Below are 72,089 nucleotides of genomic sequence, written 5' to 3' on the forward strand. Positions count from 1 at the left end.
TCCTTACAGTGCAGACACTTATAGTTCATAAGAAATGCTCAAAGATCTTAACTACCATTATTACAAATGAAAATAATCTATGCTAATGAAACAAGTCTATGACTATCAAAACATCATTACTCAAATATCTCCCACCAGATCAGTGGTGTGATTTTTATTTTTTATTTATTTACTTTACAATATTGTATTGGTTTTGCCATACATTAACATGAATCAGCCATGGGTGTACACGTGTTCCCAATCCTGAACCCCCCCTCCAGCTCTCTCCCCATACCATCTCTCTGGGTCATCCCAGTGCACCAGCCCCAAGCATCCTGTATCCTGCATCAAACCTGGACTGGCGATTCATTTCTTATATGATATTATACACGTTTCAATGCCATTCTACCAAATCATCCCACCCTCTCCCTCTCCCACAGAGTCCAAAAGTCTGTTCTATGCATCTGTGTCTCTTTTGCTGTCTCGCATACAGGGTTATTGTTACCATCTTTCTAAATTCCATATATATGTGTTAGTATACTATATTGGTGTTTTTCTTTCTGGCTTACTTCACTCTGTATAATAGGCTCCAGTGTCATCCACCTCATTAGAACTGGTTCAAATGTATTCTTTTTAATGGCTGAGTAATACTCCATTGTGTATATGTACCACAGCTTTCTTATCCATTCATCTGCTGATGGACATCTAGGTTGCTTCCATGTCCTGGCTATTGTAAACAGTGCTGTGATGAATAATGGGGTACACGTGTCTCTTTCAATTCTGGTTTCCTCAGTGTGTATGCCCAGCAGTGGGATTGCTAGGTCTTAAGGCAGTTCTATTTCCAGTTTTTTTTAAGGAATCTCCACACTGTTCTCCATAGTGGCTGTACTAGTTTGCATTCCCACCAACAGTGTAAGAGGGTACCCTTTTCTCCACACCCTCTCCAGCATTTATTGCTTGTAGACTTTTGGATCACAGCCATTCTGACTGGTGTGAAATGGTACCTCATTGTGGTTTTGATTTGCATTTCTCTGATAATGAGTGATGGTGAGCATATTTTCATGTGTTTGTTAGCCATCTGTATGTCTTTTTTGGAGAAATGTCTATTTAGTTCTTTGGCCCATTTTTTGATCGGGTCATTTATTTTTCTGGAATTGAGCTGCAGGAGTTGCTTGTATATTTTTGAGATTAGTTGTCAGTTGCTTCATTTGCTATTATTTTTTCCCATTCCAAAGGCTGTCTTTTCACCTTGCTTATAGTTTCCTTTGTTGTGCAGAAGCTTTTAATTTTAATTAGATCCCATTTGTTTATTTTTGTTTTTATTTCCAGTATTCTGGGAGGTGGATCATAGAGGATCCTGCTGTGATTTATGTCGGAGAGTGTTTTGCCTATGTTCTCCTCTAGGAGTTTTATAGTTTCTGGTCTTACGTTTAGATCTTTAATCCATTTTGAGTTTGTTTTTGTGTATGGTGTTAGAAAGTGTTCTAGTTTCATTCTTTTACAAGTGGTTGACCAGTTTTCCCAGCACCACTTGTTAAAGAGACTGTCTTTACTCCATTGTATATTCTTGCCTCCTTTGTCAAAGATAAGGTGTCCATGGGTGTGTGGATTTATCTCTGGGCTTTCTATTTTGTTCCATTGACCTATATTTCTGTCTTTGTGCCAGTACCATACTACCTTAATGACTGTGGCTTTGTAGTAGAGCCAGAAGTCAGGCAGGTTGATTCCTCCAGTTCCATTCTTCTTTCTCAAGATTGCTTTGGCTATTCGAGGTTTTTTTGTATTTCCATACAAATTGTGAAATTATTTGTTCTAGCTCTGTGAAAAATACTGCTGGTAGCTTGATAGGGATTGCATTGAATCTGTAGATTGCTTTGGGTAGTATACTCATTTTCACTATATTGATTCTTCTGATCCATGAACATGGTATATTTCTCCATCTATTAGTGTCCTCTTTGATTTCTTTCACCAGTGTTTTATAGTTTTCTATATATAGGTCTTTAGTTTCTTTAGGTAGATATATTCCTAAGTATTTTATTCTTTTTGTTGCAATGGTGAATGGAATTGTTTCCTTAATTTCTTTTTCTACTTTCTCATTATTAGTGTATAGGAATAAATAATCTAACTCTACACCTAAGCAACTAGAAAAGGAAGAAATGGAGAACCCCAGGGTTAGTAGAAGGAAAGAAATCATAAAAATTAGGGCAGAAATAAATGCAAAAGAAACAAAAGAGACCATAGCAAAAATCAACAAAGCCAAAAGCTGGTTCTTTGAAAGGATAAATAAAACTGACAAGCCATTAGCCAGACTCATCAAGAAACAAAGGGAGAAAAATGAAATCAATAAAATTAGAAATGAAAATGGAGAGATCACAACAGACAACACAGAAATACAAAGGCTCATAAGAGACTACTATCAGCAATTATATGCCAATAAAATGGACAACGTGGAAGAAATGGACAAATTCTTAGAAAAGTACAACTTTCCAAAACTGAACCAGGAAGAAATAGAAAATCTTAACAGACTCATCACAAGCACAGAAATTGAAACTGTAATCAGAAATCTTCCAGCAAACAAAAGCCCGGGTCCAGACAGCTTCACAGCTGAATTCTATCAAAAATTTAGAGAAGAGCTAACACCTGTCCTACTCAAACTCTTCCAGAAAGTTGCAGAGGAAGGTAAACTTCCAAATTCATTCTATGAGGCCACCATCACCCTAATACCAAAACCTGACAAAGATGCCACAAAAAAAGAAAACTACAGACCAATATCACTGATGAACATAGATGCAAAAATCCTTAATAAAATTCTAGCAATCAGAATCCAACAACACATGAAAAAGATCATACACCATGACCAAGTGGGCTTTATCCCAGGGATGCAAGAATTCTTCAATATCCGCAAATCAATGTAATACATCACATTAACAAATTGAAAAACATAAGCCATATGATTATCTCAATAGATGCAGAGAAAGCCTTTGACAAAATTCAACACCTGTTTATGATAAAAACTCTCTAGAAAGCAGAAATATAAGGAACATACCTCAACATAATAAAAGCTATATATGACAAACCCACAGTAAACATTATCCTCAATGGTGAAAAATTGAAAGCATTTCCCCTAAAGTCAGGAACAAGACAAGGGTGCCCACTTTCACCACCACTATTCAACATAGTTCTGGAAGTTTTGGCCACAACAATCAGAGCAGAAAAAGAAATAAAAGGAATCCAAATTGGAAAAGAAGCAAAACTCACTGTTTGCAGATGACATGATCCTCTACATAGAAAACCCTAAAGACTCCACCAGAAAATTACTAGAGCTAATCAATGAATATAGTAAAGTTGCAGGATATCAAATCAACACACAGAAATCCCTTGCATTCCTATACACTAATAATGAGAAAGTAGAAAAAGAAATTAAGTGGTGTGGTTTAAAAAAAAATTTGTGTGTGTATGTTTGTGTATGTGTATTGACTGACTGACACCTGCCTCCAGTAACTTGCATTTACGAATCATTAGTTTGAAGAAAGAGTGATCGTGTATAGACATCAGAGTCTGCTCTTCCTTAGATAGCGATCTGAATACAAAGTACTCTGAATACAAAGCATTCAGAATAGAAATGAGAAAATGAACTTGACCCAGAGTAAGACATGTTCTAAAATTTAATTTAAAAGATATGAGTAATTCAAATACTACCTAAATTTATTCCTACTCCAAAATATTTGAAACTACTTGTACATTAGAGTTTGTTAAGTAAAGTTTTAGTAACACTTGAATTAAGCATTTTTGGTTAAAATGTAAAAGCTATTTTAATAAACAAGTCTTTAAATGCTATTTAAGGTTTCTTAAACCATTGATTATTGCTCACCCTGTGGTTTAACTGGGGAAAGAGAACAATTGAAGAATCTTTGTGTATGATGTACCAGAAGTCAAAATATGTATGGTACAAATTAAGTACAAAAGCCAGAGGGATGCAGAGAATAGCTCAGAGTCAAGTAGAGTGAGGAAGTCCTCTATGCAATATTCTGGAAGGCAGTATGTTGGTGAAGTTCTCCATTGTTGGAGAGACAGTTACAGACTGTCAGGAACTGGGTGAGACTGTGACCAAGCTCCAGGCTGGCCAGTGTAGACTTGATGGAAAGAAAAGTTGTTTATGCTGGACCCTGGAAAAGAGAGAAGGGAGGTCAAGGTACCCATGCAGGGGAGATGGAGTGGGCAGAAATGTAGACCCTGAAATATACACAGTGTGGTTTGGCTGAAGAAAGAGTACCTGGATGGTGACTCTGCTAAACATCAAAACTGTCTCATCCAAGTGTTCTGACCTAGCCTCAGTGCTCCTGAAGTCAGGAATGTCTTACACATGGAGAAGGCTCCTGTGTTCCACTCATTGAGTCTACCCATGTTATGTAGCTTTTATGTAGCAGAAATCATTCCACACACTGAGGAACATGACATAGTCCTTGCTTGGAACTTGCAATTACATCACAGGGTAGTAAGTGCTAGATTGGCAGTGTAGCAGAAGACTTAGAGCAAGGCATTACCTGGACCCAGGTTCCTGCTGTGTAACCTCAGGTGAGTTCCTTGATCTTTCTAAGCCTTGGGTTCCTCATCCATAGAATGGAAGCATGACCACAACCACTGCATTTCGGTTGTTAACAGGTTTACATGATATGATGCAGGCCAAGATCTTAGCATAATCATGACCCATGGAGAGTAAATGTGAACTCTTGAGAGAAAAGACACAGAAGTATGGGATGTATAGAAAACAGTCCCATGTTTATGGAACCAATAGTTATGAGAAACCAAAGAAGTAATAAAAGAGGCGACATAAGGCAAGACGCAAAGAAGTTAGTCAGATAAAGACTAGGACTTGGGATGCGTAGAGAAAGAGGAATTCTAGAGAAGAGCTCTAGAGCTGAGAGAATGAAAGGCATGCTGAGGGAACTAAAAATAATGGATAAATGAAGGTAAAGTGGAGTCTGGGGAGATGGCAGGGCTTTGATTGTGTGGGGTCAGTTCTCCAAACTCACCAAGCACACCTGCCTCGGGGGCAATGATCTGACAGTGACGTTCCTTCTGGCTGGGGTGCTATTCACCAGTAATGGGGAAGAAGTGGAGCAGTTCTATGGAGACCTACAGACCTCTAGGACTAACACCCAAAAGAGACGTCCTTTTCATTGTAGGGAACTGGAATGCAAAAGGAGGAAGTCAAGAGATACCTGGAGTAACAGGCATTGGCTTTGGAGGACAAAATGAACCAGAGCAAAGGCTAACAGAATTTTGCCGAGAGAATGCACTGGTCATAGGAAACACCCTCTTCCAAAAACACAAGAAAAGACTACACATGGACATCACCAGATGGTAAATAGCAAAATCAGATTGATTATATTCTTTGGCTCTATACAGTCAGCAGAAACAAGACTGGGAGCTGACTGTGGCTCAGATCATGAACTCCTTATTGCCAAATTCAGACTGAAATTGAAGAAACTAGGGGAAACCATTAGATCATTCAGATATGACCTAAATCAAATCCCTTATGATTATACAGTGGAAGTGGCAAATAGATTCAATAGATTAGATCTGATAGAGTACCTGATGAACTATGGATGGAGGTCTGTGACATTGTACAGGAGACAGGGATCAAGACCATCCCCAAGAAAAAGAAATGCAAAAAAGCAAAATGGCTGTCTGAGGAAGCCTTACAAATAGCTGTCAAAAGAAGCAATGTAAAAAGCAAAGGAGAAAAGAAAAGATGAATGCAGAGTTCAAAAGAATAGCAAGGAGAGATAAGAAAGCCTTCTTCAGTGATCAGTGCAAAGAAAGAGGAAAACAATAGAATGGGAAAGACTAGAGATCTCTTCAAGAAAATTAGAGATACCAAGGGAACATTTCATGCAAAGATGGGCTCAATAAAGGATAGAAATGGTAGGGACCTAACAGAAGTACAAGATATTAAGAAGAGGTGACAATAATACACAGACGATCTATACAAAAAAGATCTTCACGACCCAGATAATCATGATGGTGTGATCACTCACCTAGAGCCAGATCTGGAATGTGAAGTCAAGTGGGCCTTAGGAAGCATCACTAGGAACAAAGCTAGTGGAGGTGATAGAATACCATTTGAGCTATTTCAAATCCTAAAATATGATGCTGTGAAAATGCTGCACTCAGTATGCCAGCTAATCTGGAAAATTCAGCAGTGGCCACAGAACTGGAAAAGATCAATTTTTATTCCAGTCCCAAAGAAAGGCAATGCCAAAGAATGCTCAAACTGCCGCACAATTGCACTTATCTCACACTGACAAAGTAATGCTCAAAATTCTCCAAGCCAGGCTTCAACAGTATATGAACTGTGAACTTCCAGATGTTCAAACTAGTTTTAGAAAAGGCAGAGGAACCAGAGATCAAATTGCCAACATCCACTGGATTATCAAAAAAGCAAGACATTTCCAGAAAAATATCTATTTCTGCTTTATTGACTATGTATGCCAAGCCTTTGACTGTGTGGACCACAGCAAACTGGAAAATTCTGAAAGAGATGGGAATACCAGACCACCTGACCTGCCTCTTGAGAAATCTGTATGCAGGTCAGGAAACAATATTTAGAACTGGACATGAAACAACAGACTTGTTCTAAATAGGAAAAGGAGTATGTCAGGGCTGTATATTGTCACCCTGCTTATTTAACTTATATGCAGAGTACATCATGAGAAACGCTGGGCTGGAGGAAACACAAGCTGGAATCAAGATTGCAGGGAGAAATATCAATAACCTGAGATATGCAGATGACACCACCCTTATGGCAGAAAGTGAAGAGGAACTAAAAAGCCTCTTGATGAAAGTGAAAGAGGAGAGTGAAAAAGCTGGCTTAAAACTCAACATTCAGAAAACTAAGATCATGGTATCTGGTCCCATCACTTCATGGCAAATAGATGGGGAAACAGTGGAAATAGTGGCTGACTTTAATTTTGGGGCTCCAAAATCACTGCAGATGGTGACTGCAGCCATGAAATTAAAAGACTCTTACTCCTTGGAAGGAAAGTTGTGACCAACCTAGATAGCATATTCAAAAGCAGAGACATTACTTTGCCAACAAAGGTCCATTTAGTTAAGGCTATGTTTTTTCCAGTAGTCATGTACGGATGTGAAAGTTGGACTATAAAGAAAGCTGAATGCTGAAGAATTGATGCTTTTGAACTGTGGTGTTGGAGAAGACTCTTGAGAGTCCCTTGGACTGCAAGGAGATCCAACCAGTCTATCATAAAAGAAATCGGTCCTGAGGATTCAACATGTTGAAGCTGAAACTTCAATACTTTGGGTACCTGATGTGAAGAACTGACTCATTTGAAAAGACCCTGATGCTGGGAGAAGGGGACGACAGAGGATGAGATGGTTGGAAGGCATCACTGACCCAAAGGACATGAGTTTGAGTAGGCTCTAGGAGTTGGTGATAGACAGGGAGGCCTGGTGTGCTGCAGTCCATGGGGTTGCAAAGAGTCAGACATGACTGAGCTACTGAACTGAACTGACTGGGGTGCTGTTCCTCCAGACACCATCATGTCTCTTTCTCTTATTTCCTTCAGGCCTTTCCTCAAACATCTCCATGGTGAGGAGGTCTTCCTTGACTCTCGTGGGTAAACTGGGGCTTGTGCACAGGGCAATGGTGAAAACACATGGATTCACGAGTAGGTTCTGGGATCAGCATCCCAGTTCTCGCTCTTCCCTCGGGCATTCTTCCATTTCCTCACCTATAAGATGTGAATAATAATAGTTCTGATGCAGAGGGCTGATAGAAGTAGAACCCTGAAAAGAATGATGGACACACAGTCAGTCAGTTCAGTTCAGTTGCTCAGTCATGTCCGACTCTTTGTGACCCCATGGAATGCAGCACACCAGGTCTCTCTGTCCATCGCCAACTCCCGGAACCTATTCAAACTCATGTCCATTGAGTCGGTGATGCCATCCAACCATCTCATTCCCTGTTGTCCCCTTTTCCTCCCGTCTTCAATTTTCCCAGTATCAGGGTCTTTTAAAATGAGTCAGTTCTTCACATCAGGTGGCCAAAGTATTGGAGTTTTAGCTTCAGCATCAGTCCTTCCAGTGAATAATCAGGACGGATTTCCTTTAGGATGGACTGACTTGATCTCCTTGCAGTCCAAGGGACTCTCAAGAGTCTTCTCCAACACCTCAGTTCAAAAGCATCAATTCTTCAGCGCTCAGCTTTCTTTATAGTTGACACACAATAAGTACTCTCTAAGGATATGCTGCTGTTATTGTTACTGTCATAATTATTGTTCCAAATAATAATTGAGATTTACAGTAGAAGGCATTCCACAGTTAAAGTCAGGCTAGTGGTAAATACTTGCCTGCCAATGCAGGAGACGATGGTTTGATCCCTGGATGGGAAAGATCCCCTGGAGGAGGAAATGGCAACCTATTCCAGTATTCCTGCCTCGGGAAGCCCCAAGGACAGAGGAGCCTGGCAGGCTACAGTCCATGGGATTGTAAAGAATAGGACACGACTGAGCATCTGAGAACCTCTTGCACTCTGCTCACTGCTTTGGTAAAGCTGTTGGAAGCTAGATTTCCATGAGGGGTAATTTTTTATTTTTCCTTTTGTAATTAGGAAATGTATCAAGGACATCAAAAAGTACATAGAATTGTACCACAGATACCTGTATACCTACCACCCAGCTTAACGACTATAATGTTAGAAATAGAATTGAAGTATCTTAGGCAATTTAGTCCTGATTTCTTTCTTATTGTTACACTAGCTTTTCCCAAGGGAGCCACTTGCAAGCTGTTTCGGTGGAGCGTGATGTGGGGAGAAAGTTGAAAGATCAGGTTCTAATTTGTTTGGGAAGCAGTGGGTTTTTACAAAATTAAACAGGGTTATTTTCTGTTTATCAGGGTTATTTCTCAAAGCTTCCCAAATTGAACACAGACCGTCCCCCCTTTTATGCCATGCCTTTGGGGACTATGTTTCACAAGAAACATTTTTGAAAACACTATAGCATCAACTCCAAAAAGTACTAGTAACTGGATCATTTTCATATCATTCAGAAGATAGATTAATTTTAAATATTAAATAAAAAACTAGAACTTAATGATGAATAATCAGAATGCCAAGATCAGAGCTGAATGGGAGTTCAGCTTTAATAACCATGGAGAACTCTACAGCCTGATTATTTATGTACAGTTTTCTCTGTAATCTTGCTATTTTATTCTATCCACATTTCCCTGATCTTAATGTTTATTTAATTTTAACTGTCATTGTTTGACATGTGTTGTTGTATCCTCAAATCCTTTAGAGCAAGGCAGGGAACAGATTTATTAAACTCAAATGAAATATTTAGTTGTCTTCACCACAAAATGCTAAATTTTACAAAATTGATTTAATGACTATTGAACATTTCTTTTGTTTCTTTCCAAATTTAACATTGATTAATCCTGAGATTAAGCCATTAGTATTGACGTAAGCCAGAAGTGGGACTACAGCCACACCATACTTATAAATTCAGTTACTTCAAGGTTAAGCTGTGGTGGAAGTCAGAGTCAGTGATGAGCTGATGGATTGGAAGATGGGTGGGAAAAAACTCCTTGGAGCAACTGGTCCTTGAGCTGTGATTTCAAGAGGAGAAATTTGTGGTTTGGTTGTTGTTCCATAGATATGGAAAAAGTTGAACAAAGGCTCACAGCCAGGAGAGGAAGAACCAGTGGAAGGAACCACATGACAATAAATTTAGTTAGTCTGGAAGGTGAAGATGAGGTTAGAGCAGGAGATGAAAACAGTCAGAGGATGGGTCAAGCCAGGAGAAGCCTTTGAAAGAAATACTCGGAAATTTGTGTTTGACTTAAAGGGTAATAGGAAATCAATGTAAGACTACAGTTCATTAGAGGATATGATCAAATGATGAATAAGGGAAACATAAAGAGAAGAGAAATGACTTTAGAAATTGCTGCCCTATGAACATAATTTATGTACCAGTAAATATTTATTATACACTCTATTTGAAAGAACCATATTTGTTGAATGTGATTAAGCAAATGATTATGCTGATGTGGGTGGGCAATCCAGTTTACAGAACCCAAGCAATAAGATAAATGCTCATAATCAGGAGGGTGGGTTGTCACAGAATTCCTGGGAGAAAGTCAAGAGGAATAGTAATAACAGTAACAATAATTATAATATAATAAAATATAACACACACATGTATTTCTGTGTTTCAGGCACTGCTGTGACAAATGTGCAATAAAAGAGGTGAGGTAGATATGATTCTCGCCTCTCGGGAGCTTAAAATCTAGAGGTAACACATTCATACTCATTCAACACTAAATACCTAATATTGGTCAAGCTATGTTATATGCTAGTTATGGAAAAAGAGATATAGTCATCATGGAATTTACAGTCTACTAGGATGTAGAGAAGTAGCCAGGCAATTAAAATACAGGGTAAAAAGAATGTCTGTTGGAAAAATACAGGAAAGCAGAGCTCGACTGAAGGGGTAGATAGCTGTGCAGAGTGTTACAACATCACCGAATGTGTTCAGAATGGAACAAGCTGTGTTTTCAAAACTTGGGAGACCATGATTGTGACTGAAGGACTGTTTTGATAAGCATCTTGTATTGGGGTCAGTGATACAACTAAGGAGTATGCTTAAATAACAATAAAGAATCACTAAACTGTTTTCTAAGGAGGTTGAGGCTGCTTGTCTTCAGGGCTTTCATTTTGCTAAACTGTAAATTACAAATCTGATGTTACAGGGGAGCTGTTACAGGCAACATAAGAAAGGCTAATTGATGGCTGCGTGAAGAGTTTTCCCCTCCCTACTCTTGCTTCATGTAGCATATGGCTTCTTCTTCATATAAATACTTTTAAATATTTATCAATTTGAAGAGATACCTCCTGTTGGCTTATTTTCTCAGTATTTATTCTATTCTGCAGTGTGCTATAGGAGCAGGAGAGTGGGCCGCTGTGCTGGTTAATTTTCTGTATCAACATGACTGGGCTCTGGGATGTCCAGGGTTGAACATGATTTCTGAGTATGTCTGTGAGGGTATAGATGAAATAAACATTTAAATCAGTAGACTGGGTAAAGCAGATTACTCTCCTTATTTGGGTAGGCATTATTCAACCTGTTGAAGGACCGAATGGAATAAAAAGACTAATAAGAATTCTTTCTTTCTGCCTAACTATCTTCCACCTGGGATATTGGTCTTCCCCTTCCTTTGGACTGGAACTTATACCATTGGCTCTTCTGCTTCTTAAGTCTTTGATCTCAGACAGGAACTATACCATCAGTTAACTTGGGTCCCTAGACAGCTGACTGGCAGATCTTGGACTTAGCCTCCATAATTTAATGAACCTGCTCCTTTTAGTAAATCAGTCTCTCCCTCTCTCCCTCTCTCCTATTGGTTCTGTTTCTCTGGATAAACCAGACTGTTACAGGTACCCCACATTGCTGGGGAAAGTGGTGGTCAGTGCTTAAAGACATAGGTAGTCTGGAATGATAAAAAAGAACTATGAACTCAGGGGTCGGGTACCAGAGGAAGTTACTGTAGCCTTGAGAGGTGTTTGGCAATAAGAAACTCCAGAAAAGACTGCCTATTGCTCTAAACCTGCCTTAATGTATATAGTGAGTGGTATACTACTTTTTCTTTATCCCAGTTACCTCTATGGTCCTACAGTGATCTGTTACTGTAGCTTAGATACTCAAAGACATTCTCTGCAGTAGACAGGAGGCTGTTGGAAAAGAGAGAAAAATCAGGAAAAGTCAGAAGTCAGGCTTGTTTTTCAGAATCCTTTGTATCTAAGTGACAGAACCTAGCCAGTTTAAGTAAAAAGAGATTTCTTCTCCTCCCCCAGGCCCTTGACACATAATTAAAATCTTTAGGAATGGATGGATTCAAGGCACAAGCCATGGAGTCAGCATTACCTTTTTTCACTTCATGTCTCTGATTTTCTTTATAATTTGGCTTCTTTACCTTCTGTACTGGACAGTTTCCATTATGTATCTGGGGGAAGGTAACAAACACAATAAAAATGTAGATATTTTTCTTTTAACCCAAGAATGCAAGGGAAGCAAGAACATAGTTCCCATAGTGATCAGCAGAGAAGTCCAAGGAAAACTCTGATTGGCTATTTTTGATCATTTTCCCATCCCTAAGTCAATCAGGGATGATGGAGTCCTCTGACCAAGTTTGGGTCTTTTGCCCACTCTCTGAACTAGGAGGTTGTGTTAAACCTCCAGTTCCCCAAAACACATGGAATGGAGACAGGGTGGATTCCTCAAGTGGAAGATACTGGTGTTACAATATAGTTTTAAAAAGTTAAAAGTCTGGTGTAGATTTGTAAATAGTTATGTGTAAAGATTTATTCTATACACTAATCAGGGCTTCCCTGGTGGTTCAGTGGTAAAGAACCCTCCTCCCAATGCAGGGCACCCAGGTTCAATCCCTCAGTTGGAAAGATCCTCTGTAGAAGGAAATGGCAACCCATTCCAATATTCTTGGCTGGAAAATCCCATGGGCAAAGGAGCTTGGTAGGCTACAGTCCATGGGATTGCAAAAGAGTCAGACACGACTTAGCAACTGAACAACACACTAATCAGTGATGAGCTAAGATAGAAGTTATAACACATTCAAAAAAGATGGAAATGAATGTGCATATGGAGTTAAAACTCTTTTTCCCCCACAAGGTTGGGAGAGTTGGGAAGAAGTTAATTGAATCTCTACAGGACAATATTAGAGACAAGAATTACTTTGTCTTACTACAAGTTATCTACAATTCACAGAATTATAAAATAACTTCCACAGAATCAGAATCTGATAACCCAGAGTTTTGTCTAGAATCTATTTGCATAGTTTTCAAATGGAAGCACAAATGTTTTTCCTTCGCTGGAAAGACAAACAGCATGAGTTCACTAAACAAGGGATGCAGTATCTGAGGCAGAAATATTTCTCCTCTTAATTCCAGGTGGTGCCAGCAGAGAGCTTACCAGAGCTCAGTTGTAGTAGGTGATCTATTGGGTCCTTGAAACACATCTGTGCCTCAGTTGTCTCTGTCCTCTGGACCTAACTCATGAGAAATGTCTATTAAGTGGGTGGAATGAATATTGAAAAGGGCGCCTGCTGTGTGGACTTCCTCTGGAACAATAGAAAAGCCCCCTGGAGCCATCCTAGAGCTCTTACTTTTCAGCTATCAGAAAAGCCTTGTAACTGTTCTACTATAAAATAGATCACATACGGTGATGGTTGCCTACAGAGATGTAGAACAATCATTGTTCTTCAGTCGCTCTTTGCAACCCCGTGAACTGAAGCAGGCTGGGCTTCCCTGTCTATCACAATCTCCCAGAGTTTGCTCAAACTCATGTCCACTGAATCAGCGATGCCATCCGAACTTCTCATCCTCTGTCGTCGCCTTTGGATTGTTATTATTGTGCCATTATATTAATAATATACTAATATTACTAACTACATTAGAAGATGATTGCAACTGTTTGGGATTTGTATTAAGACTGTGTTGAATACAAGGAAATGTAACTTCCAAGCCTGGTGAAGAAGATGTTTCCAGGGGATCCCATCCCCTCCCAACTAATAAGATATGTATTCACTAGGCAATTAAGCTGCTGCTAGGCTCACCCTCAAAGAAAAGCATAAACCCAATAGGAGATAATAGCTAAAAACACATTCGGTACAAGGGAAGATAAACAATTGCAGAGTCAGCATGGCAGCCTGAAAGACAAGTACTATATGAACTGCAGGCCCAACAGTCAAATCAGTTTCACATAGTTTGTTTTGACATTGACTTTTCAAGCTAATCACCTCTTGATTGTGGCCCCATAGGAACAAGGGATTTTAAGACAGTCAACCAGTATCCATGGAGAGGATAGAATTGACTCTGCCTTTAGGTTCACAGAGTAGCTTCATTCTCATCAGTCGGGTGTATGAATCAACGTGACTCTTGGAAAAAGTGGGATCAGGAGCTCCATCATGAGAGCTATAGCCAGTTGGAGGGACATGGTCTAATAGCCTAGCACAGTCAAAAGTAAAACAATGTTCTTTCTCTCAACCAGTGAATTAATAAAGTATGTGTAGTTATTACCCTAAACACTTGCATGTCCTTCTGGGGATAACATATGTATTTAGTTGTATCTCTTTAGAAGATTCACTTAGTATAAAATAAAAAGACAGCTCTGATTAAGGTAGGGTTCTTCACAGTTAGATGCAGAGCTATAAAAGTAGAAGGAAGGTTAAATTTGACTAAAAAAAGTTAGGAAATTTCAGACTCTCAGAAGGAAATGTGAGTGAGTGAGTGAAAATTGCTCAGTCGTGTCTGACTCTTTGTCACACCAAACCTGCCAGGTTCCTCTGTCCATGAAATTCTTCAGGCAAGAATACTGGAGTGAGTTGCCATTTCTTTCTTCAAGGGAAATACAGGGAGATTTCAAAGGCTGGTGCTTTCGAACCCAAGTCATGCTGACACCTCTAGGAGCTGGTGTGTGATCTTCATGCCCAGGCTGATTTCCAATGGAAAGAAGCTGAAACCCAGATCACGCCTTGCTCTGTCCCTCCACAGCGCCCTCCCGTGACCAAGAGCATTCTTCTTCCCTAAACCAAGGTGACCTCAATGGAAACCTTTCTTTCCTCTTTTCCAAGTAATTTAAAAAGAAATAAATAAGTAGCCAAAAGCCAACCCAGAGAGGAAAACCTGTTGGAAAGAAAGGATGCTGGCTCATTCATTGTCGCCCTGTGTGGGCAGTAGACGGACGGATGCTGCAACCTGGGCCCACGCATCTGTTAACTGGGGAAAGAATTAACTGTGGTGATGTTTTTGACTCCTAAATGCAACTGCTCTGCAGTGTGCCAAGTGTTCACATAGAAAATCAGCAAACTCCAGACAGCTGGGGAGGGGGAGGGAGACTTGGAAAAATTGAATATTGGAGTTTTTGGAGCAGGTTGAGAGGTAAGAGGAGGGGGAAGATTTCATCTCTGAGGTGGTCCCATTTTAAATATGTTTTAGCCTTCTTACAGAAAGTGGCTCTCTGTATACGTTTACACACCCGCCTGCCAGCCAGGGCTCCCTGGCCTCCTCGGCCACCCTCCTTTTAAAGCAACAGCTGCTCATTCATGGGACTATGCAAACACCTGGGCTTCTTGGCTCTGCTTGCGTGTATGTGTGTGTGTGTGTGTGAGAGAGAGAGAGAGAGAGAGAGAGAGAGGGGAAGAGAGAGCAGTTTATGAGCTTTGTGGAATAGAAGGTTGTAGTCAGTCTTAGAAGATGCCAGGAGGAAAAGAGGAGAGAACCTGGTCAATAGTGCTTTCTCGGCAGCAGAGAGTGGAGCAAAAAAGGATTGTTTCAAACCCATGATTTCACTGAACTCACTGAAAGCAAGACTAAAATATGTTTGTCTGGAAGATCCTCAAGCTTTACTGCAACACTGTAGCAACGGTACACAGAATCCGGACCCAGGAGTCAGATGCTCCTGGCTTTGAGTCCCTTCTCTGCCCTGTGACCTCTGTGTGCTCTTGGGTAAACTGTCTAATCAGTCTGAGGGAAACTGCAACATCTGTGACATGGAGACAGCAGATCTCTACCTCATGAGATTCTTGGAAAGACTAGAGTGTAAATTAGGATGCAACCTAGGTTTAGTGAGCTCGTTGAAAACAAGCATTAGCTCTCACATTAGGTAATGTGTTAGGTTGACTTATTCTTTATAGCATTCCAGTTGTTATAATGTCATAAAATAATGCTATTGAATAGGATTTCTAATTCTTGAGGAATTAAGAATATCTCACTCTGTCATCCGAAGTAAAAAGTTCTCCTTAAGACAATATGCCTGTTTTCTAGTTTCTTTCACCTATCGACAGCCATGATAAAACACTTCAATGTCTTGTTTGTATTCTACATTGACTCAAGAGTTATACTAAAGCTCATAGTGAATAAAAGAATAATGTGAATACAGAATTACTAAATCCAGCATGGTGCAGTGTGTTATTATTTTGTTTTTATTTTGTAGAACAGGGGGCGGTTCAACAGAGGTGTTTCGCAGGTGTTTGGTGACAAGCCAGTGAGCTCAAATGGAAGATGGATGGGTTAGTTTGCTTTTCAGACCCCAAAGCAATGTAGACTTGGCAAAGAGTAGGAGTCACCATTAAAACAATCCATTTTTTCAGAGATGACGCATTGTGTCATTTGTTAATGTCTTCCAGTTTGGAGGAAAATGTAAACAAATTCTCTGGAAGATGTTTTGAAGTTTAATTAAAAAGTAGTTTGATAACATGTCCCTTGTGCTTTGCCCTGGTAAATGTGCGTGTATCAGGAACTTACACAGAGATGTGAATGTTCTCATCCTGATGCTGTGTAGCTCTAGTTGGGAACTGTGTCCATTAATCTTCTGACAGCACAGCAGTGGGCCTCTTTGTGGATGACTGGGCCCTGTGGGTAACTTCTGTGCAGTGTATTCATGGGACAAATACCTGATATTTTAAATTCTCCTCCCTTCCTCTGGGAGCTTGCTGCATACTCAACACAAACCCTTGCTTCTTGTACTTTTAAGGCTGGAAATTTTCCCTATTAGGCAGAAGCTGAAAAACAAAGCACATCCTGGTGAACAGTTGATAACTTGGGGCAGTTAGTCATTCTCTGAGCTTCTTGCTATTGAAATAAGAGAATGGCAAGGCACAGGAACCTGAAATACTCAAAACTTTGATTTATCTCCTGCCTCTTTTCTTAACTCTGCTTTTTAGTCTATTCATCCTGAAACTGAAAGAACTTTTAAACTCTGTTCAAGGAATATTTCTTGAGCGCCTGCTATGTACTAAGGCAGTGTACTAATGTAGTACATCAGTGTATATTGACTAAGACAAGGTTCCTGTCCTCAAGAAGTTCACAAAATAATTAGTGAAGTAACACTGGCAACTTTGAAGAAATAGTGCTTCTCTTAAAGGATTGACTCAGGACACATAATAATATAATTCACTGAAGTAATATTTACAGCCTTTGGAATCTTCATAGCTACTGAAGTTTAATACCTCCTCTGAGTTGTTCAGTTGAGTCCTTACGAGGAATTTAGCATGTGGTCATGTTTTGCTAACTGTATAATAGAATCTTTGATAGTAGCCTTACTCTTAACACCTTCTGGGTTATTAAATAAAAGGAAGTGGCCAACATTTGTGCTTGGAATGTCTTTTAACCTTTGTTTAAGGAAGAAATGATGGCTGTACTGGGAATACTTCCTGGGAACACTTAGATCTCTCAATAAGAGTGCATGCCACAGAAGACGAACCCTCCGAATTTCGACATATTTCTCTGTCCACAGCTGGTTCTGTTTTCCCATGGACTTTGTGGCCAATGGGAAAAATAGCAGTTAAACTGTAAGGTACTCTAGAATCAAGCTCTAAATTATCCTAAAGTTAATGCCCTGTGATGGTCTAAGTATTTCAGAATTTCTTACAAAAGGCATTAGCTTTGTTCTTTAAGCACTTTGGGCATCTTTTAAAACCATATTTCAGAACTTTCTTAAATGACTTGACTATGAGATAAAACTAAAGTAATAGTTAACTTTGTGCTTCTGGTTGGGTCCATGATACATGGTATATTAAAGAACTTTTTGAATTTTAAAAAGATTCCTTCCCTTTGTCCTTGTATGGTAGTTATAGAAAGTTAAATAGCTACTTTGCTCAATAGGTACTAAGGTTAAGTAATGCGAAGTTAAAATTAAACTCTTAACCATCAAGGTATGTGTTTATGCTTTCTCCTAAGAAAAGCTTCAATTTCTCTATATTTCACAGATTGATGCTGCCTCCATTCCCAACTAATTTTTGTAACAAGAAAGGGAGATACCAATAATGATTTTATAATATTTTCAGAACCAATAATGTCCACACTGATTTGGGTTCATCCGTTAATGTAGTCCTGCACCTGTTTTACAACAATGACTAAGAAAACAGAGAGGAAAGGAATAAGGTCTTCACACATAAGTTCCACTCTTGTCTTTTGTAATTGGACTCCCCAATGTCCATAAATGTGTACTAGGAGTCTAATTAAATATCAAATTTCTGTCTGAATAAAATTTGAGGAAGGCAGTAGCAAGTTAGTAAATTAGGTTTCATTTTTTAATTTCTGAGTACTTAGTCCAACTTACCTTTATTTAAAACATTACTTAGGTCAAGCGTGAACCATGTTCACTTAGACTGTAATTTGCTAAGACTTTATTTACATTCAAACACTTATTAGCCTAAATTATATATTTCAGTTTTTCTTTCATAGGAAATAGCAATATCAAAAAATAACTTTTTTTCCACCAAAGGAATTTTTTTGCTTCTTTCATCATCCTATTCCATCCCTTATGCCGTGATTTTACTCATTATCACTGCCTGAAGACCGAAGATATGACTGAAGGTAATGAATGCATTACTAATATTTTGGTCAGAACTGATAACTATTGATTCTGCCTGCGTTTTTCAGGAATAGACTATTTGTGAAGAAAAGCTTAAAGATGACTTGAATCTGATGTTTCCCTGCCGTAATGTCCAGGTATTTACCAAATTAGTGTTTAAAAAACACTTTTCATGTGAATAACATAAGGATTTGGTGCAGTCTTAAGATTTAGAGTTTCAGACAGAATTTTGAAAAAGTTTGATTATATCTGGTTTTAAGACTTTCCAAGCTAGTTGCTTTATACAGGTTTAGCGTATTGATCTTAACATCTGCATATTCCTTACAAATATCCAACAAATTCATAATTGAAGACAAGCACAAATTCTTTTGTTGGCTTACTAACATGCGTTCAACATTTTTTTTTAATTGTCAAAAATTTTTAAAGATTTACTTTGGATGTGGACCATTTTTAAAGTCTTTGTTGAATTTGTTACAATACTGCTTCTGTTTTATGTTTTGGTATTTTGGCCACAAGGGATGTGGCCAGTCAGGTATCGAACATGCACCCCTTGCATTGGAAGGCAAACTCTTAACCACTGGACCACCAGGGAAGTGCTTGGTTCAACATTCTTACCCAAAATAGTAAGATGGGTCCTATTTGGAAGGCTGTGAGCCTCAAGTGAAATTATGAATAAGTTCAGTGTTAGAATATTCCTCCCAGAAACATTATCCTACTCATATCCAGCTCAGGCTAATCTCTCCCTATGTGGTTTTCCCCTGTTTTTAAAAGTTCTTAGAATTTTGGATTATCTCAGTTTCTTGAATACAGCATTTTACTTGTTTCATGTACATGTATGTATTCTCTACCCACTGGAGAGAGTGTCTTTGGGGCATTTAGAACTTTCTGGATATCCCCCAAACATCTAACAGATTCTTAACGTGATACTGAGCCTAAACAAATGACTTCCTATAAGCCTTTTGTTTTGCTGTTGTTTCTTCACTGATGAGTTCTCAGATGCAAAGAAAAAGATTCTATGGAAAGAATGTATTTGTGTTTTCATTTGAAAATAGAGTTAGGAACAACCAAGATGATATGCAAAATGGAAAGGGGGTTGCATGCGGTATTACATATGTGCTGTTTGCAACCACGGTCCCTGGAAGTGGGATGTCCCAGGAAAGACATCTTCACCAGTGAAGGCTCTTTGAATTGCCACATATCTATCTCCCAAACCTGAGTCTCTCTTGATTCACTGGTAGAAAGGTTAACCCAGGTAGAATTCTCAAGCAGCTCTTACCATTGACCAATAAGGGCAAGCTCTCTCAAATTAAACCTTACATTGGGTAAAATTACCACTGGCCTTAAAGTTCCTGACTTCCTCTCTCCCTGTTTTTCAGCTCTGGCTAACTCTCTGGACTAAGTTTCTTTAATTTTTTTCTCCTGACTTTTCTCTGCCCTCTCCACTCTTCACTTTGAATTGGATGTACTTCATAAAATGATGCCTAGATAACTCAGCCATTCCACTGAATTGAACTTAAATACTGGATAAAATAATTAAAACCACATTTTAAGTGGTTTTAAACTAAAGGCTAATGTGAAAATGTTGGAATTTGTACCAATATAAACATATTAAACTGAAGACCATATTCAAATACAGTTAAAAATTACATCATGTTCCTTCTACTAGAAATCTTAAAGGATATATATACATAAAATTCACCTTCTGAGTCATGATGTAATTTAGATTATATTTTATTAGACATTCTTTACAAATTTAAAATACTGCTATTTTTACATGCACAGAGGAAAATCAGTTTGGATAATTATATTTAGGCATTCATTAAGATCAACCACAAAATAAAGACACTTTATTGTGTCATTTATCAACATACTTGATATGTATATCTAAAGTGCATTATGTTACAAAAAATATAGAAATTCAGCAGCACCAAGATACATTTACAAAATAAATACATCAGTTGACAAAATAAATTATGGTAAATGTGATAATAATAATTGGATTAGCCTTGGCAAAAAAAAAAAAATATTCACAATAACCAATGTGCAGTTTCATAGAGCAATGGGGGAGACAGTTTTATTCCAATGCATTTACAATATTTACAGACAATAAATATTTCTAATACTTTCCACATGTTCATTATTACAGAATCCTGCAATACGTCTTCTGAAGGTCTCTGCTGAAAAATTCAATGCCTCCTGCAAAGAGAAAGAAGAAAAAAAAAAAGAGGAGAAAACAGGTTAATTTTCTTTGCAAATGAAGAGACATAAAATAAAGATGTAAATTAAGGAACATAGAAACACAATGAAAACTGATTCAGGGGACTTCTTGTAAATATCTTTTCCAAAAGGTGCCTGTGGGGTCCACCCAACTCTCCAGAACCCTCTGCTACAGGCAGGGTCTTTAATCTGATCTAATGATCAATGTAATATAGAAAGGAAAATGGGTCTGCATTTCTAATTATACTCTGTCAGGAAAAGGAAACCCTTTGAGAATTTTCCAAAGCTGCTAACTGGCAAGTTTGGGAAGAGGAGGGACACGTCTGAGAATTCAGAATAAGGCCAGGTTGTGTTATCCATCATTAAATACATCTTGCTTAGAAGTTTATTCCCCAGGGATGCCCAACAGAGGTGATGCAAAGGTTGCTTATCCTTTTCAGGTTCTCATTTGGCCAATCTCTCACTCAGATTAATGGGCTGTTGTGAGGGTTGAGTGTGTGATTTGGGGCAAATGTTAGAAGGATGAGTAATTAAAGTATGTTTGGCTGATGATTTGAGGATGAGGATGTGGATATCTGTCCTTCTTTAGCTGTTCTTAAATACTAATGAATAAAATTATTTTTGGATTTTTGTTTTTGAAGCCAAAACTACGATAGAATTGCTGCTAGTTTTTTGACTGGATCTTACGTTAGAAATTGGGAAAGCCTATTTTAAATTAGAGAATAAGAATCTATTAATTCAAAAGTACAAAATAGCAATATTTCACATCACTGTGTTTGTTTTATTACCCAGAATAAGTTTCCACTTGGGACTGACATGGTTTCTAACCCTTCTAAGCACTATAATGACAGTATTTTCAGATGTGTGTGTTTAGTTGTTCAGTTGTGTCCATTTCTTTGTGACCCCATGGACTGTAGCTTGCCAGGCTCCTCTGTCCATGGAATTCTCCAGGCAAGAACACTGGAATGGAGAAGCCATCTCCTTCTCCAGGGGATCTTCCTGACCCAGGGATTGAACCCGGGTCTCCTACATTGCTGGCCGATTCTTTACCGTCTAAGGCACCAAGGAAGCCCATTTTAAGACTAGGGACTTTTTCTCTGCTTCTCTCTCTGCTTTTTTCTTCTCTGTGTGTGGTCTATTTTGGGGAATACCTACTAGTGTCAAAGAAACCAACTATGGAACAACTAGGAGCAACAGCTACAGAATGGAAGCAGTTGGCTGCATCACTGCATTAACAGCCAGAATTTTACATGTCAGACCTGCATGATTGTGTGACCTACCCAAAAGCAAACTCTTGACAATTTAGGAATTTTATGTGCAGCTTGAAGAATGAAAAGCAAATTTAGCATTTAGAGTGTTTTAACTTCTTAAGGAATCGAACTCTTCAAGAATTTTGTTTGGAATGAGAAAACAGCTCCTAGTAACAGAGGAGAAAAATAGTTTACTATTAAACTTTTTAAATGGTGGGCAGATATGGATGGATGTTATGAATAAAGTCCAAAAGGCAACTGTCAAAGTCAATCATTTGGATATCGTACTGATTGTAAAATGTTTTGTTACTAAACGGCATCTAGTGAATTGTATTTAAGAGTAACACAAGCAAGGAGGGAATGAATAGCCTCTCGAACAATTTATTCCTCAGAAGGAAAGAAAAAGGAAATACATTAAAGGACCAAGGAAAAGATCTTTTAATTATATTTCACCCTGCCCAGCCAGTTTGTTTGTTATCCTTCCTTCTGATTTCCCTTTGACAGAGGCATGTAGTGGGATAGTCAGGTAAAATATACACCATGACCTAAAAGTAGATGTATAAGCACATTACATATATGAGTATGACAACACTTGGGAGCTCTTCTGAGTGCTGAAAAGCTTTCATTTTTTTTTTTTTACATCAGTGTTTACCAAGGTAAATTACATGAGTCCCACTCTATCTGGACATCTCATGTGCAACATCAAAAATTCTAAAATATAATTTCCAAAATTTAAAGCTGTATATTTCCCACTGAATGGTTCATGTAAGAGGATCCATACAGTGTAGGCTCAATCGTTTCTCTTAAGAAATACCACAACTATTACATATTGTAATAAAGTTCATGCTTGCCATATCATTAGATCTCTGAGCTCATCGCATTAATGCAAAGAGATTGAAGAGAGGATGTTAATAAAAGGTGAGTTGCTTATAAAACTTTAAAATGATTATTCTGAAAAGATTCTATTTGGATGACAAAATTTGCATGGTCCCATATGTTCTCATCAGTACATTCCTGAATTTCCCCACTCTTGCCTACACCTCTGTTGGATTGTATTGAGAGAATGCCAATATTTGCTGCCAAACATAAAGTGCTTTCCATGAACATCTCTCAGAACCAGGGAACAGAAAGGAGAGGCAGAAGCATTCTATTTCTTTCAGTCATAGGTCTGGATTTGATTGGGCACTGCCTAGTTTTTAGTAAATCTACTTTAACTTAGAGACAGTTTGGGGATATGAACTGACAAGAGCTGACTTTCAATTCTCCAGGTACTTAAGTGCATTGCAAATTTTAAATGAATAGAATTCACTGAAACATATTTCTACTTCTGTTTATGTATATATACAAAATAGATAAAAGTAGATTTTGGCAATAAAGCCCTTGAATTAGTTATAAATATGTACAATTAGGATCATATCTAAAAATAGACTGAATGTGTGCATTAAGCCAAGATTTATTGTTTGTTATCCCTTATATATCCATTAGATATTTGCAGAATAGATCACTCATTGGGCTAAAGACTCTTCTAGAACCACTGTCCATTGATTAGTACTTAAGCTGCACTACTTAGCCAATGTCATTATCATTTTATATGCTTTTGAATGATGGGTTTTGTCAATTTAACTTAAATATCCCCTTTGAAACATCTTTCTGTTATCCAGTCTTTACCAGTCAGAGGAAAAGACTGGAGAAGTGACGGGGACTCCTTAAATAGCAAGATCATTAGCTGCATAGAATGCATCTTGTGTTGTTTCCCCCTTCCCTTTAAACCCCACAGAAGGGCTGTACTAGAAAGTAAAAAATGAAAAGATCCCATCAGTGGAAATGCAGAGGTAAAGAGCAGCACCAGCACAGTGCTGGCCTAAGTGTCAAGAAAGGAATAAAGCCAGTTCTGAGGACCACCACTCCCCGTTGCTGGGTCTGCTCAGCTGCTTTACCTGTGGAAGGCTTTGGTTTTCAAATCGTATTCTAAAATGAGATGAATACTTACCCCCTTTTTGCCTCATAGAAACACACAGATAGACAGATGGATGAATGGATGATAGAGCCAGAATGAAATCTCAAAGCACCTAGACAATAATGAGCTGCAATTTACTGAGTATTTACTCTATGACAGGCATTTAACCCATGTAATCTCATTTTATCTTCACCTGACCCAGTGAGGTTGGCACAAGTACCATCTTCATTTTACAGAAGAGGAAATCTGTCTTAGAAAGACTAAGGTTGTGAACGTCAATAAATTCAGACCCAAGACTTAAACTTAAGGGTTTCTGGCTCCAAAGTCTGTGAATGTGAACAGCTGTGAGCTAAGGATAAACAAGCCACATAGATGTGGTTTTATTATTCCTACTGCAAAACCCTATAGAAAGTACCTCAACTTGTCAGTGGACAAATAGATACCTGACAAAAACTTACGTCCTTCTCAATCTCTACTTAGAAATTTTCAGAAATCATGATTTTTGTTTCATGAACTGGTAGAAAACAGAGTTAAATTCAATTAAGTAAATTCAAAGTCTGTGTGTAAAATTTTAAATTTAATCACATGAAAATAAATTTAATTTTTAATTAAATAAGTTTAATTTTTCATGGTAGGATATTTTTCTGTAGTGTTTGTAGATCATATCAAAGCCTTCTCTTTTTTTTCCCCTTGAAGGGGAAAAAAAAGGAAGAAAAAAAGAAAAATAACCATAAAGTTCAACTTGGTATAAGAGTGGGGGAAATAAATACATTTCTCTAACAAATGGTTAAAGTGCACAAGCTTCTAAAGCTTGAGGAAAAAGATAAAAGTTGTTAGAAGAGTATTAAAGAATTGGTATTGGGGTTTGCTGGTGGAGAAAGAAGCGAGTGATTAAACACCTTGTGTGTTGAGGGGCTAGGACACTGCCTTAAGGCAGGCAATATTCTGAGCCATCTTGGTTTTGTAAGCTTTTTAAAGCGTGGCGCGATGGACCGAGGCACAGATAGGAGATTCTAGGTCTGTGCAAGCCAGGGTAGAATGGAGTCTCCACACTGTGCTTGGGGCACCGAAGAGGGGCTAGGGGCCGGGAAGCCGGTTACCGTGAGTTGAGCTCCAGCGATGTTGCGGAGATGTCAGATAGGTAGTCCTCTTCCAGCCCAGTCCCAGGCACGCCCGAGGTCAGCCAGGCCGACCGAGTTCGCCGTTTCTTCTTCTCCTGCTCCTTGCGTTTTCCAGGCTTGCTTTTCTTTTTCTTGCCGGGCGTCTTCAGTGGCTGCTCTTTGTATGTCTCCACCTTGTTAGTTTCCTGAGTCAGGTATTTGCCCTCATCATCAGACCCAAATCGGACGGGGTGGTTCTTGGTGTTGGGAGCAGGCTTGGAGTTGGGGGACACCTCCGAGGTAGCTCTGATTTCGGCTGTGTGGATTTCCGCGATCAGATGGTGGAGGAAGAACCGACGCCGTAAGTCTTGGATGGACTTCCCCTTGTCATGGAGGAGCTGGTGCTCAGACACAGCCCTTTTGCTGTAAAGAGGAAAGAGCAGGAGAGGAAGAAGACAGTGACAGTTTAATATCTGACCGAGACCACAAAGACGTGGGGAAAGCCTTTGAATGGTCTAATTGGTCCCACAAGCTAAGCTAGAGGGCTGCAAGCTGGCTGAGCAGGGAAGGCAGAGATGGGAAGGGAAGAGCGGGCCTTTAGGAGGCTCCAGCCTAAGTCCGAGCTGTGCTGCTCCCCAGGTCTGCTACCTTGTTCAGAACATGAACATTCTTGGGCCCTTGGGGCCCCATCTTTTTAAAAAGATCAGATTCTACAATGTCTATGCTCTCTTCTCAGTTTAAAATATTAAGCGTCATTGTTTCAAAAATATGGACAGAAACCACTGAGCTGCTTTTCATGGTTCTGGGGAAATAAAGCGTCCTAGTCTGGGAAACAAAAAGGTGGCTGATTTCCCCTAAGTACTCACTCCAGGCATACATGTGCATGAGCGAGTGTGCATACATGTGCACGAGCGGGCGTACATGCACACACACTGATCCCCACTTAAAAGAAAATAATAATAATATTGAATCTCAAAGAACAGCAAGCTCTACTAGTAAAAGCAAACAAAATCTGAAGGATGAAGTGAGCTGTGAAGTCTGTCTAGGAGACACCTGACTACCACACTGAATTTGGACATGATTGATATTAGACTATAGGCTACCAAGAACCTATACATGAAGGCCAACTGTCAGAGCACGCATATTTTTCCGTAAAGTAGTGGGTGGTCTCTTTTAAATGGCTGTCTTTGTGTGTTTAAGTGAGATCATTCTATTTCCTCTGTGCATCATTTTTCTATTTAATTTAGAATTTCAAACGTATTATCCTTAGGGCTTAATAAAGAAATTCCCTTTTCTATTTGTTCTTTGTCTTAGAAATATCTCTGGGCAAAAATATGAAGTGGTTTTTCTATTAAACAACACTCTAATGAAAATAGAGTGAAAAAAAATACTTTTCTAACAATCTTTTTAGATGACACCCTGACTCTTGCTTCAATGTCCATTCATGTATTCTTTTATTATTCTGTATGTATTAACCAAATTTAAGGATTACATGCATGAAGCAGTCATATTCTATCTGCTACAACCACACTTCACATAACTTGAATTTCTACCATTGAAATAACCCTCCAAAGTGGCTCATTTTCAAACGTTTCTGAAGGCATTTCACAGGGCTGGATCCTGTGTATTTTCCCCAACACAATGATAGATTTATCTGGTCTCTTATTACTTTCATTGTTACAACTTATTTAACTCTTCAGAGAAATATGAGAATAAACAAAACCCTTCATTTTACAAATGGGGAAAGTGACGTTCAGAGATTAAAGACTTCACACTTGCTACTTCCCTGGTGGTTCAGACGGTAAAGCGTTTGTCTACAATTTGGGAGACCTGGGTTCGATCCCTGGGTCAGAAAGATTCCCTGGAGAAGGGACATGGCAACCCACTGCAGTACTCTTGCCTAGAAAATCCCATGGACGGAGGAGCCTGGTGTCCATGGGGTTGCAAAGAGTCAGACACGACTGAGCAACTTCATTTCACATGAAAACAGGCAGAACCAGGGCACTCCAAAGATGATGTCTTCTGATTCTAAAACCAAGATTGTTTTCCAACTTCCCCAACCCTTTCTCTTACTGAAGTGTATGTTGAGGAAATTAGAAGGGAAGGGCATAGAATAAAGAGTCTGTGTTGGGAACCATGGCAATGGGCAAATGGACAGCAATTTATCCACTTCCTAGAAGGCTGAGCTTGTTGTCCCAAGTTCATTTTCATCACCAAAATAAAGAACCAGGATTCCTGGGGTCTGGATTATCACTGAGGGAACAACAGATTGTCTAGTTATATTGTGAGTCCAAGAAGAGGAAACCACGGAAACTGTCATTATTTCTCAGACCTTATGGCCAGAATACCAGCTCTCTTTCAGCATTTTAGTTGTGTGCACTGACTTTAAGCCGTGTAGCTTGTGCAAAAAAGACATGACTTAATGGAAAGGAATTTAACAGGAGCCTGGTTTAAATGAGGCATGAAGGAGTCTCTCTTCCTTTTGGAAGGTGCCACATGTGACCAGATTAAAATTCACTTACTTTGTGGCAATAGTTAGTATCCTGGAAACTTTTAGTGACCTACATGGAGGCTTTGCTACAATAGATTTATATAGTCTAATAAGGGTTTTAAAGAACAGGACCGATAACACTTACATGTTTCATAAGTATTACACTTTCATAAGTATCTCTTAGCAAAATGTCAAGTTAAAAAGAAGTTCTTACACATGATCATTTTTACTATTTGGAGCTTTTATTACTTTCTCAATTCCTGGCAGATAGCCACTCATCTGTATTGCTCTCCAAATGTATAACACAGCCCATTCTAGCTTACCCTGAAGCCAGACTTGTAATAGTTGGTCTGTTCTAATCAAGTCTCCGTTGCTCATGCCTCCTCTGAGTGGCATATACGCCTGTCATCCTGGCTAGCCTGTCAAGTGTGAGTCACAGTGCCTTCCTAGCTCGGGCACTGCACTTTCCCAGGATGGTTCTCATGGGAAATGGAGTGAGCGTCCTCTCCTGTTTTACAAAAAGCCTACAATATGGTACAACTTTGTCTAGTTTAAAAGAGTACATCTCTTGCTGAGGTACAAAGCTTCATTCTGCCTTTATATTATTAATATAGTAGAAAACACAGATTTTCTTAAATGCCAAATCTGAAATGCTGTAGCATAATTTACTTACTAGTTCAAAGACTTCTGCATTCAAAATATTGTGAAGAGTAGCTTTCTGGTTGAGCAACTGCATTAGAAGATCAGGAATAGCATAGTATCTATACTGTCAACAAGGAATCAGGTCCATGGAGTGTTCTATTTATTTTCCAAATAAGACATTAACTGAGTCAAGAGTAAATGACTAGCATGTACAAACTAGATGTACACAGGTGGTGGGCAATTCCTTCCAAGAGGGAGGCTTGCACTTTAGATAATTCTGAAGTACTTAAGTTGTAAATATGGCCTCAATAATAGTCTGTTACTTTGTATATCTGTACACATTATATAGCACAATGGTCCACATGGTATTTATTACATCCCCAACATGGAAAAACAAGTGTCCTATGTTCACGGTTTCCTTTGATTATTATTTTAAAAAAGGAAAAAATGTGAAGGAAATGTGTAACCTCTAAATTCAGTCAAAATATAGCTTTTCTGTCTTTAAAAATCACTCTCTAGGGAGTTTTGGGGGAAGGAGATTAAATTTCTAAGGAGCTCTCAAGGAACACAGGGAATAGCTGGAGTGATGGGAATTCCTTTTTTTTCAGCACAGGAAGAGGCAGCATGCTCATGCTGATGCTAGGCTCCTAAGAGGAAGGAGTCTGGGTTTGAGAAGAAAAGTTCTGTGGTCCATAGAAGAGTCAGGGTCAGGGTGTTAGAGTTAAGATGACTCATCAGAAGTCCCTTCCAACCCAAATGACTCAGTCAGAAGTTATGCTTTTCATTAAGTGGAAGAGACCCAGTCTGGCTCCTAAGCACATCAGCCAGTGATGTTTTAGGTTTCTGAATCTGCTGGGGTTCTCTCTCTAACTAAAACACAGAGACTGTCACCTGCTGAAAGCCTTGTTCATCTGGACGAGAACGTCCACAGGTCTCCAACTAGTGGCTCAGACAGTAAAGACTCCATCCGCCTGCAATCCAGGAGAACCAGGTTTGATCACTGGGTCGGGAAGATCCCTTGGAGATCTTCAACCTGGCAACCTACTCCAGTATTCATGCGTAGGAAATCCCATGGACAGAGGAGCCTGCTGGACTATAGTCCATGGGATCGCAGAGTCGGACACGACTGAGGGACTAACATAGCCTCACTGAGTAAAGTCCTTTTAGACTCAGGTTCAGAAGATTCACAACTTATATTGCCATGGCCTGGGAACTGTTACTGTTGTAGTAGTTTCCTCTCCTTTAAAAGTTAGGCCTTTTTCAGCAAACGTCTAAAGCAGTTTTCCTAATACTTGGTGTGAAAAGTAATTGAGGGATAATATGATTTGATTATATGTTAAAATTTCTTTTAAGATACTATGCTGATTTATTGTAAAAGCAGACTAATGTCTTTCTAGCACACAAAAATGTACTGTTACTTGGCAATAATGCAAAAATAAATGACTTGTTTTTTTTAAAAAAAACTCCATTTGGCTGTAATAATTTGATGAAACATGTTTATCTGCTGATGATTTCAGCCTCCGTGAAAAACCATGGCTGTAATGTGATGATCTATTAGCCATTAACTATAAGAATGTTTTGTGGTAGTTTTATAACCATCTGCTGAGTGTGAGTGTTTAACTGCAATATTATATTTCACCCACAAACAAAACTATAACAGAGACTCTGGCTGCTAAGTGGTTTCTGATGTGTATTTTGCAAGGTGCAACAATGAAAGAGTTAAAAATAGCCTCTAGAACTAACTTAGCACCATTTTAATGCCATAACTGTAGATTTAATCATGGTCAATTTACTGTTTCTCAAAAGAGAAAACAGGTATTTTTTAAGCAACTGTAAAGAAAAAAAAATTGGCTCTGTTCCAAGGCAGTATTTCTTGGCCAGATAAATACAGTATTTAAGTGTGCTTTTAAAATTTTAGGCTTCATTTATATTTATATATGGATTTTACATAACTGAATTAAATATGAATCTCAAAATGAGCAAATAATCTGAAGACAATTTCCAGAAATACATCAGCAAAATCTTGATTTGAAGAATACAATGCAGCTTTATCTTCAGTACAATGTTTTACACAATTTGCCTTAGGAGATTCATAATAGATTTTCATTTCGGTGCCAAGGTTCAGACATGTCTAAGATAATTTCATTTAAGGATTTTCTGCTTTAATAATAATAGACCAAAGGTACATATAAAAAGTTGCCTTTTGGTACACCCTCAGGAATTTACAAGGAAGCACCAGGAACCTGATTGTAAATATTAGATATTGCTATTTTTATTGTTATTGTAAAAGTTCCCCTTAATTCCTTCACCAGAGGCAAATTCATCTCAGTTCTCACACTTTCTGGTTTTCCCATCCTGGACACTGAGAGTGTGGCTTAAAGATCGCCCAAAGATGGTATTACATACATTCATAAACTGCTGGGTCCAGCGGATTATGAAGCTAGTGTTACTTTCCTACTTTTCCAACTTTTCAGTCACACAACATGGTGCTATTTCTCTGGTGTGCTTTGATGTATGATTAAAGTCAAAATTATCCTTAAAGAATCACCAAATGAAAATGCCAAGATAACAGATTTTCGGTCTACAATGCAAATATTTGACTGCAGATTAAAGAGCTGTTAGCAATAATTCCAAGGCGGGGGGGGGGAGTTTCCACACCTAATGCTCATTTTGGAATCGAGGACTCTAGCGTTCTTAAACTGTATCAATACCGATGTTGGAGTTGTGCCATTGCAAAGTTGTTACTACTTCATTATATAATATGCCTACATTATGTAATGTGGTCCATTTTATATGCTTAAAATTATGTCATTCATAATAAAATTAGATGTAAAGTTTTTGCTTTTCACACAAAACCTGCCACCCACATTCAGTAGGTACGTATACAAGTGCACACACACAGACGTATGCCGCCTGGATACCTCAGCTTCCTGCGAGTTATCTTAAGCTTTTTACAATCCTCAGGGTTTCAGAATCTTCCCAGGTTCTGAAAATAACCCTTTTCTCTCAGTAGAAGAGATTTTGCTAGAGGAGAATCAGTAAATCGCTCCCTCTCATGGAAACCCCTGAAAGTTGTCCCTTGCCTGTCTCCCGCTGAGGTTTACCCAGTTCTCCCGCCGGCTTTGAGGACCCGGGCTCAGCTCCGGGCAGGTAGCGGATCTCGCCGCTCTATAATAACCCGGGAGAAGAGCATCCATGAGCGCGGAGGGCTCTCGGCAGCGCCCCGGCCTGGTGACCTCTCCCCTTGGCCTCCCCAGCCCTCACCCGGCGCCCTGGGGGAGGATCGGGCACTTACAGTCGGCGGCCGAGCTCCTCCACCGAGCGCCCGCAGGAGGGCACCGAGTAGCTCAGCAGGAACACCGCGACGCTCCATTGCTGAACTAGCTTCCACAGCATCGTATCCTCTCGCTCTGGGGACCTGCAACGGAGAGGAAAGGGGCCCAAAGGGTCAGTCTGGCACCTCCATCTCCCAGCACAACCCCGCTGCCCCCCTTCAGCCTGCTCTCAGAGCTTCTTCAACTTCAAGGGCATCTCCCAAGTTGCAAAAAAAAAAACAAAAACAAAAACAAAAAAAACCCAAACAAAAAAAAACTTTCACTGGAGTCTCCCGGCACTTACTTATTTAGGAATCAGCTACTCCAACTGTGTTTTTTTTCCAAACCACACAGGCAAAAAAAGGGACCGAAAAAAAGGGGAAGAAAAGAAAAAATCAGATGCGCCTCCTCAGAAATAATAACCGAAATGAAATGGTTTTATATACGTATCAATGATGAGCAACGTGTTTACACGTCTCCCATAGCAATGTCTAATTAATCTGGCCGGCAATATCCGGGGTTCGGGGAGCAGGGCTAACTCCTTCCTAAAAAACAGAAGGAAGTTTCCCGCTCCGAAGTCAGCTTCTTTGCGAACTAGGCCGGCTTGTTCCAGAGCCACTTGTAGCGAGACCCGCATATATATACCTAGCTGTCTGTCTACCTCCTCTGGTGGGCTGGTTGCTTCCGGAAAGTTGACTCCACACACCCTGAGAACAAGTTTTAAGTGCGTGTGTCGTCGATCAGGAGGGCCAGGTGGCGGCGAGGGCGGGTTACCAGCGGCGCGGAGGGGCGGCGGCGGCCCCGCTTCACGGCCGGGGAGGCATGCTGGCCGGGCGGTGCAGGTTGGAAGCGAGTTGAAAGCCGAGCTGGGCAATGTTCACACGCTCTCAGGGAAACCTGCCGGAGAAGTGAGCGAGTCGCAAAGAGGTGGCGCCCTAGGAACGCGCGCGGGCCGAGAGAGGGCGCGGGCGCGCGGGGGGCGGGGGCGGCGACCCGAGCGGGCCCAGCTGGGCCCGAGCGAGCCGAGGGGAGCCCAGAGCTGGGAACGTCCCGCCGGCGGCCGGGCGCCCCTCTCCCACCCCAGCCCCGCCGCCCCCGGCGCTGCCCCGAGCTCGGCCGAGCCCCACCCCGGAGCGCTGGCCCCGCCGCGCCGTCCCGGGACTGGGGGCGGATCTGCAACGTTCCCGCCCGGTCCCTCCGGCCCGGGACTCCTCGGCGGATCAGCCAGTCAAGTCCTGAGGGCGTGCGGGCCGCCCGGGGGCAGCCACGACCCCCGGCGCGCAGCTGCAGCCGAGTCCCGCGGGACGCGCGGGCGCCCAGGCCGCCGGGGGCGGTCGGCAAGGAAGAGGCCGAGGAGCCGGGGCGGAGAGCCCGGGCGCCCGGCATCCTCGGCGGGGAGGTCGCGGGCCTTGGGCCAGTGCCTTACAAGAGCCCTAAGCCTGTCTGGAGGGCTCGGGAAGCGCGGTGGGAACCCTCCTCCCCGGCCCTTTCCTGGAACAAGCTGAGTGGGGAGCCTTGGCTAAGGATGGGGGAATCCTTCACTTAGAATGGTAAAAATGGTTCCAGACTTCAGGTCGAGATGGCATTTCTAAGTGTCTCAGTACAGCTGAGGACTTCTGGAGCCCGTCCAAGAAAGCCCGCTCACAGGATGCAGACCCCGTTTTGAACTGCAAAGGGGGACCGACACTTCTGCGGAGCGCACACGACCGTCAGGAGTCGAACCCACCCTTTCCCCGCCGACAACCTACTGTTCCCCGCACCCGCCTCCCGCATCCCCTGTTACATATTCTAGGATGTCTATCCGTGTCGCTTCAGCCCGCAGAAGCAGCGGGACTGTTGCTCTAAGCCGCTATGCCTCGGAGCAGCGAAGGGAAAGCAGGGGGTTCTTCCTTAAACTGTTGGGCGGGGAAGAAGGACTGCTCTGAATTACCGGGCAGTATCGTCTAGGGAGGGCTTGCAGCGGATGTGAACGCCCGCCCAACGGACTCAGTTCTATCTTTCGGAAATGAACCCGAGTGGTTGGGAACCATTCAAGAGATGTTTGTCTTCGAGACAGACAATCCCACTGGTAGGTTTCAATACTCTGTAGAAGGCTAGTGTGTCTTAGAGATGTGAGATGATTTGAGCCTGACCTTTATCAAGCCTGGCGTTCTGGCTGATGCTCCACAAATTTCACCAAGGTTGGGTGAAATAGCGCCCTCTCACTGACCCTCTTTCATCTCTGCTCCGTTTCCCCATCAGCTGCCAGCTAACTAGCTTTATCAAACATTTGCTACTTAAGTTGGGTGGGTGTCACCCCTTCTCAGAAACTGCTATCTCCCTCATTTGATTGCTTTAAACTTCACACTTTAAAAAAAAAAGAAAAACACTTGGCTTCCTCCAGCTTAAAAAAAAAAAAAAAAACTGGGAATTTCCACAACTTTCCTTGAACGTTTAAGAATTTCTAAATGTTAGACCTGTTTGCAAGGCATGAAAAGATGAAGTATCAGCACTCAGAAATGTTAATCTTTGAACATCTAACACTTTCTGATTTATAATAAATTCTTTCCAAAAGGACGCAGAAGCCTTAATGTAATCGTTAGATCTGAAGGGGGAGAAATCTGTAAAAAAGTAAATCACAAATGAGCTATTTAATACTTGCAAGTTGTTTAACATTAAAATGATAATATTTGCTTCCACAATAAAAAACCCAGAGGTGCTTAGCCAAGTTTCAAACTATCCAGGCTTTAAAAAGTCAACCCTCTCCCAATAAAAGGTTAAAACAAAAATCAGATTGAAAATATTAAGTCACTTATGCTGTAAATAAATTCATTATATTCTCATAACATTATAAATTAAAGACTGGCCTCAATAGACTGCTTTGATTTATGTTGTTTTTTCTACTAATTAAACAAAATTGACCTCCCACCCTCTCCCCCCACCCCCAACACTTTTCTGGTGTTAATGGCAAAACATCTATCAAATATTTTTAGAATTTCCTCTCCTCTACAAAAAAAGAAAATATAGACACAGGAAAAATAAATAGTCTTTATATACTTGGAATACCAAAGCTTTCCTCATAATTTATTACTTCACCTTTTCCTTGATTTACAGTCTTCTCTGCTTCTCTGGCCAAAGGAGGGAGATCTTTGCAGCAGTCTCTTCCAGAAATAATTTTTTTGTTTTGTTCTTCAAAAAAGTAAAATTAAGTCTTAAATGAATTAAAAATTTCCTGTAAGGAGACTTCTGTTCTCATTCAAGGCAATTATTAGAAAGCAGGTCCGTCTTCTAAAGCTGCCCTGTGTATTACTCTCAGTTGAGATTCTCTTCAAATATACCCTCAATATATACCTTTCTGACTTCATAATCTAGTTCCAAATATGATTGAATAACCTTTATGATAATGCTGAGGACACATGACTGCAAATGAGATGACTCCACACTACTGGCTTTTTTTTTTTTTTTTTTTTTTTTAAGGCTTAGGAATAGAAGAAGTGCCAACAGAGCCTGAATGTTTGCTTAGGCCTTGCTATCATATAAATGCACCCTAGCAAAGGAGGATTTGAAGGCCAGAATTTAATCTGAAGCCTTGCCATGTGAAGACAGTTTAGCTTGTGAGACTTACACCGACATGAATGCCTAGCCCATGAGCAAGCCCTAGACTTTCATCTTCCCATCTCCAATGGCAACATTATATCCCGATTTTAAAAAGAGATGTTCTAAATTTCTAAGTGCACGTTGATTCTTAAATTCATGTTTACATAACCAGTTGATGTCTATCTCTAGAGATATCTTCTCTTGCAATTTAGGGGGGAAAACCTCTAGCATTTATGTTTAGCTTCCTTATCTTTCTTCCATTTTTCCTCCCAGGTTCAAACAAGCAAACAAATAAACATTCAAATGAAAAAAAGGTAACTTAAACTCTTTAAAGGAGAAGGCAATGGCACCCCACTTCAGTACTCTTGCCTGGAAAATCCCATGATGGAGGAGCCTGGTAGGCTGCAGTCCATGGGGTTGCTTAGAGTAGGACATGACTGAGCGACTTCACTTTCAGGCATTGGAAAAGGCAATGGCAACCCACTCCAGTGTTCTTGCCTGGAGAATCCCAGGGATGGGGAGCCTGGTGGGCTGCTGTCTATGGGGTCACGCGACTTAGCAAACTCTTTAAAAGTGCACCTGGGCTCAGAAATTCCCTTCTTATTACCAATAAACATGTAAATTTAACATTTGCCAATTTCCAAGTTATATCTCTCAACTCCTATGAAACTGAACAACACAATGCATCCTTTCTTTTCTCTCTTTGTTTGCATAAAGAAGTTTGCATAATTAGCTCAAGTAAAATTATCATTTGATTACACTGGAACATGGTTCAAATCACTTTGAACCATGGCCTGGATTAGGATTTGAGATCTGACCTCTAGGTAGCAAGAACCTAGAGGAAAGTTTAAAGTAATGCCTGTAAATCCCCAAAAGGGGCAGGAAAGGGTGTGTTTTATTACTAAATCTCTTTATAGATGAGGATAGGACTCAAACTAGGCTGTCTTTATAAGAACAGGACTGGCTGCTGGCGGGGAGAGGGCTGCCTCAGAGAGAAGTGCCTAGACACCATCAAGCTGATGGGTTTCTTTTATTGGCAAAGTGGGTCTCACACCCTCCTGGTCTTTCCCTACTTTTGGGGCAATGTTCAGCTTTCCCCCAGACAGGACCAGAAAGCTCATGGGTAAGGCAATTTTCCCAGAGGGTGCAAGCCAATGTGAGATGAGCAGGTCTGTAAAAACGGGGTTCTCTGACAAGTTCTCCAAGGTCAAGTACTGGTGCAACCTCCCAAACCCATGACCATCAAAACATGAATGAGAAAGAGTCTTCCAGCTAGGGATGGAGACTGTGTGGGAGAGAGAAACAGAGAGAGATGAGGAGAGAGAAAATGGTTGTGTAGTGCGAGAGTCCTGCTCTCCTGGACTGATGGTTGCTGAATGCCCCTGGCTGGGCCCAGCTCCAGCTCCCAGAAGCAGGCAGCTCTGGACTTGGACACCATAAGGAGAGTTCCGAGTCCTACCTGGCTCAGGTGACAACCTCTCCATCTGAAACTGATCTGGGCGGGCCACACAGCCTTCCTGGCCCGTACCCCGCTCCTTTGAGAGCAAAGTCATCTTTTCTTACCATCTGAGCCCTGTTGTCTGGAGTCACCCGCAGTTCGCAAGCAGTTCACATTCCTAATGCCACCCCCCACCCCTGCATACTGAGCCAGCTCTCAGACTCTCCCCAAGGCAGCACCGAACGGGAGCCCATCCGCACGGGCAGAAATGGTATCTAGCCTCCCACTCTTCGAGGGGGTGCTGTGCCTATTTCGCTTGAGCTTGTGATTACGTCTTTGGACACTCCCTCCTCTTACTGGGATTCCCGTCAGAAATAAGGCAGACTGGAAACCTGCGCGATCCCTCTCCCGGGTCTTCGGGCCTGATTGTTGTGCTTTGGGTGCAGGAAGGGGAAGCCTATGTCGTCTTGTGGTTGGAGTCCCGGGTCTTGGAAGAAGCGTGACACGACAGGACGATTTCTATCAGCCCTCACCTGCCACTGCAGACTTAGGTCACCCTTGCGTATACATACGGTACCCCGGGACGGTAGACCTGATGGAAAGTTTAGAGGCCTGGGAGCCCCCCGGCGGGTGTAGCCACGTTCGCTGGGTTCTCAGGCGTCTCTCCCTCAGCATCTGGACTCCGACGGCCGCACAGAATCCTTCTGTCCGCGGCGGTAGCACCCAGGCCTTCGCGCTCCTATCCCTCTGGGTTGACTGCGTAGCTTCGCACGCGTTATAAAGACGCTCCCTCCTCCCAGAAGGGCCCTGGTTCCCGCTGCGGGGCGGCGGCGGGAGGGGGGGGGTTTGGTGGGGAGGAAGCGTCGGAAACAGTGTGTCCCGAGCACAGGGTCGGAGGCACCAGCGAAAAGCCCCCTGGCAGGGCCCCCTCCCTCCTCCCTCCTGGGCAATCGATGACTCAAACTTGACATCAGACCCTGGCGGACAGTGGCAGTAAGTTCCTACTGGGGGTGGGGGACAGAGGGTGGGGCAGCTGTACCCCACCCCCGACCCGTCCGCGTCCAGGGCAGGTCCCCAGAGGGGTGTGCAGGCTCGACCCCTCCTTCTGGAGCCCCCGCGACTCTCTGTCCCCGGGCCCGCCTCCCCAGCGTCCGTCCGGCTCCGCGCGCCCGGAGCCCGGGAGCCCGTCTGCTTTATTTCATTTAACACGATCGGCAAAGCCAAGGCTGGGAGAGGGACGGCGCGGGCCCCGGGGAGGAAACGAAGGGACGTGAAACAAAGTTCTCTGCCAAGTCTCTCCATCGGATTCTTAGAATCCGGTGGCACCTTAAAAGGCCTGATATGAGGGCAAAGAGACAGGTGATTGATTCTTGAAGCCCACTCTGTCTATATATAGTTGATCGGTGGTCGCAGTTGGCGATCGCGGGGAGTGTAGACCGTGAAACACATGGCATCTCTCCAGCGTGTAGAAATCAACCTCTCCAGTGGCTCCCGCGGAGTTCGCGAGCGGCTCCGCTCAGGCCGAGGGAAGCCAGTGAGCTGTCCATGGTGGTTAAGGCGCCTTGACGTGCGTCCTGGGCGGTCCCGGCCAGGCGCAGACCCCCGCGCCGGGGGCCTCCACTTCTCCGGCCCCAGCCTGCCGGCCACCCAGCCGGTGTGAGCCGGGCACCGGCTGCACGTGTTCGTTTGCATCGCTCTGGGACGCAAACGGGGCAGAATTCCAGAGATGGGCGGAAAATAAACTCTCGAGTCCAAATTGTGGGTTTCCTTTCAGCTCCTTCCTGAAGATGTCTTTCCCCCTCAGCCGACACTTCTTGGGCTTAAAGAAATGTCGGTCTAGCCAGCAGTTTACCTCCCTTCCCTACACTAAGGTTCTGTTCTCAAAAGAGCGAGAAGCAAAGCCATCGGTCTTATGATGCTTCTCGTATTTATTAAAAGAATCTAGGAACTGGCCATCGCTTTTGGATCCGTGTGGTATCTCTAGGGTGACGCACGACGCTTCTATTGAGTAGGGAAAGTTCTGGGGTTGTCAGGCGTCTCAAATATTTTGGTCCTTTCCGAGGGGTGATTGGGGTCCTTTGTAAAATACTGCTGCTCAGAGGAGCGACTTCTTTATTATTTATCATTGCCGAGCAGTGTCTGATGGCCACTCGTAGGGAAGGAGGAAACAAATTTTTTTGCCATATTGTAGGTCTCTTCTCTGTGAAGTACAATTCTGCCTGGTTCTTATGACATGATCTTAAGCAGAAATGTTTATGAAGTTAATTAAACTCTTATACATGTTAAGACAGAGCATGTTTTGCCTTTTTAATTATCACCACATTTTACCTTTTTGTCTTTTAATTTCTCTTGGCAATTTCCCCGCTGCTACTTATCTCTATTAGCGATCTCATCTCCATTGAGTAACAAACTTCTTTAAATACTACCAAAGAAACTAAAAATATTATTGTAAAATTTATAACTCTTATTTGAGAGTTGTGCTTTTATTTAGGAGGACATTTAACTAACAACCAGAATGTAACAGAATCTTTTATGTTTCTGAACAAGACATCAGGTAGGAACACATCATTGCTTGCTGCTTTTACCCTTCTTTCTTACTGTGGTGTGATGCTTAAAAAAAAAAAAAAAGAATGTGTGTACTTATTAATAAATCTGAGAATGCCTTGTGTAAAACAGAAAGTATTATGAGTCAATAACTTTTCATAGCTTTTCTTCTCTCAGTTTCTGCATTTGTATAATAATTAGTGAAGGAAAATGGAATATTTCCACATATCAATAAAATTGATATTAACATTTTACTTTTTTTTTCTATTTATAAAAATTAACAAAATAAGGCTTGAATGTGTACCCTATTCTTTGAAAAGTGTGAAATAAACTGGCCCAATAATATTTTATTATTGTTGTTTTGCAATTTAGAAGTTCAGTTTTGTTCTATGAATCCTTTGCTAGCTAGTCTTCTTCCATATATTTCTTTACTCTTCTTTCTATGAAAGGAGAAAAAAATAGATATAAATAGACTTCATTCTATTCTTTATCTGCTCTTATAATTTAGGAAGTCCCCGCCCCCACCCCCCCACACACACTGGTAATTTAGCATTTTCCTTTGACCAGTGTTGATACCAATGGAGAGTTTCCCCTTTAAAGTTCAGCCAATTTCCTTCAGTTTCCTTAATTTTTTAAAAATTAGCTTTCTCCAACAGCTTATTAGATTTTAAAGATCTCATTCTTTTATCTGTTTATTAGAGAGGGTATTAATCCTTTCCATCAGCAGCTCTGTTAAAACTGCCAGACATTTTTTCTACTCCCAAGAGGAAAGCATTTAATTAGTATAATTGTCTATCAGCTGAAAAAGAAAAATAAAGTCTATCAATCTCTTGTTTGTGTTCCGCTTATCTTCCCAATGTGCTTAGCACTGCTGTGAGCCCATAGAAGGTCTTCAGAAGGTATCTGTGGAATTGAATTGGATTGCATTTCTCTCTACCTGCACTTTTGAGAAATGAAACTATGTTTTTAATTATTTTAGATCTACTTCCTCAAATTCATATATGAAGCTCAGTTCTCAGCAGCTGAAAACTTATGTATGGCATATTCTTTTAAAATTCATAGTGGATCAGGGATGAGGGCATCCTGTCTGTTGTGCTGTGCTTAGTCACCCAGTCATGTCCAATTCTTTGTAACCTTACGGACTGCAGCCTGCTATGCTCTCATGTCCATGGGATTCTCCAGGCAAGAATACTAGAGTAGGTTGCCATGCCCTTCTCCAGGGGATCTTCCCAACCCAAGGATCGAACCCAGGTCTCCCGCATTACAGGTGAATTCTTTGTAGTCTGAGCCATCAGGGAAGCCCATCCTGTCTGTTGATCAGTCTTAAAAGTCTGTCTTTCCTTAATGCTTGGTGCATGGTATCGCTTTCCTGAAAGTATTTTTCTCTTCATTTCATTTGTGCTTCACTTCCCAAAGACTGGTAAATGAGGGGGAAAATGTGGATTCATGATGCACCAAAATACATTGAGATCAATTCCTGTGTGGAAGTACTTGTTAGGAAAATTTACTGACCTTAGCAGAATTTTGTTGCATTTTGCTCCTTTACTTCTTATTCTGCTAATTCTGCTAAGCCGTTAATTGTACATAGAACTGCCAAGGCACTTTTAATGGTTAAAAAAAGGAAGCTGTTCTTTGTGGCAAGGATAATTATTTTCTTCTTTTGTCCTGTAAACAAAGGTCACATTCTTTGTAAAGCTGTATTTTAAATGGCAAAAATGTACATGTCTTTAGCAGCTAAAATTGCCCTTTAAAAGGTCTAGCATGTCCTTAAATGAAGCAGCAACTCAAGTGTGGTTGATATGATTCCCAAAAACCCTCATGTTAAAAGGGATTCATTGTCGAGGTACACCAGGATGTACTTTTAGGTCTATAATACACAGTCTGGGCATCACGACCGCAGAGTTTCCTCATCTCATTCCAACCCCGGTGTGGTGAAACCAAAGAGATTCCAGATCAAGGATACTCTGAGGATTTGTGGGGAAAGGGCTGTGTAAGTATAGTGAGTACGAATCTTTAAGATCTTCCCCAGACTTTTAAACAGTTGAGAAGGTAGCTTGTTTGCTAAGTAGGGCAAAGTGTCTCCAGGTCTATCGCTGGAGCTGCTGACATAATTAATGATTTCATTCAGAGCCTGAAAGAAGGTACTTGTATTCCCTCTGGCATGAGCAGGCCAAGTTCATGTCCAGACTCTAATATTTTGGGTTGATTTTAGCTAACAAGACTGTTGGTCCTCTTGTTATACACCCAGAACTCGAAAGCCAAATATTATAGTAGGCTATGATACTTCCTAGCCTTGAGGAGGTTGACATATCCTAAATATATAAACAGTCACTATTATCTAAAGATGAATTACATTCTGGTTAGAGATTCATTATTCCTAGGTCAAACGGGGAAAAATAAAAACCATAGAACAACCCACCAGCACCACCAAACACACAGCAAGCTACTTTAAAAATCAACATATTCCACTAAGCCTTATATGCAAAAATTTTCTTGCTCCATTTTGTACTATGAGGTTAATTAATGGCAATCCTTGAAAATTAATTATGATACTGAAAAATACTTTAATAACATTTCAGCTAAAAATAAACTAGAGGCAGTGTAGTGCCCTGGATTCATGATTGCTTACATCTGGTTTCTATTTCTGTGAGTTTCATTTGGTTCTCAGAGAGTTCATTCACAGTCATCATGGGATTAGTTTCCTGTTCTCCAATGGGAGCACTTGTCTTGATGACCCATCTATTTTTCATCTGAATGCTACACTTCTTTATATTAGGAAACATGGAAAAGAAGAATGAAAAATGCTTCAGGTCTAATTTAGGCAAACTAAAATCTGGACAGCATCTTTTAACACCTGACTTATCCTGAATCCAGTGGCAAATAACAATGAGGAAATCATTCCCTTTTTTTAGACCCTTGCAGAATCGGGTAGGAAAAAAAAGAGAAAATAGAAGGAAGGAAAAGAGAGGATGGAAGGAAAGGGGAGAAAGAATGAAATTAAAGGAAAGGAAAGGTTTCTTTGTCAATAAGAACACCCATGCCCAGCCCATTAAATTCCCATTGCCCATAAGATATGGTAATGCCTTTGTCTTCCTTTCCATGTTAACACTCAGACCTTTTTCAAAGAAAAGAATGAGCTGTACTGTGTGCTGGTTAAAAACAATCTCTTGGACTCCTTAGTGTGTCCAATCTCTTGGACACTCTTAGGGCAGGAACAGCAAGATACCATAGGAACTTTATTCCCTGCTGATCTGGACTTGGGTAGACTACTTTGACTTTAGTTTATAAGCTATCCTATCCAATATCTTTTTTCACCATCTAAAACTTCCCAGTGTTTCTCCTCTGTGTAAGTAACAAGCACCTCCTTTTTGAGATGGCTGCTTTATCTAAAAATCCTGTCTAGTTTATACTCCAAAGTTTAATGAAGCCTATTCTTTTCACCTCACCGTATGATTATCCTAAGTTTCTTTCCTGTTGATATCTCAGAACATAGGTCTCCAAAATATTCTAGATGCTATCTACGTTCAATAACAGTAATTACAAGTATTGTTGAACTCCTATACCCTAGGACTGTGAAGACTTCAAACAGCATCATTTCATTCACAACAGACTGCTGCATTGTCTGTCCTGGCTGGGGTAAATAATTATTAGAACTGAGATTTGAATTTGGTTTTGTCTGACACTATGGGCCTCTCTAGTATGACCCTGGATCTGACTTGCATGTCTTATATCCCCTGATCTATAAAGGTTGATTTGCTTATGTGACTGACTAAGGCAACTATTACCTTCTCTCACCCATTTATGTGGGTTCCTGAAAGCTATGCACTTAATTGAAGAGGTTGAGAAGGACCATGTTTCCATCAAGGGCTTTGAGACTAAGCATCTTCACTCGAAAGCAGACTTTAGGATGCTTTAACTCAACAGGCCAAAATGAAAAGATGAGCATTCTTTCTCCCCTGATTACATGATCTTATTATACACTATAGAAATAGCTCAAGAATCAATCTTATCTGATGGTCTCATATCAACATATATTGAGGTTCTGCTTTATGCTAAGTTCTATTCTTAGAATGTTAAAGAAAGCCACACGCACAGCATGGTTGCTCTGATGTCCATAGAAGTGCCTTATTCAAGATAATTTCTTTCCCTTTCCTTTCAGCCTCATAGTGGGACCTGTCCATTTCAACTTCTGTTGGGGGACATAATAAACATATATTTTAAAGTCATGTGAAAAATATGTATGTAGTTTTTTGGAAATTGCTATCAAATATACTTTAATTTAAGCTATTTATCACCGATTATGTCTGAGCTGTGTATTTTTTTTGGAAGGCACACACTATGACTACATTTCTTCCTTTATTGCTTAAATTGCTTAAATATTCTCCCTCTTTGTTGAAAGTTACTTTAAATTTTTTTTTTTTTTGGAAAAGTAGGTAGAAAACAAAATCTAGTAATCTTGTACAAGGTTGAGATGTAGTGTCAGGGCTATTTTCAGAGAACATGAAGTCTGTTCATTTGTTCATTCAGCCATTCAACAAATATTTCTTGAATGTCTACTAGGTCAGGCACCTGTAGGTGCTGGGGTTATACTGATGACATGGAATTTGCAACCTCGTCAGAAGTGTGAATCTCTTACTTCTTGTGTGCTAAACATTTGATATTTTTATTATAAATCTTTGAATTTTGACATAGGAAATGTTTCACTCCCATTGTTTATTGTCTCTCTGCTTCTGCTGGAATAAATGCAAACTCTGTGAAATCCAGGATCTTTGTCTGTTTCTGTTGTACCTCCAGAACCTAGACCAAGGCTTGCACATGGTAGGAAGTCAATAAATATGTCAAAGAATGAAAGGATAAATGGAGATTAAATGGTGAAAATACTTTTCCTTTAAATACACATCCTGGTACACAACGTGTAGGCATATTTCTTTGATAAGACAGATTTCTACCCTGAATTGGAAATTTTCTTCACAATTGCCACACACTTCTTAGTATCTTACATCGATAAACTAAAGGATTACTGATAAATGGTAGTAATGTCAGTTTAAACACAATCATCTTTTAAAATATCCTATGTAATAATAAGTTAGACTTGCCCAGAAATGAATTAGTTTTATCACCAATGGTGGTCCTATTTTCATTCCTGTGAACATTCATTTTACCCTCCAAACTATAATACAATTAGAATAGTCTATTATCAGATCATGCAGCCAAAGTGGAGAATGTTATTTCACCACACCCCAGTAAGGATTCCTGCTAATGGGAAAAGACTGGCTACTCTCCTTTAGGTGCTTCCATCATAGCTGAATCATTAACCAACCAAAGCCTTAAGGATGTTGAATTTGTCTTTTTTTCCTACAGCAAGTAAATACATTTTATTGTCATGGCAGCTGAGCCGGGCAGAATAGAATCATACCTGAGTCAGTTCCTTTCATACCTCCTTTCAAGGGCTGCCGCATCCAATTGTATCATAATGTCTATGAATGCATTTTTCAGTTGTTTTAAAAAACCACATTTTCTCCTCAAATAACTTGTTGTGGCTATGGCTTAAGTGCTACATTTTCCTTACAATAGCTCTGAGCAATAGCCTTCCACTTTGCCATGGAGTTTTGAGCTTAATATATTTACTACTTTAATTCAGTAGAATGAAAAGTTATGTTAAAAAGCTAAAGTAAATCATATCTACAAATCCTATCTCTTATAACCCTACCTCTCACTGGAGTTTCAGACATCTGTAAATGCCTGAAACCTTATTGTTGAGTTCTTTTTCAGCCCTGTCAAGAAAGGCTATTGCATAGTCCAATAGGTTAAAACCTAAAATGCAAGCAACATTGCCTGTTAAAAACACCTCATTGGATAGGACTTGAAAATCATAGTTGCTGTCTTGCTCAGTCTTCATAGGTCTTGGGCTAGAGTTCTTGGCAGGGACAGTGTTTGAATGGGGCCTATCTCAAGCTCTAATAGAAGCTGTAGAAAGAGTAAAAGTTGGCAACATTTTCCACAGAGGACCAAGGTTAGTGGAAACTATTTTTCATATTACAAACTGGAGATTATAGAGCAGCATGACCTTAAGTGTTGCTTTTAAGAGACATCAGACCACCCTATGTTTAATAAGGTGTCCTATTCTTGATTTAAAGGATCAAGCTCAAATAATCTGAACATCATTGAAATATAAATATTTGAAAATCAGGGGGAAAGTTGAGTGCTATAGCAATTTCAGGGGGCAAAAGTTCCTTGGTGTCACAGCCAGCCTTCAGCATGTTGTACTTTCCAAGTCTCCCTGGGAATATTGCTCATTCATTAAGTTCTTCTAAATGCTCCTCAAAGAAATGTCATTGCTATCTAACATTAAATCTAAGGGAAACAGACAGGAAGGCAAAGCCACAGGCTTCACTTAAAGGAAGGAGCTCCTCAACTGCAATCTGTTGCTTTCAATTTTTGCTACTTGTGTTTAGGCAATGAGGGCTATATTCATATATATTTTGTCATGATTATATATTGGCAGTGTGGACAGTGGAAAAAGTGACTCAAAGCCTTAGAATTTAGCCCTGGCTCTTCCTTTCACCAGCTAGTTTTGTAAACTTAAAAAAGGCACAGAATCTCTCAGAGTTAGTTTATTCACCTCTGAAATGTGGTTAGCCTTGGCACATACTTCATAAAACTGTCATAATGATTAAATGAAATAATGCAGGTAAAGTTAAATCCTCATTGAGATATTTAATTAAATACATATATTACATTTGACCATTATTCTACATAGAAATACATAAATCTTAATCTAAATTATTCCCTCCTCAGGCATTCAGATGAGTATTTGATAATACATTGGGACAATTAGACAGTGAAAATGACTTTAAGATTGAGAATTTTTGTTTGGCTTTTTACTCTTTCAATATTTTCCTTCCTTTACCTGATAAATATTAGCATTGTGTAAATCAGTTCAGGAAATACCACTCTCCTTGATTCCCAGCATGAATACCATACTGAATATCTTTTAAATAAAGGGTAGCTAATTGATTTGTAACAGGAGCTGGTCTTTTTCAATAGTTGCTGTTATCTGAGGATCTTTGTTAGGACAGCTATTTCAGCTGCAGCGTAATCCCCATGGCATCCCATGAATCAGCAATGTTCAGTTTCGGAGAGTCAGTTGGACCCTTTGGGTAACCATGGTATCTAAGGACTGCTCAGACATAACAACAAACCTTGAGGTTGGGGTCAGAATAGAGAGATAAGAATTGGAAGTCAAGGAATAGAAACCAGAGGGCAGAAATCAGTATATTCAGCAAATACACTGTTCTACAAGAAAAAGACTTTGCCAACAAAAGTCACCAAGTCAAAGCTATGGTTTTTCCAGTAGTCATGTATGGATATGAGAGTTAGACTATAAAAAAACCCTGAGCTCCAAAGAATTGATGGTTTTGAACTGTGGAGTTGGAGAAGACTCTTGAGAGTGTCTTGGACTGCAAGAAGATCCTACCAGTCCATCCTAAAGGAAATCAGTCCTGAATATTCATTGGAAGGACTGATGCTGAAGCTGAAACTCCCAACACTTTGGCCACCTGATGCGAAGAGCTGACTCATTTGAAAAGACCCTGATGCTGAGAAAGATTGAAGGTGGGAGGAGAAGGGGATGACAGAGGATGAGATGGTTGGATGGCATCACCAACTCAATGGACATGAGTTTAAGTAGGCTCTGGGAGTTGGTGACAGACAAGGAAGCCTGGTGTGCTGCAGTCCATGGGGTTGCAAAGAGTCAGACGCAACTGAGTGACTGAACTGAACTTAACAAGAAAAAGGGGAAAACCCAAACCTTTTAACTGGGGAGACTAAACGAGGGAACAGGATGGTAAGGAGAAAAAGGGAAAAATCTCAAATGGTGTAAAGAATTTCATTTGAACTTAAATCTGTCTGAATTTGTTGAAGTTTTGATATTCCCTCCTCAGGGATTTTCAACCCACTAGTTTAGTAAGGAAGATCCAGCTGATGGACAAAGCTGAAAGGAAATGAATTGGAAAGATCTGATCAAAGTCTGAATTTCTCCAGAAGGTTCTTTGCTTGATTTAGGATCTATAAGTTTTCCCCCCACCTAAACCCATTCTATAATCATAAAGAGCATTAGAATTTCAGCTTGAAAGTCCCTGCTTCTGGGTCATATTTGTGGTCATGGGGAAGAAAGCATCTTAAAGCCAAATTATCTCTGCTAATGCACACAGGATGGATGTGGACCACACCTATCTTAGAGCCTTAACTCTAAGCTCTCATAAAGGTTTATGTTAATCCTGGAAATAATTAATGAGATTAACAATTCAATTCATTATTTATTTATTGAATTGAGTTTCTACTATATAGGGCTAACTCCATCGGAGATATAAATATGAAAAAGACACCATCTATTCCACTGAAGAGTTTACAGACTTGTATCTGTAGGGATTAGGCCTACATGAAATCATTAAGCCCTCCATTTTTACTTCTTTTCTATCAGAGGGATAACTTGAATAAAAACAATTCAATCATATGCAGTGTCATTTCTCCAGTAAGAAAGAAAGGACATACAAAAACTTCCACCTCTTTTTGAGGGTGCTAGGCTTCTGATGGACCAGAAAAAAAGCCCAGTGTACTATAGCACAATAAAGCTTAAAAGGAGCACAGAATCCTTGTAATGACAAGTCTTCTTTCATCAATAATGATTACACTAATGTGCTAGGTCACCTCAGTCGTGTCAGATTCTTTATGACCTTCTGGACTGCAACCCACCAGGCTCCTCTGTCCATGGGATTGTCCAAGCAAGAATACTGGAGTGGATTGTCATGCCCTCCTCCAGGGATCTTCCCAACCCAAGGATCAAACTCATGTCCCTTATGTCTCTTGCATTGGCAGGTCTCCTTGGAAGAAAAGTTATGACCAACCTAGATAGCATATTCAAAAGCAGAGACATTACTTTGCCGATTAAGGTCCGTCTAGTCAAGGCTATGGTTTTTCCTGTGGTCATGTATGGATGTGAGAGTTGGACTGTGAGGAAGAATGAGCACAGAAGAATTGATGCTTTTGAACTGTGGTGTTGGAGAAGACTCTTGAGTGTCCCTTGGACTGCAAGGAGATCCAACCAGTCCACTCTGAAGGAGGTCAGCCCTGGGATTTCTTTGGAAGGAATGATGCTAAAGCGGAAATTCCAGTACTTTGGCCATCTCATGCGAAGAGTTGACTCATTGGAAAAGACTCTGATGCTGGGGGGGATTGGGGGCAGGAGGAGAAGGGGACGACAGAGGATGAGATGGCTGGATGGCATCACCGACTCGATGGATGTGAGTTTGAGTGAACTCCGGGAGATGGTGATGGACAGGGAGGCCTGGCATGCTGTGATTCATGGGGTCCCAAAGAGTCGGACACGACTGAGCGACTGAACTGAACTGAGTGCCACATTTCTAAGAAAAATTAATATCTTGGAGAGATTAGTGATTTGGTAGATACCATTGGCTACCTAATATCTTTTTTCACACACCTTTCCTCTTTCATATTAGGGCCCTGGTTTTGTTCAGGCTTTTTACCCTCTCTGTGTGACCACATTCTTTACAGTAGGTGGGCCCTAAGGATATGTCCTGGTGGGTCTAAACCTGTCATGGTGGGTCTATTCCTTTGCCAGTAATTGTTCAGTTATAAGCATGTGATCCAGTTCTGTTTAAGAAAGCCTAGAGTAGAAGAACATTGGGAAATTCTGGGGAAAGTTTCTTTGCTTCTAAGAGAAACAGGGAGAATCACCTCTACCTTCTATAGACAGAGTTGCACCTGGATATGTACCTAGATCTGTGTCAATCCTTTTACTTTCAGTCTGAGGATGAAGCTACTCACTTAGGAAGACAGACCCAGGAGGGTCTTTGAGGAGCATAGTCAAGATCATTTATATGACATCTAGACTTCTTTGTGTAGGAGAGAACTTTGTGTAGGAGAGATAATATATGTTAAAATAACTGAGAAATTTCTAACAAATATAGTTAGCATTTGAGGGAATCAGAGCTTTCACTAAGTGGTTTGAGAGAAATATAGATTGGAAGAATTATTTTCATCGTTGTTCATACTCGAAGCCCATGAGACTGAGCAGAGTTCATCTAGTTGGAAGCCCAGTATACGCCTTGACATGGAGAACTCAGAAAGCAACTGAATATCAGATTTTATCCTATGGAAATATTGATACTTTACTGAAGGAGTTTTTTGGTCTGATAGGCTTGAGAGGCATGAGAGATATGAAAATCTAAGTTTCAAGGTGCCTTCCTTAGTGCATCACTAGGAAAGAAAGTCCTCAGTTTCATACTTTTTGTTTGAAAGTCCAAATCAGCTAAAATTACATCTTTTTTGCTCTCTCTGAGACTACTTATTTCAACCTCTCAGTAAATTAATTTGAATGTGTGTCATAGTCTTATGTGTTAGGCTGGTGGAAACTGTAGAACAGATGGCCAGGGATAGAGGTATTTGCTTTATTTTATGTTTTTTTTTTTTTTGCACTACTAACCAGTTTTTTATTTGATGGACTATAACATAGCATAGCAATGGACACTGATAGATAACCTTGGAATCACCGGTGGAGCCTGAACATGCTTCACTTTTTCTAAGACAATGTTTTTCCCCTAGCATACGTATATCTCTGAAATTATACTGAATTTCACAATTGCTGTTAACCAAGTGTTAGTCATGATGCAGCCTGTCATTGCCTGTTCACACACATCAACACCCTTACAGTTGGCTCTAGTGAATGAGAAGAAATTCCTAGAGACAATAGTGGAGCACTCGCTTAAGAAATGTTACATCATGAACAGTCCAGATGGCAGAAGGGATGACATTGTGTGCCAAGATGTGGACATGGTTGACTGTGAGTCTGAAAGTTATTCAGGAAATCATTCTTAAAATATATTGGTTCAGTTACTGACATTCCAATAATTTAACTAATGTATTTTATGAAAATCTATATCTATATATCTTCATGTCTAACACATTTTAAAATAAATACAAAATAAAAGCCATAAGTTATAAGAACACATTGTATCCCAGCTTATTGGTAGTATTAAAAATTGCTTTAGAGGCATGTGAAATAATGATACATTTTTAGTGGATAACATCTCAGATTCAATGAAAGATGGTTACTGGACAGTCAGATTGCACTGTCACTGAAGAACCACATGCTTCTACTACATTTGCCTGAAGATTTCTTCCTCTGAGCAAGTCTCCTCTCCTGTTGCTCTTTTTTGAATCAGTGCAACAAGTGTGTATTCTTGATTGGTTAGACTCAGTCATATGGCTTCTTCCTAATTATAAAGGAATCTGGGTATGTGATCTCTAATGATGAGACTCAGGACATGAGAATATCCCAGATTGTAGAAAAGTAGTCATGCCTCAATAAAGAAATGGCATTTGAGATGGACGTCAAAGGTTAAGTGCTGTTTGTAATGAGTAGAGAAGAGTAGGGAAGATGTTCTTAGCAGAACAACTAGTATGGAAGCAGAAAGGTATTGCCTATGTTTGGGGGAAAGGTATTGCACATTTGCAGAGATAATAGGAAAGGTATGCAAGAGCTAGATAGTGGAAGATCTTGAGTTTCAGGCTTAGGAGTTTGTGTGTATTTCAGAGGCCTTATGGAACTGTTAGCACAGGAAGTGGAAGATGTGTTTCTTTGGTCTTAAATAACCCATGGACTCCAGCGTACCCCCAGAAGGACAAGATTTGATCAAGGACTTGTTGTTCGGTCAGTAAGTCTTGTCTGACTTAATGATGTCTGACTTAGTCATGTCTGACCCCACGGACAGCAGCATGCCAGGCTTTCCTGCCCATCACTATCTCTTGGAGTTTGCTTAAGTTCATGTTCATTGAGTGGTGATGCCACTCAATCATCTCATCCTCTGTCACCCCTTCTGCCCTCAATTTTTCCCAGCATCAGGTTCTTTTCCATGAGTTGGCTCTGTGCATCACGTAGCCAAAGTATTGGAGCTTCAGCATCAGTCCTTCCATTGAAAAGGCTTGATTTCCTTTAGGATTGACTAGTTTGATCTCCTTGTAGTTCAATGGACTCTCAAGAGTCTTCTCCAGACAACAACTCAAAAGCTTCAGTTCTTTGGCACTCAGCCTTCTTTATGGTCCAACTCTCACATCTGTACATGACTACCAGAAAAACCATTGGTTCAGGATACCTCTAGGTATTACAAGTGATCTGTGTTCAAATTTAATTTGGGTAACTTTATGAAATGTTCAGATTATATTATTATTTTCTAAAACAGTCATTGTGGGATGTAGTATGGATATGGGTTCTGTCCTTTATGTATTTCCCTATTTTTTTTGTCTTCCCTTTAGCAAGAGAATTTGAAATGGTTTGAGGTTTGGAAGAAAGGTTGGAAGACACATGCTCCAGCAAGCCAGTCTTCAATATTGAATGAACATTGACAGAACATTTTCTTCCTTTTTTCTTTGTTTTTTTTTTTTTTTTCCTCTTGGACTTCAAAGCATAGTTCTTATTTCATGTTATAAAAACTTTGAGGTTCCATTGTAAGGGGAAATGAATATAAGTAAAGGGCTATATTCAAACTTGAAAGAGCTGAATCCAGCCATCACAGGAAGAACTGCCTCAATTATTCTCATTATCAACTTAGCTCTCTATGAAGAATGCATTGGAAGAGGTAGTGAATCACAAGGATTTTGTTATCAATAAATCAAGTGATTGATGCCTCTGTAGCTATTTGTGATCTTTCTATTAAGGCTTTCAAAAACAAGCCACTATGCATAAAATTTATTATGTACATTATCTTCTTTTTAAAAATATACCACTAATGGCAACTACCAACTCTGAGACTATCACATGGAAAGCTGACATGATAGGCAATCTCTATGCCATGCAGAATCTTTTTGTTTTTTAGTTTTGCTGCTAATTGCAACAGGTGCTGCTATTTGCAAATGGAACTTTAGCTTCATGATCTGTCCAATTCTTTTTGCTTCTAGGCTTGCTCATTGTATCACTTAACTTTGGCTATAGACAAATCATCTAAAATCTAGGGGCTCAAAACAACAACCATTTATTGTTACTCATGAGTGACAAGTCATTTGGGTGCTTCTGCTGCTGTCTATGGGGTCACACAGAGTCAGACACGACTGAAGTGACTTAGCAGCAGCAGCAGCAGATCTGAGGCAGACAGGTGAGTAGCTAAGCTCACTAATATCTGTGTTCCCCTGGTGACTTGGCTAGGAACTGTGTGAGTGAAAATGACCTCACTTAACTATCTGGTGGTTGTCTCACTATTAGTGAGAAAAATGAGGTGATTTGATCACAAACCTCTCACCATCTAGCAATCTGAAAGCTGTTAGGTTTGCGAAGGCTCGGGTGCAAAACTAATAGGTTGTAACTTCCTCCACATTCTGTCAATCACGGTAAGTCATAAGGCCAGCCCATGTTCAAGGGGTGGGGAAATACACTTCATTGCTTGATTAAAGAACTACAAAGTATGGTGGGTATTTTTGTAATCTATCACAATCACTTTCAAGATAGAGTGACTTGGTGGTACATCTTCCTTTATAGTATTCTGGTTGCAAAAATCTGCACTATGCAAACTTGTTTTCCCTCTGTTTACTTTGCTTTTTATTTATCTCTGGTTATAGATCAGAAATTTTGCTCTTTCTTTCTCCTTAAAGACTCAAGTGAATATACCCTGATCCAACCAGTGCAGGTAGGGCAAAGAGCACTAAGTCTTTGCTTTCACTTTGATGTATCAACAGGCAATGGGAAAGTTCATGCAAGTAAAGTCTCTGGTACAATTTTAGAAAGTGTACTCTGCATAAGGTTACCTAGTTGAGATGGAATGGGCACTCAACTCAGCAGATCAGCATCCCAGCTGTTTTTCCCCACAGAGGAAGGCTCATCTTTCTCTAATTCATACAAAGGTACCATATATGCCAGTGGCATCCTAATTAAAAGCTTTTTGAGTCCTAATTTCATCAACTGAAAATTTAGCAAGGGGGGCTTTCAATTCAATACCCTTTTATGACAAAAACTTTCAATAAGTTAGATGTGGAAGGAATTTATCTCAATATCATAATGGCCACATATGAATAGTCCACTGCCATTAATAACATCATACTCAATGATGAAAAGCTGAAACCTTTTCCTCTAAGATCAGGAATGAGGCAAGTGTGTCCACTGTCACCACTTAAAAAAAAAAAAACAAAAACAACCATAGTACTAGAAGTCCTGGCTAGAGCAATTTGGCAAGAAAAAAAAATAAAACTCATCTAAATGGGAAAGGAAGAAGTGAAATAATCTTTGCTTGAAGATGATATGATCTCAGAGGCATAAAACCCTAAAAACTTTACAAACAAAATTATTAGACCTAATAAATGAATTCAGTAAAATTGCTGGATGGGAAATAAACCTGCAAAAATAATTTCTCTATACTAAGAACAAATGATCTGAAGAGGAAATTAATGAAACAATCCCATAGCATCAAAAATAATAAAACATTTAGGAATTAAAAAAACCTTAAACCAAGGAGGTGAAAGGCTTATATACTGAAAAGTACAAAACATTGATAAATTAAAGAAGACACAAATAAGTAGAAAGATATTATGTACTCATCAACTGAGACTTAGTATTGTTAAAATGTCCACACCACCCAAAGTGATCTATAGATTCAATCCTTTATTAAAATTCCAATTATATTTTTCACAGAAATAAAAAATAAATCATATAGAAGTACGAAAGATCCTGAGTAGCCAATGTAGTCTTGAGAAAGAAGTACAAAGCTGGAACTACAACACTTTCTGATTTTACATTTTATTACATGTCTTCAGTAATTATAACAGTGTGGCATTGGCTTAAAGACAGACAAATAGACCAATGAAATAGAATAGAAATCCTAGAAATAAGCCAAGCAAATACAGCCAACTGATCTTTGACAAAGATCCCAAGATTACACAGTAGGGAAAGGGTAATCTCTTCAACAAATGGTGATGGAAAACTGGATATCCACATGCACAAAATGAAACTGGATCCTTGTCTCAGAGCATACAAAAAAATTAACTCAAAATGAATTAAAGATTTAAATAAAGACTGGAAACTGTAAAGATCTTAGATGAAAACATAAAGAAAGAGCTTCATGTTATAGGTCTTGGTAGCAAATTTTGAGATATGACACCAAAAGTAGAGGCAACAAAAGCGAAAATAGACAAGTGAGATTACATTAAATTAAAAATATCAGCACAGCAGGAAACAATGGAGTAAAAAAGGAATCTATAGAATGAAAGGAAATATTAGCAAATGCAATATCTGATAAGGGGTTAGTATTCAAAATATACAGTCAGTTCAGTCAGTTCAGTCGCTCAGTCGTGTCCGACTCTTTGCGACCCCATGAATCGCAGCATGCCAGGCCTCCCTGTCCATCACCATCTCCCGGAGTTCACTCAGGCTCATGTCCATCGAGTCCGTGATGCCATCCAGCCATCTCATCCTCTGTCGTCCCCTTCTCCTCCTGCCCCCAATCCCTCCCAGCATCAGACTCTTTTCCAATGAGTCAACTCTTCGCATGAGGTGGCCAAAGTACTGGAGTTTCAGCTTCAGCATCATTCCCTCCAAAGAAATCCCAGGGTTGATCTCCTTCAGAGTGGACTGGTTGGATCTCCTTGCAGTCCAAGGGACTCTCAAGAGTCTTCTCCAACACCACAGTTCAAAAGCATCAATTCTTCGGTGCTCAGCCTTCTTCACAGTCCAACTCTCACATCCATACATGACCACAGGAAAAACCATAGCCTTGACTAGACAGACCTTAGTCAGCAAAGTAATGTCTCTGCTTTTGAATATGCTATGTAGGTTGGTCATAACTTTTCTTCCAAGGAGTAAGCGTCTTTTAATTTCATGGCTGCAGTCACCATCTGCAGTGATTTTGGAGCCCCCCAAAAATAAAGTCTGACACTGTTTCCACTGAGCGAAAAAGTTGGCTTAAATCTCAATATTCAAAATATACAAGGAACACCTAAATTCAACATATAAATAAATAAATGGTTTAATAAATATTCATTAAAAGTGAGTAAAGGGAATGCATGTACACCAGTGGTGCATTCATGTCAATGTATGGCAAAACCAATACAGAATTGTAAAGTAAAATTAAAAAAAAAAAAGTGAGTAAAGGACTTGAGCAGACATTTCTCCAAAGAATATATACAAATGGCCAACAGATATATGAAAAGATGTTAAAGGTAACTAATCATCAGGAAAATGGAAATCAAAACCACAAGGAGATATCACCTCACACCTATTGGAATGGTTATTATATATTAAAAAAAAAAGATAACAAGTGTTGGCGAGGATGTGAGAAATTGAAAGTTTTGTACACTGTTAATGAAAATGTAAAATAGAGTGCATCCAGTATGGAAAACAGTATGGAGTTCTCTTAAAAAGATAAAAAATAGAATTATCATATAAAGCAGCAATCCTACTTCTGGGCATATACCCAAAATAATTGAAATAAGTATCTTGAAGAAATAACTGCATTCCAATGTTCATTACAGTCTTCTTCATAATAGCCAAGACATGGAAACAACTTAAATTTCCATCTACAGGAGAATGGATAAAGAAAACAAGGTATGTACATAAAATGGAATATTATTCAGGCTTAAAAAAAGAAGTAAATCCTGCCACATGCAACAATATGGATGAACCTAGAGGACATTCTGCTAAGTGAAATAAGTCAGTTATAGAAAGACAAATACTGCATGATTCTGTTCATACAAGGTATCTAAGACGGTCAACTCAAAGAAACAGAAAGTACAGTGAGGTTGCCAGGGGCAGGGGTCGGGGATGGTGGGGAGTTGCAGTCAAAGGTATATAGTTTCAGTTATGCAAGATGAATAACCCAGAGGTCTGTCGTTCAGCTTCATGCCTGTAGTTAACACTACTGTGCTGTGCATTTAAATGTTTGTCAAGAGTGTGGATCTCATATTAAGTGCTCTTACTCTAAAAAAAACAAAAACTCCTTCAACCATTGTCATAAGATTGTTCTGGAGATTCAGTGATATAATTCCTATGGAATCTCTAAAAACTATAAAGTGCAGTAAAAGTAGTTGGTTCCTATTCTTATGGATATTTTGAAAGTAAAAGTCACTCAGTCGTGTCCAACTCTTTGCGAACCCATGGACTTATACAGTTCATGGAATTCTCTAGGCCAGAATACTGGAGTGGGTAGCCTTTCCCTTCTCCAAGGGATCTTTTCAACCCAGGGATTGAACCCAGGTCTCCCGCATTGCAGGTGGATTCTTTACCATCTGAGCCACAAGGAAAGCCCATCAATATTTTAATTAATTAAAATCGATATTTTAATAACATTTAACATTGATGGATGACTTATATTTTAGAATCTTCTAGTGATAACTGTGCCTTTGCTATTTAAAAGATCACTTATCATGATCAATGAAACTATCCAGGAAGACAGTATGAAGTGTTTATTGTCATTATTCAACCAAAAAGCTATTTGCTAAGTTTCTATTATTATTTAGCAATATTGTAGGCACTACAGGAAATAAGACAGACATCATTCTTGTTTTTTAAGCAGTTTAATGATCGGTTAGGAAAATAACACTATCACATACAGGGCAGTTAGCAAGGAATGAAATAATACCGAATCAAGTAATAATTGATTACTTGAGCCCAGTTGAAGTTCAGACAAGAGGAAGATCCTGAAGTTAAGAGTGCTCTGAGGCATCTTCTTGCCAAATATGAGACCTCAGAGACTTAGGAGAGAGACAATTGCAGTTGCTATGGGTGCTCTTTTGGCACCATCCTGCTTTTTATGGTCTCCAAAACCATGAGGGCTTTCTTGATTCACTCATCAATCATTAGACAGTATGTGGATTAAAAGCAGAGCTCCTTCTCTAGCCTGGAAAGAAATTTTGGCTCACATGTCAGGTTTTCCTGATACAGGCTTGTGCATGACCTTGGGCCTTTTTAGATTACAGAAAGTTTTTGCAAAATCTTCACAGCCAGCATCATTTCTGACAGGAGGATATCTCTGATCTTGATGATAATCATCAGAAATTTACATGTATTATTATGCTTTCAGAGGATTTGCAGTTACTAAGTAGATTCTCCCGGAGATACTCATCTATCAGCAGGCAAATTAACTGGTATCCTCATTTCATATGTTTCTTTCTTTTTCTTTCAACAGTTCCATAATGCATTGCTTCTCAAAGTGTGGTCTGTGGGCCACCTACACCAGAATCACTGAATGTGGTAATTAAAAATTCAGGTTTCTGAAACCCAGGCCTACTGAATCAGAATCTTTGGGGAGAACCCAAGAATCCACATTGGTGTGAGCTTTCCAGATGATCTTTTGCACATCATTGTTTAACAGTCATGCCTTAATGCTCATTGAACATATAAACATCCCAATGTCCTGTCCACTTCCCAACTCTATACCCCGATCAAATCAGATCTCTGATGCAGGGACATAGGCATCAGCATTTTTAAACCTTCAAGACAGTTCCAAGGTGCAGCCACAACTGAAAACCACTGGCTTACAGCAGTGCTTTTCAAGCTTTAATGTGTACATGAGCCACCTGGGGATTTTATTAAAATGTGATTCTGATTTAGGAAGTCTGGAGAAAGGCCTTAAACTCTGCATTTCTAATAAGTTCCCAGATGATGTAGATGCTGCTGGTACATGGACCTAATTGGAATACCTAGGGCTTAGAGTAAAATACATTTAATTGTTTAATTGCCCCATTCTTCATTGGCACAATCTTCTGCATGAATTATATTTGATCAAACTTAATTCCATATAAACTGATTTATGGCACAGTGAAATCTCTGTTCCAAAGAATCGTTTTTCCAGCTTCCCATAAAAATAGTATTTCTTCCAGACTTCATATGTGGGCCAATAAACCCTGCATCTCTACTTTTGACCTCTTTTCTCACCTCTCCCTCTAAACTTGCTTTCTTTATATTCCTCACATAAACCAGCTCATTCCTACTCAAGGCCTTTGTTTTGTGATTTCCAGGCAAGCACTTCTCCTAGTTCATAGCAAGGCTGGCCCCATCTGTCCTTTCAGGATTAAATTTCAATGTCATTTCTTTAGTGGGAATGTCCCTGACTGTCTTCCTCCATCCCACTCCAAATATATATTCGCTATTACAGCTCATGTTTTGTTTTCTTTATACAACTTACTACCTGAAATTCCTGTTAATTTATTCCTTTCCTTTTAAATTTGTCTATCTCCCCCTTCTGTCCCCACCTCAGTGGAGGCTGCACAAAGATTCAGGTCTGGTCTACCTTGTTCACAACTAGCCCAGTGCCTGGAACAATGCTTGATATCTGGTGATTGATCAATAAATGTTTTTGAAGGAATGAATGATAGTCTGTGATGTCATCTGTTGTGTGTCTGTCTATAGTACCAACCCCTAGTTCCCAGCCTCTGAATATCTGTTTCAGTAGCTCTTGAGTGGGCTCCAAAGACCCTAGGTTGGGAAACAAAGTCCTAAAGAGTGTTCCTTTTTTGATTGACTGAATGTTCTTGGACAATAGCTGTGGATATTAGAATTCCTAACTTCTTTTAGAAAAGGAATGTATCATAAAAATAGGATGTATTTCTCTTGCTTTATGAGCTAGTGTAGATTATTATACAAGCACTACATCAGACCACACCTCTGATCTACTGAAGTAATATTTCTGGGTATTGGTTCTAGTGATTTTTTTTCTTAAAACATCTCCAGGTCATTCTTCTAAATATTCAGTTTTGTGCAGCACTGGAGTGTGAGGGCTTCCCAGTTGGCACTAGTGGTAAAGAACCCTCCTGCTAATGCAGGAGACATAAGAGACGCAAGATCGATCCCTGGGTCAAGAAGGTCCCCTGGAGGAGGGCATGACAACCCACTCCAGTATCTTGCCTGGAGAATCCTATGGACAGAGGAGCCCGGCGAACTCCTGGTAGGCCACAGTCCATAAGGTCACAGAGAGTCGGGCACGACTGAAGGGACTTAGCACGAATGTATGCATGGAGTGTGAGGGACTCATTATTAGGACTGATGGGACATGAAGCAAGCAGTGATGTTAATTCTCCAAAGGCACATACATAAAGCCTCTGAATAACATGCTGTATCTGATAGAAATGCTTTCGGGGCAAGCAACGACAAAAAATCTGATTAACAGTAGATTAAACAATGGATGCTTTTCTCCTCTTTCATAACAAGAAATCTGAAATTAGGTGTTTACTGGCATTGGTTCAGTCGTTCTGCTCAAGGATTCAGATTGTTTCCATCTTTATCATCCACCATCCTCATATGCTTGCCTTCTTCCTCATATTTGTAACTTTGCATAAAGCCCTAACAGCTTCAGGAGTCACGTTCATGTTCAAGGCAAGAAAGAAAGAGAAGCCTATCCCAGGAGCTCCCTCAGAAGGCATCTTATCTTTCTTTGGCCAGAACTTGGCATTCTACTCTAGCTGCAAAGAAGGCTGGAGATGTGAGTAGCAAGCTTTCTAAACCATAGTGGGAGGGAAGTGACCAGTGAGAAGGGGATGGAGAATGGTATTTAAGGAGCCAGGGAACAGCATTTGCCCCACATGCCTTTTGTGGAAACACGATTCAGCCCAAGATGATGTCTAAAGAGAAACTTCTACCCTTTCCTGCTCCATTCAATCCATGCTTTCCTAGGATTACCTTTTTCTTTGCCTAGAGAATTTTCACCAAGTGATTGATTTTCACTTCCAAAGTCTCTTTAAAAAATTGAAATATAATGTATATTATACTGAGATTATATCTCAATTAATATAACATATATTGAGATATAATATACATTATATAATATATTATATATTATATATATTCTATTAGTTTCAGATGTACAGCATCATGACTTGCTATTTGTGCATGCTAAGTCACTTCAGTCGTGTCTGACCTATGGACTATGCAACCCTATGGACTATAGCCTGCCAGACACCTCTGTCCATTGGATTTTCCAGGCAAGAATACTAGAGAGGTTGCATTGCCCTCCTCCAGGAGGTCTTCCCAATCCAGGGATTGAACCCATGTCTTTTATGTCTCCTACATTAGCATGCTGGTTCTTTACCACTAGTGCCACCTGGGAAGCCCTTGCTATTTGTATACACTGAGAAATGACTACCACGTGGCTCAGAGGGTAAAGCGTCTGCCCCCAGTGTGGGAGATCTCCGTTCGATCCCTGGGTCAGGAAGATCCCATGGAGAAGGAAATGGCAACCCACTCCGGTATTCTTGCCTGGAGAATCCCACGGATGGAGTAGCCTGGTAGGCTACAGTCTACGGGGTTGCAAAGAGTCGGACACGACTGAGCAAGTTCACTTCACTTCATTAGTCTAGCTGACATCCTTGTCACTTAATAGAATTACAAATCCTTTCTTGTGATGGGGACTTTTTTGATCTACTCTCTTAGCAGCTTTCAAATATACAGTACAGTATTGTTACCTATATGGGTTTCCCTGGTGGCTCAGTTGTCAATGACAAGAACCCACTTGTCAATGTGGGAGATGTGAATTTGATCTCTGAGTCAGGGAGATCCCCTTGATAAGGAAATGGCAGCTCACTCCGGTGATCTTGTCTGGAGAATCCCATGGACAGAGGAGCCTAGCAGGGATTGCAGAGTTGGACACAACTTAGTGACTAAAACAACAATTATTAACTATAGTCACCATGCTATACTTTACATCCCCAGGACTTATTTATTTTATAACTGGAAGTTTGTGCCTTTTGACTCCCTTCACCCATTTTACTCACCGCCCCCCCCCCCCCCATCTGCTGCCTCTGTCAATGACCAATCTGTTCTCTGTATCTATGAGTTTGGACGTTCCACTTGTTTGTTTGCTTTCTTTAGTTTCCACGTATAAATAAATCATGCAGTATTTGTCTTTCTCTGTCTGACTTATTTCACGTAGCACCATGTCTTCTGATTTCAACCATGTGGGTGCAAATGGCAAGATTTCCTGCTTTTTATGGCTGAATAATACTCCATTACATCTATATATCTTTTATCTGTATCTACATAGATATATCATATTTTCTCTATCCATTCATCTATCTTTACCCATTTACCTATTTATGAATACTTAAGTTGCTTCCAAGCTTCTTGGATATTATGATGCTGCAGTGAACATGGTGGTGCATATATCTTTTTAAGTTAGTGTTTTTGTTTCCTTCAGGTAACAAAAATGGAAGTGCTGGATCACATTTTAATTATATTTTTAATTTTTTGAGGAAATACCATACCATTTTCCACAGTGGCTGTGTCAATTTATGTCCCTACCAACAGTGCACAAGAGTTCTTTTTTCTCCACATCCTTGCCAGCACTTGATATTTCTAGTCTTTTTGATACCTGCCGTTCTAATAGGTGATATCTCATTGTGGTTTTGATGTGCACTTCCCTGATGATTACCAAATGCTTGGTTTACTCCTGGAGATAACAGCAACAATTTATATGTTCCAGGCATTATCTATAAGCACTTTATATATATTAACTACTTAATCTTCATGAAAAACTTATGTAGTAGATCCCATTATTTTCCTCAGTTAACAAATGAGGAAACTAAGTTATAGAGAAATTAATTAATTTGCCGAAGGTCACTCAGCTAGTGAACAGCAGAGTGGGATTCAAAGCCAGGCAATTTGGTTCTAGAGTCCATGTTCTTAACCATACTACTACACCCTTCCACAGGTACTTAGGTTAAGGTCCACTGACTAAAGACTATAACTTAGTCAAGCAAGGCTAGGCTTCCTTAGTTGTTGCAGAAAGGGAAACACACATCAGGGGAATGATGAGGAACTTGAAAGGGGAAACCAAGTAAGAGTATTTAAAGGGCCTGGGGAACAGGAGTTATTTATTCGTAAGTCTTATCAGGGATAGGTTAAGAATTTGTAAGCTAGATTAGTTACTAGAACACTCAGTGGTCTTTAGGACACAGGGGTTGATGTGCAATTACTATTAGAATAATTGGATCTGAAGGAGCTGGACTCAAGAGAGTTTGAGCTTAGTTAATCTTCATGTCACCTCATCTGTTTTGTGAGTTGCACAGTTTTGCAAGTGGTGAATTATATTTCCATCCTTAGTACCCTCCTCATGAGCTAGCTGCCAGCAGGGTGATTTTGCATCTATCAGTCTTCCCTTCCGGTCATTTTTCAGTCTAAAAGGATGCTTGCATGCTCAGTCACTTCAACTGTGTTCGACTCTTTGCAGCCTCATGGACTGTAGCCTGCCAGGCTCCTCTGCTCTGTCCGTGGGATTTTCCTGGCAAGAACACTTGAGCGTGTTGCCATGCCCTCCTGCAGGGATCTTCCCAACCGAGAGATGGAAGTCACGTCTCCTGCATCTCCTGCATTGCAGGTAGGTTCTTTGCCACTGAGCCGCTGGGGAAGTGCCAAGCAGAAGGACAGATCACTGTCTTTTAGGGAAATGATGAATCCAGATTCGTGTATGTGTGTGTGTGTGTGTCTGTGTGTGTGTGTGTTAGTTGCAGTCATGTCTGACTCTTTGTGACCCAACGGACTGAAGCCCACCAGGCTCTTCTGTCCATGGAATTCTCCAGGCAAGTATAAGGGAGTGGATAGCCATTCCTTTCTCCAGGAGATCTTCCTGACCTAGGGATCCAACGCAGGTTTCCTGAACTGCAGGCAGATTCTTTACCACCTGAGCCAGCAGGGAAGCCCTGGTGGGGCTTCATACCCACTGTTCAATTGGTTGCAATAGTGTTTGCAACCTCAAGTGACAGGCCTTCTGATTCTTTTTGCTGGATGATTATTTGTGGAATCTTCTGGAGTGAAAGTGGCTCTGGAGTTATTCACTTTGGCTGCAATATAGAAACAGGAAATTTTGTTCCTGTCTCAATATGAGACAGGAAATTACTTAAGTGAAACTTCATTCTCATGAACCTTAAGCTACTTAAGTCTTTTGTTAACCATGTGGCTTTTTCCTTTGACTTAATGTAAGTAGTTCATCTTTCCCCATTTCTGGAGGATGAATCTTATTTGTAATAATTATTGGGAGCCAGGATATCAGGAGTACCATGATTAAAGGGTAAGACTGTCTACTAATAATGTAGATTCTTGAACCAGCACAGAAGGAAGAAACTAACCAAGAGTATAAAGAAAAAAACTTACAAAGACGTATAGCAATCAATGGCTTTGGGCATCTGGGGTCTTAAGCATAAACCATCTACTTAAATTGTCTTTTTCTTCTGGGCCAAAACAGCCCCACTCATAGATGCATGTCTAAAGTGATGAGGATGATGGTATCCATGAATTTATTCTCTCCGATATCAGTGGTTCTTTACTGAGATTCTTTAGATTTTTCCCCCCCAGAAAACTCATTTCCTTAGTATATCAGAGTACTCTTAAAGATACATGTTTTGGCCAAGAGAGAGGGAAACTCCATCACAAGTACCAAGAAAAGGCTGTGTTCATGTTCTGTGTACTTAAGGTCAGCACTACACCAGTGCAAACATATTTGAATACACAACATAAAAGGGCAATCCATCATTAATTTCTCTGAAAACACATTTGCACCTGCAGACTTCCTGGAGGTTCTTTTTTTTTTCTTTAGGGGGAGTGTCTTGAAGTACAGGGACTCTCAAGCACCTGGAGGCCAACAACTGCAGATGTCCGCCTGAAGGCAAAGATTTGATCAGGTTGATGAAACCAGCGTGGTATGTCCTAGCAAAACAATGATCTACAGATTACAAAGCTTGAAGTGGTTTTAATTCTGAAGATATGAAATCTATGCCTGCAAAAGGGGTGGGAGATTCTGCAACAAAAGTCTGGAATGATTCCCAAATGTGCAGAATCAAGAACTAGAATTTTTGTTGATGTTAAGGGTTTCATTTCACAAAGATTAATTCTATATCCTTTGAATATAGTAAGTGGTTGTCTTAAATATGGCCTAAGTAGGAAAGAAAGGAAAGTTCTTTATTGCCTTATATTCAGCATCTGTTTTTGTTAATGGTCCAATGCAGGACTCTCTGAACTTTTCCCAGAATTTAAACTAAGTATTAAATTTAAAAATAAAAAAGATATAAATGTTTATTTTAAAAAAATCTCTAACATCTTTTTTGGCTACCTAAAATATATCAAAGACCAATATTTGGAACAAGAGCAATTAAGTAAATTTTCTTTGATTAATAATTTATCTTCCATTTAAAACAAAAGAGGAAAGTTAAACTGTTTGCTTAAAGTTCAATCAGCCAAGATGTGTGTTTAATAAGCTCTTGGGTTTGCCTATACCTGGCTATTCTCTAATTCACATAAAGGCCCAGGTTACTGCTTACAAACCTGTTTTGTGAAATTACTAGAGTTACACTGCTCCAAGTGAGATTCTTTATGATGTTGTATAAAAATTAAGCATTTTGCCTGCTTAGTCATACCACATAATTGCAAAGATTCTTAAGTTTAGGTCGACCTGAGCAAGTTTGTTCTTGATTTATACACTACTTCCAAAAATATGTCAAGGTGTTTATTTCTTTGTGCAGAGGAGCAGTGGGGCAAAATAAGTTGTGACTGGTGATTGCACACTCACTTGGAACTTTAGGACCCACTCTGGATTTTGATTGCACCAATTTGAAAATTTTAACTCTTGTGATCACTTACTATTTACTGATATCCTCTTCTCAACTTTGTTCTAAATAATTTCCTGCCTTTCCTGAGCCTGACAGCCAGGAGACCAAAACCTTCCACACCTCTAACCAGATAAATACAGGCAATTAGGTGGAAATGCCCCTTTAAACATAGGTTTGAGTACCAGGTATAATTCTCAGACTTACCTGGATCCAAGGGTTAAACTCAAGAAGCTCTTGACTCATGCTATAAATTTTCAGAACTATTTACTGGGGAAAAATAAATCCAAACTCCTGATTTTTCCCATTGCTTAAAACTGTATATTTAGAAGCCATCATACTGCTCATGGGGCTTCCCTGGTGGCTCAGAGGTAAAGAATCTGCCTGCAATGCAGGAGACAAAGCAAGAGATGTGAGTATGATCCCTGGGTCAGGAAGATCCCCTGAAGGAGGGCATGGCAACCCACTCCAGTATTCTGATCTGGAGAATCCCATGGACAGAGGAGCCTGGCGGGCTACAGTTCATGGGGTTGCAAAGAGTCGGATATGACTGAACCAACTCAGCACGCGTGCATACCGCTCATGGTAGTAGTGTGATACAATACAGGATGGATGGATGATTATTCATGCTATTTGCCTTCAGGAATAGTAAGAGGCATCTCACATTGGAAAAGTAAAAATATATATATTTTGCTAATTTTTAAACATTATTTCAGATAGATTCATTCTATTTCTGTCAACAGTATTTTCAATTAACTCTAGAAGATTAATACATATCTCCCCAACCAATGCATCAACATATTCAAAATGGACCCTATTTTTTTTTAAGAACTTGGTGTATCTTCCCAGATTCATATAGGAACTGATAAAATGGTCTATCAACAAATGCAAAGATGCAAATTGAAATGATTAAATAATACTTCCAAGCTCTCTTTTCTCCTCTAGTTGAATTGATCAGCTGTTGTTTCTCTATGGGGTAGAGTGGGGTTGACATTTGCTCCTTCAATGTGTCTCATGTTGAGAAGAAGCCAGTTTTGGGTGGAGGTTGTAGGGGGAGAATGAGCTAGCTGGTTGGATCACTTTTAAACTGGTTGTGAGAGAACCCACATGCCACTCACCTCCCCAGAGTGGGTAGAGGACTCAGTTTATACATGGCTCTCCCTTATTCATGACGCTTTTATATCAACTCTGAATGTACCACTAAGAAAATCTGAGAATTAACTGCATGTAAACAATTAAAGCTGTAAATGAACTGAGTATTCTCTAGGAAGAGACAAAGCTTTTTTTCCCCCGAACACTTGATTGCTCAGGAACCAGAAAGAGAACAGTCTTGAATAGAAGATTAGAGAAGTTGTGTTTTAACTGGGATTTGGACACAGTATCTTTTAAAGTTTCAAGTATGAACAATGATTAAACCAAATTAATTTGCTATGGAATCAACTTCTTCCACAGACATAGGAAGTATTGTCACAGAGTGATAAAAATCTAACTCCCTTCCCACACTGCCAGCCGCTTGTCTCTTCCCATTTCAATCCATCCTCCACTTTTCTGTCACAGTTCTCTTTTCTAAACTTCCAGCATAATCCATGCTATTTTCTCAGCCTAAATGTCTTCTCTGGATCCCCATTCCCTAGGAAAATAAAGTTCAATGCCTCATCTAGGCACTAGAGGTCTTTCATAATCTGGTCCCAGTCAAAGTTTCTAGACTCTTCTCTTTTGATCCAGCTTGTCCTAAGCCACACTAAGTTTTTCACTGTTTCCTGACCATGCTGACTCTCCCGTGTGGTTCTCTCTACTTGGAATGCCCTTTCTTCACTAGGATCTACATGTCCCAGAGAGCAGCTGAGCTCTTCCCATTCTGCTCTCAAAGAAGAAACAATGTGCATACTCTGAACTTATCATATGGCATTTTTTGTAGTTAGTTACATACTTATGAATCTGTCCTACCAAGTTGTGAATTCCTTGATGGAAGAGACAATGCATTACCCATCTTTATTCCCTGTGCATCTTGTGTAAATGGGGTGCATAACACAACTTCAATAATTATTGAATAGCAGAGTAGTTGTTGAACAGCAAATATCTGTAGGATATGCTGCAGATGTGTGATGTTTTAAAATATTGACTTACTTATTTTTGGTTCCGATTACTTATTCTGCTAGAGCAGTACTGTCCAGTATAAATATAATGTAAGCCACAGATGCAAGCCACATATACGATTTAAAATTTTCTAGCCATATTAAAAAATAAAAAGAAAGGTAAAATTAATTTTCATAGTATTTTTATTTACCAAATATGTCTAAATATTATAATTATTTCAACATAGTATTAGCATAAAAATGATTAATGGGATAGTTTACATTTTTTTTTAAGAAGTCTTAGAAATTGAGGATGTATTTTTCACATCTCAGTTTGGACTAGCCACATCCAAGTGCTCAGTAGCCTCATGTGGCTGGTAGCTACCATATTGGACAATACAGCTCTAGATATTTCTACTGCTTCCATTCAGGAATTTGCTGGGGGCTTTATAATAACTTCTACGAAGGAGGCATGAAAAACCAGAAAGCCAGGAAGTAGAACTTCATATCCCTTTTGACTTTAAAGAAAGCTGACTGCCGAAGAATTGATGCTTTTGAACTGAGGAGTTGGAGAAGACTCTTGAGAGTCCCTTGGACTGCAAGGAGATCCAACAAGTCCATCCTAAAGGAGATCAGTCCTGGGTGTTCATTGGAAGGACTGATGTTGAAGCTGAAACTCCAATACTTTGGCCATCTGATACGAAGAACTGACTCATTTGAAAAGACCTTGATGCTAGGAAAGATTGAAGGTGGGAATAGAAGGGGACAACAGAGGATGAGATGGTTGTATGGCATCACTGACTCAATGGACATGAGTTTGAGTAAGCTCTGAGAGTTGGTGATAGATAGGGAAACCTGGCATGTTGTAGTCCATGGGGTCGCAAAGAGTTGGACACCACTGAGCAACTGAACTGAACTGAAGTCTTTGTGGGGAAAGGATGGCTTCATGCAGAGGAAGTGGAATAGATTCAAGGGAAAGCTTATGACATGAAAAGAAGGCATTGTTTGGTCTTTTTCCGCAAGTATACATGGGGAAAAAAGAATCTGTAGGTCAAGAAGTGGGACAAAATTTGAGGGGAAGTAGAAAATAAACAGGCTTCCCAAGTGGCACTAGTGGTGAAGAACCTACATGCCAGTGTAGGAGACGTAAGAGACATGGGTTCAATCCCTGGGCCAGGAAGATCCCCTGGAGGAGGGTATGGCAACCCACTCCAGAATTCTTGCCTGGAGAATCCCATGGACAGAGGAGCCTGACAGGCTTCAGTCCATAGGGTGTGCCCTCAAAAACTCAGACAGAACTGAAGCGATGTAACACACATGCACAGAAATGAACAGACAGCATGGGTCCTTGAGAAAAAAGACCCATACCTCTTTTTCTCTCTCAGGTTCTGAGTAAGACGACAACATAAATTCAAGTTGATTTGAGGATTTGAAAGCAGTGGAGTCCTGGGTCCCTTTCTCCAAGAAGGGCTTAGGGAGATGGCAAGTAGAAAGGCTGCTCTATAGTGTGTCCAGGCTCATGGACTTGAGATGGTCTCATGGAATTCCCATGTGCTCCAGAGATTTATGGCTTCCCCAGTGACTTAGCAGGTAAAGAATTTGTCTGCAATGCAAGAGATGCAGGTTTGATCCCTGGGTCAGGAAGATCCCCTGGAAGAGGAAATGGCAACCCACTCCAGTATTCTTGCCTGGACAATCCCATGGACAGAAGAGCCTAGTGGGCTACAGCCCAAAGGGTTGCAAAAAGTTGGACACAACTGAGCACACACAGACACACACACCTAGAGAGCTTTATAGTTAGCCCCACACACCCAAGAATAGCTCTGAAACAATGACCTCCTATTAATAGTCCCACTGGGCTTCTTGGAGCTCACCCTTTTGTAAAAGAAGCTGAAGGATCCCATCCCCTAGAAGGAGAGAAGGATGGATATCAGCAAAGAGACATGGGCAGGAAGATATAAACAGATAGAGACAGATGGATTAAACACACAGACATGGAGGAGTCCTGTCGATAGCAAGGGAGAGCAGCTGAGCTGTGACCTATGTGGACATGGAGTCAAAGATCAGATAGAAATAGCAGAGCTGAACAGATGTCACCATGCATAGGTGATGACTCTGATAAAAGGACACCTATCTCAGGGTTGGGTACCTCATAAAACTTCCTGGAAATTAGACACACCACCAGGGAGAGAAGGACAGGCTTAAACTGACTGGGTTTCAGTTTCTGCTACTTGAAGCATCAAGGCTTATAATTAAAATGAAGTTCAGTCATGAAAACTATAGAAAGTTGTCTTACACAGCTGGTTTTGTGCACTGAGATTCATGACCACCATTCAGAGGATATTCTGGACTCCTGGTCATGTATTTTCAACAGGATTTTGGATATAGTCTCCCCTCACCCTTATTTTTATTCAGGAAAGGCTTAAAATCATACAAAGAACCTGAAAGTTTTCAATCACACATTATAATTAACTATAGTTGGCTAAGTGTCTAGGAGATTCAGAGCATCCAAAAATTGGAAGACTGAGGTATATGTGTACAGTCAATGAAGGAGAGAAACTGAAATATAGGCAATGCTGAGAAATACAGGCTTGGTGAAATTAACCATTATCACTAGTGCTCTAGAGAAGTGCTCATCATGAAGAGTCTCATCTTTCTACAGGGCTGCAGTGTACCCTGTTGCTTTTACAGTTTTACAGAAATCGTTGGAGGGAGAAAGGAGAAAAATTTAAATGGTATGAAAATTGAGAATTAATTCTGTCATATGTTTCTCATAAAGAAGGAACTAAAGATCATTAAGGGGCTTCCCAGGTGGCTCAGTGGTAAAAAAAAAAAAAAAAAAAACCTGCCTGCCGATGCAGGAGACTTGGGTTGGATCCCTGGGTTGGGAAGATCCCCTGGAGAAGGGAATGGCAACCCGCTTCAGCATTCTTGCCTGGGAAATCCTATGGACAGAGGAGCCTGGGGGTAGGGGCTACGGTCCATGGGGTTGCGAAGAGTCGGATAGGACTGATGGACTAACACTTGCACTTTCATTACTGGTGGTTGGAGGCTGGGGAGGCATGCAGGCAAACCAATTCTATATTATGGATAGAATATATTTAAGAACCAAGATTTGATGTAGTGAAACATAAACTCTAAAATTATTTAAATGTCAGCCCCCAAAAGACTTCTGTAAGTCAAATACTTTTGACATCCTCTCCTCTTCCAAACTGAGATAGAGAACTAACGAAAACCTCACCAGTTGCAGAAAAAAGATTTTTAACCCACCACTTCTGAAAAAAAGCCTTGATTCTAATCATCCTGGAAGTTTACCTGACCCAACTGGTCAAGAGGAAATAGAGATCCAAAACTTTCCAACAAATTCAGGAAAGTAGAAAAGGGTTATCCAGGAAGTGATAAATTGAGCACATTCAGAGAAAACCTGCTTCAAATAATATGGCTCATCTGAGAGTTAAATATATTGAAAAAACTTAAAGAGCTAGAAAAAGAGAGACTAAAATAACAAGACAAGAGTCATCCTTAAATAATGAGGGTGCACATTGCCTCACAGTCTTGCTTTCTCCCTGTCCCCATCCCCCATCAGTAAGGCCTTGTGAAAGACTATTTTTCCCCCTTTAGATGCGATAAAGGAGAAAACACAACTGTTCATTTGCAGGATGGCCTGAGGAATGCAGACTAAAGGACAGACAGCCTCCTTACTTTTCCATAAGAAATGTTTTAAGACATCTAGTTTAGCGATGGCTGTTGAGATTGGAATTGCAAATGCTCTTTGCCAGCTCTTGTTTCCTGAAAAGTAAAGCAGTAACTTCCATTCTCTAAGAAGTTTCTTAAAAGCTAGCAGAAGGAAGTTTGGGAGCTAGAACCTATGCAAGTGAAGGACCTAAGCTACTCCATTTTGTTAACAGAAAAACTCCATTTTGTAAGGTTCCAGGAAAAGAGCCTCTGAAAATCCAAGAGCCTTTGGAAATCCCCTGACCTCACCCCACCACCGTGGAGCCAATCAGACCCCAGACCAAAATCTCCTGACTTAACCTAGTCTTCCTAGGTAATGGGAACCAATCAAAACCCGTGGCCAGCCCGGGAAATGGGAACCAATCAGAACCCGGGGCCAGCCCGGGGAAAATAAAAACCAATCAGAAACCAACACCTAACCCTTCCACAGAAGGTAACCAATTAGATGTCTCCCAACTCGGAAACTCCCGTTTTTCAAATTTCTCGCACGCAAATACCCTATATAAGCAATGTAACCCAGAACTCGGGGCTCCTCTCCTTAGCTGCTGCATCGGTAACGGTGGGAGCCCCAGCTCGAGCTTGGTAATAAAAACTCTTGCTTTTGCATCGGATATCGGCTCCCTGGTGGTCACTGGGAGATTTTGCGACTTGGGCACAACACAAGCAGAGAACTTTCCTGAAGATGTTCATTCTGTACCCATGTCAACATCTTCTCCTTTGGATCCAATTGATTTTTACGTTATTTGTAGCAGCAGTCCTATTAGTGGTGGTACAGTATTAATAGTATGTAAGCAATAAATACTGAATATTTATTGAGATCTTATTATGTGTCAGGCACTGTAACAAGCATTTAACCTAGAGTGATTTAATTTTCATTATAACTCATTGTTGTTATTATTATTATTATTCCCATTTTAGAGATGAAGAGACTGAGGCTTAGGAAGGTTAAATCACTTTGCCAAGATCACATAAATAGCAAGTGGCAGAGCTAGGAGTTTAATAAATAGCACGTGGCAGAGCCTTGAACCTGTTTTTTGTCTTTTATCTTAAAATGCAACACTGAATGCGCACCACCCCAAGAGGATGCATAATTTGCAGGGCCTGTTGCAAAGCAAAACAAAAGAGGTGCCCTTAGTTAAAAAATATAAGAGAGTCAAGATGGTGCCACAGGGCATTAAAGCAAACTCGGGTCCAGTGTGACAACACAGATCATGGGACCATGAAGCTGGTCCTGACTGTGTATAACTTCTGGGGATACAAATATGAATAATATCCAGTTTACGTCCTTAAAGACAGGAGAACAGACAGGCAACCAGGAAATTCCTATTACTTTTCAGGTGTGATAAGGCCACAGAAGTCATAGAGCAACCACAGCCAGCCTGGGGCTGCAGGAAACAGTAGTAATTATTATTTGTAGTAAATAAAGAAAGAAAATGACTTTTCTTAGTTGTCTTTTCTTTCGCACTTTTAATTTCCTTCCCTGGTTGAGAAATCTGATACGGGACACTGAGAGATGGAGATAAAGTAAAGCCTTAATGCTGACGGGAGAAGTGGCTTCAGATGTGTGGCTTGCTCCCACATCCTCCTGGCTGAAGCATCTCACTCAGTGGTCCCTGTAGGACCACTGCACGCTGCCCGGGTAGGGGCCCTGCTCCACTCAGCCCGTGGAGTGGGAACTTTGTGAATGGCTAACTCTGAACTGTGGTGCTGGAGAAGACTCTGGAGAGTCCCTTGGACTGCAAGGAGATCCAACCAGTCCATTCTGAAGATCAGCCCTGGG

The 72,089-nt window shown here is 40.2% G+C and overlaps 1 protein-coding gene and 1 long non-coding RNA gene across 3 annotated transcripts; one reads left to right on the plus strand and one right to left on the minus strand.

Annotated features, from left to right (window-relative positions):
• The first annotated feature begins 18,446 nt into the window (after window positions 1-18,446).
• LOC120858518 lies at window positions 18,447-20,624 on the plus strand. The gene is made up of 2 exons (XR_005719884.1): window positions 18,447-18,523; window positions 20,533-20,624. It is a non-coding gene; the product is annotated as an uncharacterized LOC120858518 (long non-coding RNA).
• On the minus strand, window positions 20,100-32,428 carry PTHLH (parathyroid hormone like hormone). Of its 2 annotated transcripts, none has more exons than XM_040234618.1 (4): window positions 32,003-32,428; window positions 31,339-31,461; window positions 24,911-25,333; window positions 20,100-20,582 (listed from the first exon to the last, which is right to left on the minus strand). In XM_040234618.1, exons 2-4 carry the CDS (start codon window positions 31,437-31,439, stop codon window positions 20,573-20,575), a joined length of 534 nt encoding a protein of 177 aa, XP_040090552.1. In that variant the 5' UTR covers window positions 31,440-31,461; window positions 32,003-32,428; the 3' UTR covers window positions 20,100-20,572. The 2 variants fall into 2 exon arrangements, with proteins under 2 accessions (XP_040090552.1, XP_040090551.1); XM_040234617.1 differs by having other exon boundaries at window positions 31,662-32,269.
• Window positions 32,429-72,089: the final 39,661 nt, after the last annotated feature.

Source organism: Oryx dammah, unplaced genomic scaffold, assembly GCF_014754425.2.
Source record: "Oryx dammah isolate SB20612 unplaced genomic scaffold, SCBI_Odam_1.1 HiC_scaffold_29, whole genome shotgun sequence".
NCBI lineage: Eukaryota > Metazoa > Chordata > Mammalia > Artiodactyla > Bovidae > Oryx > Oryx dammah.

What these genes read in the sequence shown, in the direction of transcription:
- PTHLH (XM_040234618.1), bottom strand. Translation starts at nt 31,439, where the DNA reads ATGCTGTGGAAGCTAGTTCAGCAATGGAGCGTCGCGGTGTTCCTGCTG. An exon ending in GAGGAGCTCGGCCGCCGACT is followed by an intron (nt 25,334 to 31,338) that starts GTAAGTGCCCGA and finishes TCCTCTTTACAG; the next exon opens with CAAAAGGGCTGTGTCTGAGC.